The 72,089-nt window shown below is 33.2% G+C and overlaps 3 protein-coding genes across 3 annotated transcripts; 2 read left to right on the plus strand and 1 right to left on the minus strand.

The window, feature by feature from the left end:
* Positions 1–562: 562 nt before the first annotated feature.
* LOC123666016 (calcium and integrin-binding family member 3) lies at positions 563–12,127 on the plus strand. The gene is made up of 5 exons (XM_045600240.1): positions 563–692; positions 2,754–2,788; positions 7,980–8,097; positions 8,289–8,416; positions 11,653–12,127. Exons 1-5 carry the CDS (start codon positions 642–644, stop codon positions 11,888–11,890), a joined length of 570 nt encoding a protein of 189 aa, XP_045456196.1. The 5' UTR covers positions 563–641; the 3' UTR covers positions 11,891–12,127.
* Positions 12,128–15,404: 3,277 nt separating this feature from the next.
* On the plus strand, positions 15,405–16,765 carry LOC123666185 (ubiquitin-conjugating enzyme E2 N). Its single transcript, XM_045600409.1, has one exon. The coding sequence runs from the start codon at positions 15,615–15,617 to the stop codon at positions 16,068–16,070; it is 456 nt and encodes a 151-aa protein (XP_045456365.1). The 5' UTR covers positions 15,405–15,614; the 3' UTR covers positions 16,071–16,765.
* A 7,228-nt stretch (positions 16,766–23,993) lies between these two features.
* Positions 23,994–50,836, minus strand: LOC123670445. Its single transcript, XM_045603969.1, has 25 exons — positions 50,671–50,836; positions 49,299–49,424; positions 46,888–47,053; positions 46,251–46,491; positions 45,485–45,837; positions 44,521–44,685; positions 44,274–44,417; positions 42,363–42,552; positions 42,136–42,224; positions 41,922–42,018; positions 40,853–40,970; positions 39,339–39,403; positions 38,768–38,847; positions 36,093–36,148; positions 35,578–35,992; positions 34,317–34,470; positions 33,729–33,862; positions 31,396–31,581; positions 31,064–31,069; positions 30,508–30,762; positions 29,597–29,764; positions 28,789–28,942; positions 27,908–28,101; positions 26,743–26,883; positions 23,994–24,719 (listed from the first exon to the last, which is right to left on the minus strand). Exons 1-25 carry the CDS (start codon positions 50,787–50,789, stop codon positions 24,648–24,650), a joined length of 3,888 nt encoding a protein of 1,295 aa, XP_045459925.1. The 5' UTR covers positions 50,790–50,836; the 3' UTR covers positions 23,994–24,647.
* Between the last annotated feature and the right edge of the window lie 21,253 nt (positions 50,837–72,089).

The following is a 72,089-nucleotide window of genomic DNA, read 5'->3' on the forward strand; positions in this document are numbered from 1 at the left end:
GAAGTCAAAGAAAAATTACAATTTACAAGAGTTATTGGCTTGATTCTGAAGTAGAGTCTTCAGTTTCCTTAATGACAAAACTATAATTTGCGAAATTATTACCCGTTATATTATTCATTTTGAGTGCTTTTGTGAGATCGAGTTTCAGACGTACAAAGCTTATTTAACTGATTCCGATTAACTTTTAAACTAAGAATAATTACAGCTTCTTCTTCTTCTTCTTGACTAATTGTCACTTCTCTATGTACACTTTCACTACGCTGTGTCCTATATGCCTAAAGGTTGTCTGGAACAGATCGCTTTTCTAGTGATAAGACCGCCTTTGTACTATTTTGTAATATCTTATTGTGTTGATTGTTGTTGTGTACAATAAAAAGTATTATTATTATATTACATCTCCCAGATCAGTAACAATTAAAGAAAACAAAAGATATAGAGATAATAATTCAATAAACTACGTGATTTGTTAGAACTTTAAAAAATATTTTTAGTTTTAAGTCTGTTGTTTTCAATACTCTATGTCAAACACTCCCTAAACGGTCGTGCTAATAACGACAGTGTTTGGTCGACGAGGCAACAGGCTGGCTTTGGCCTATTTTTATTTAAATTAAAAAAAAACTTTTTATTTTTTTAAATTAACAATGGGAAACAAAGTTGTGACGTTTACGGAACAGCAATTGGAGGATTACCAGGTAAACATCGATAACAATGACTGTTTTTTTTTTTACTGAATTAAAAAAATATTGAAAATACGCAATAATATAGGAAAATACGCTATAATCTTAGTGATGTGCAATTCACCTCAATTTAAGTCTTATTTTTCATATCTCCATACTTATATAGTTGAATAGACAATACATAATCTAAACACGAATTGATATTTATTTATAGGACAGTGAAAACATAGTTTAGTAATAATAAAAGGAAGAACTGTGCAGCTGACGTTGTTTTCTGAATTTTGTTTTAGTTCGTAAGAAGAATAGATATTGTATGTGTGTGTTTATTGATTATTGTATGTTGTGTATGTGAAATATCTTGCTTGTTTATGAAGACCATTAAACATCGCGCTACGATCCAATAGCGGTAATCATAAAAGTCAAACAATTTTACAAACATCAAAACACACAAGTGTGCGTACAACTATTAACTTTCGCGTAAATGATAATTTAATAGTACGAAGTACTTAAATAAGTTGTTACGCTTTAGCCTTTAATATCCCACAGCTGGGCATAGGACTCTTTTCCTATGTAGGAGAAGGATCAGAGCTTAATCCATCACGCTGCTCCAATGCCGGTTGGCGGATATGTTGCCCAACATGAGTAACGATTGCTATCAGGTGTACATGATAACAACCGGGACCGACGGCTTAGCGTGCTCTCCGAAGCACGGTAGGGAGACCCACAAGGATTGCACAAACAGCCAGACCACGGCAAACATCTGTATGGCCAATACAAATGTTTGTCATTTGCGGGAATCGAACCACAAACCAGTGGTGTGACCGTTAAATAAGTTGTTAAGACACTCATATAAAGATTTACTATCCAAATTATAAAGACGAAAGCCTCGCCTATTTCTCTGTCGAAAAGCAATATTTACCTATTGATTTAGGTTTACAGTATTTACGCGCTCTATTTTTGTAGGTCAGCCTTCTTTAATTACATTAAGCTTACTGAAATATCTTTATAAGTATTTAGTAATATGCCTATGTAATTAAATTTTGTGTAATTATAAAGTATTTTGCATAGTATTACATCTGTATGGGTATTGTGTAATGCTTAAAGAAATATTCTATAAATTATAATATACTAACATTTAATTAATATGGACTTTCTAATCTCAGGTTCGACAATAAAGAATATTTATTAATATATCTTCCTTATTAATATTTCTTCTAATACTTATTCGTAATAGAAGAAATTGTGATCAACGGGATTCTTCGAATAAGCTAGCTTGCTTTGTTGTTGTTCCTAGTCCAAAGCGTTTAAATTTTAATATGTTTATTATGTACATTCTTTCAATAAATATTTCATAAAATGTGAATCTAAATTATTAGAAGGATGTCTTAAATAGTATGTCAAAACTAAAACTTTAATTTATGACTGACTGACTGACTGACTTTTTGTAGATACTCGTAACTTGGAAATTGCTTGTGTATTAACTTAATGCGTCTCGTTTTTGTTTATTAGGTATTATAATTTTTTTTATTCAAATCAAATCAGAGACCATTTTATTCAAATAGGCTTCAAAAGCACTTTCGAATCGTTATTTTACAAATTCATATTTTATAAAGATTATTATTTTTAAAAGTGAAGCTACCACCGATTCGGAATGTAGATTCTGCTGAGAAGAATCGGAAAGAAACTCCGCGTTTACTCTTTTGAAAATAATATAATTATATTTTTTTTTTCAAAATCTTTTATAATTTTTTGTCTAGTTCGGACTTAACATCCAAACTAAAAAATAAAAATTCAATAAGTAACTTATAATTATTTCTCCATTTAATCGTCTATCCACAACGGCAGGACCAACTTTAATTGATTTCTTAATTTCATTTATATTACAGATGAAATAGAAATATACTTTTAAGAAAATGAAACAAGAACTTATAAATTTAATTTCCCAAGAGTTGAGAAGAAATTGAGAGGAAATATGAAGTTTGTGTAAACAATAAAATAAAATATTAACAAACACTGACTGTTTATATAGTTCTTTAACACAAATGTAATAACAAATACACGTTTTGTTTCAAACAGGACTGTACTTTCTTCACAAGGAAGGAAATATTACGGTGAGGTTTAATTAATTAGAATATTTTTTTAAGTAAAACTTCTTTACGAACGCGTGACTTAGGAATTAAGCTGGTGAATGCTTGACGAGAACGTTGGGAAAAGTGTGATCGGGCGAGGTGAACGATTTAAACCTGAGTTACTACGGCCACAAAGTAGGCTCCTAACCACTAGACGATAACGTAGCTGATATCTTTACTTACCAAAATACACACTGCGTTCATTCTTAAATAAAATGATATTAAAATAAATTGTTAACAAACTTCCTAATTTATTGTTAAAATAAATTAAGCCTCCATTTGACTGCGACATATTATACTGGAGTACTTTCATCCTTTACTGCGTAACCTCTAGTGATATTGAAACTAGCGTTTACCTAAATATTTGCTTGCTTGCTCATTCATTTGTTTAAACTTGATTGAGGTAGGACACAGCAGAAATTATGTTGCTCAAAATTGCGGACCAACCAAATACCACCACTCACAAATATGTCTAGTTTTCCTGTGGTGAGTAAAGTTGTGATAGCTCCTAGGAATACTCGGGGTAGGGGCGACAACATGGTTGTGATATACCTGGTTACAGGCGTCCATAAACAACGGTAACTCCTAACTCCTACCTTCAGAAGGACTGTAGGCTTTTTTGTTCCCTACATTAGTGTCATAAAAAACTATGTATATAGCATACCTAATTGCATTAACGACATTAGTGTATGTATTTCATTTTAATCAAATAAATGGCGTGTTATAAAACCACAATTAGTCCTGCAATTGAATTCATAACGAAGTACTATTAAAAATAAATTAATATACCTACTATAATATAAACAAAACATAGGGAATGTCTAACCTGAACCCATCTCATTTTCAATTTTCACATTTAGATCTGCTTATAAGAATATCAAGATGCTATATTATATTGGAAGGAATGGCCAAAGAAAGTTCAGGTTTTTTTACTTTAGTTGTAAAATCATTTCATTTACAAAGAGTACGAATTCACGTTAAAGTTTTTACTGTCAAATTAAATTGAATCAAATAAAAAATTCTTTTAAACTGTCTGTAAATCTCCTAGAGCCTAATGTCTACTAGTTAACAAATATGAAGAAGTTTAGCTACGCTAGCTAACTACATCAGCAAGATTAAACAGTTATATGATATGTCTATTAAGGTTCCGAAATGCCAACGCTTACTGACACGTTTATTGAATGTGTTTACATAGACTTTAGATACGCTTAGTCATACACAACTTTGGAGAGCAAATGTTAAAGGGATCATTTAATATACGGTACGAAATTACTATCTAAGCTCAAATAAATAAATTCAATCGACTTCTAAACCGCCAACTAGAAAGACGACAGACAAATCAGTCATTTTGTATACGCTTGCTAGTTTTATCGCTACAATAAATGCTGTAATACCAGGATACCATCATATCAATTGAAAGCGCTGTTTAACTGAGATAGGGCACAGCAGGAATTTCCTGCTCAAAATATGGAGCAGCCCGACTGGGGTAGTACCTCGACCTTACAGAAGATCACAGCAAAATAATACTGTTTTCAAGCAGTATTGTGTTCCTGTTGGTGAGTAAGGTGGCCAGAGCTCCTGGGGGGATTGGGGATTGGGTCGGCAACGCGCTTGCGATGCTTCTGGTGTTGCAGGTGTCTATAAGCTACGGTAATCGCTTACCATCATGTGAGCCGTACGCTTGTTTGCCGACCTAGTGACATAAAAAAAAAACAGTCAGCTGTTAGTGTCGTTGACGGTCAGGGTCAGTTTTTTCACGCGATTTCACTCCCCATATTTTTCTCATACCAACTAATATCGTTTCTTAAGGGGTAAAACTCCAAAAAGATAACTTAAAAATCATGATTCAGTTAATATTCTAACTTAACGGTAACTTTAAAGTTCCTATTACTTTAAACTTATTGTTGAATGTAATAAAAACTTATTTGGCCTAAAAAAAACAAACATTTACATTATATTTTGTAGGTTGCCTACCTAACATTTTTTTTACTCTATTATTAATAGAACCAAGAAAAAAAGTGCGTGCTTGCAAAGTACACATTTCAGGGTGAAACTGCTTTGGCAAACTAATTTGTAAGTCTCGTTTATATTTATACAAATATAAAGCTTTAGATTTCCGTTCCAGCGCCATCCACTACTGAACATAGGTCTCCACAAGTTCGCGCCAAAAATAGCGTTAACTCATGTGTGTTGCCCATTATAAAAAAAGGTTATCTCTCATCATTAACAGTTAAAAATAAATTCAATCCCTATCCGTTTATTCTTCGAAATATTACGACACCACTTCTTAAATTACTAAGAACCCTTACTAAATTTGAATTGTCAATAGCCAGTTGACATTTCTAAGTACTACAGCATAGTAAACTAATTTGACGTAAACACGTACACGTGAGGGCTTTAATACTGAATGGAGGACATAATGCGAGAAAACACGCTATTCTACCCTCCATCGAATTATCGACAAAACATTCGCGCGAATATAGTCTTTAAAATTAAGCCGCAAAAATAGTAAAATCGAACAAACCGCAATAACGTCGAAGAAGTCGTCTAAAATTTCATAGCAATTTAACCTTTATTTCTTTGATAATAGAAGGTATAATAGTATTTGTTGGGTACAGCGGTCGAAGTCGTACGTTTCTAAGTTTTACGACACGCTAACAGTTACGATACACGTGAAGTTTCACACAAAAATCGGATTAAGGATAAACAGTGAAGATTATGATGTCATTCTTGGATGTTTTCTTTTCAAAAGATTATCGAGGAAACCTCATTCTATATAAATTAAATTGAAGCGGGTTTTGTGTTCCCAGTTTCATGGCGTGGTAAAGGTGGAAGAGATAATTTGGTTTCTGTTTGCTTGGATTAACTTTCTGATCCTTTATTTGAAAAGATTTAAAAAAAAAGCTAAATCGAGCGTAATAAACACAACAACACACGAAACGAAATTTATAAATATTTATTGCTCCTCTTTTTCATGCTATCTTGCCTATCCTATGGACAGATAACTGATACCGTGTGTGTATGTTTAACATATAAACAAATTAAGCATTCGCTCGCTTCACTTCAGCCTGTAATATCCCACTGCTGGGTATAGGTTTCTTTCCCCATGCAGGAAAAGGATCAGAACACCATGCTATAATGCGGATTGGCGGATACCTACCACTACCCTATCCTACCCTACTACGAGTAACAATCGCTATAAGGTGTATATGATAACAACCGGGATCGACGGCTTAACGTGCTCTCCGAGGCACTGTGGGGAGACCCACAAGGACTGCACAGACACCTAGACCACAGCAAACATCTGTATGGCCAATACAAATATTTGCCATGTGCGGGGATCGAACCCGCAACTGCCAGCGCAACAGCCACATGTCACAGCCATGCGTCGTATGTATGAATATTATATTTTTGGTAGTCAAATAAAATTGTATCAGATTAGAATATAATAATTTTTATTTTTTTCCGAGTAAAGTATTAATATCAAAAGTAAGTAAAATATAATTAGATATTTTGACGAATATACAACCTCTTTCCTGAAGAAAGTTTTCCAATAAAGCGAATCTTTTAGCAAAAAGGAATCTCGATGCTAGTAATGTTCTGGTAGCTATTCGTAAGGAGTAATATAATATATATTGTTTTCATATTAGTTACAATAACGCACATTAGTTATTGACGTCATAAAACATGAACCAATACGAAGGAATTTATTGGTTGTCTTCTGCTTTATGGCTGTATCGACGGCTTCCGTGAAAATTAATTTCTGTAAGCGGTTTAATTATAACTATAAGGCAAAAGGTACCAAACAAAATTACTAAGAGTTTGGCGTATTCGTGTATAAGGGAGTTCAAATATAACGACCGAGAAAAATATATGAGATAACAAAATTTAAAAGTTTGTCACTTTCTTCATATTCCTTTAGACCAATGCCTTCTATTATCAAAGGTATTTTTGTGACAATTACAAAAAAAATATAAACAAAAGCCATTATTATGTATAATGCATAAAAAGAATATTTCAATAAAGTTACTCAAAATTTTTTTTATTCAATGATATTCAAATGTATCTAACTTCTTCCAATTTTGTCTTCATTTTTATGTTTTCTTTAATGGAAGTAAAGCTTCTTTACGTATGCTTGACTAGGGGAATACGCTGGTGAATGCATGACGAGAGCGTTACGAAAAGTGTGTTCGGATGAGGTGAACGGAAGTTGAGAGGGAGATGTAAGTTAGTGAAGATAGAAAGTGAGAGTTGCGTTTCGTAAGTTTCAAGCACACTCGTTTTACATACTACTCGTTCTTCATATGTGTTTGAAATTATGAGTTTGATAATAAAGTTTGGTATAATATGAAATCAAATCGTCGAGGCAATCTATCAAAGAGCTTTATATATATACGACACTCCAAAATGTTCGTTGTATTTAAATTCGACATTGTTAGTAATTCAATACGCTCAATTAACTCTTTACCATAGTTTAAAGTTAATTTATCTGAGGATAGTGTGGAAAGTTAAAATACAAACTCCACATAGAAACTGTACACTACTTTAAATTTACTAAGCGGTTTAAAGATTCGACTTCTAAAAGCGGTTATTTTGCAAAAGGATAGATAATTCTTATCCCTGTAGGGAAATTGTATGGATGTGGTAATAAAAGCACTAATTACAATAAACTTATTTGTCTGACGGTTTTACAATGAGCGGGAAGCAGAAAAAGGGATGATAGATAAAAAAGTAAGAGGAAAGACGATACATGTGCCACCTGTAGCAAAATGACGAAGTAAAAAGGTTGCGTTCTAATATAAAATAAAAGTTATGGAACTAAATCAGCATATTTCTTATGTAGAATAAGTAAATAATGATCTTATAAGTGTATTTTGATCTAATTAGAAGAATGTATTTTTATTTCTATTAGAAATACACTCTTGTACACGGCGAATTATTCATTGAAAAGTAAAATTTTCATCACCATCATCATCATTCCTTGAACCTATCCGCAGTCAACTGCTGGACATAGGCCTCCAGAAGTTCGTGCCAAAAATGTCGTGAACTCATGTGTTTTACCCATAGTCACCACGCTGCAGCAGATACGAATAATTTAATGCGGAATTATATCCCAATGAAATTCATAAATGATCTAAATATACTTATAAAAACCATATTTGTTCACCTGTAGAGTTTTCAAGAGATTCAGAGAAGTGAACCCGGACCTCGTGCCGAAGAGAATGACAGGAAACCAGGCACACACAATCGCAGTGCCAGTTGAAGAAATAGAAAAGTTACCTGAATTAAAGGTATACATAATGTTGTTAACTCCACAAAAAATAAAAAGCCGTTATTCTAGCTTGTCATAATGGAAGATTTTTAGTAAATCTAAATGCAAAACACACAGTTGGTTACCTCTACAAAATATTATATTCAGCGAAATCTTAGTTCATTTGTTTACAATTTGTCTCTATTAAAAAGCGAACATGATATTTTCCAGGAAAATCCTTTCAAAAGGCGGATCTGCCAGGTATTTTCTCACGACGGTTCCGGTAATCTTACCTTCGAAGACTTCTTAGACATGATGTCAGTATTCAGTGAGGCAGCTCCGAGGGACATTAAAGCTTGGTGTTGTATCCTTACATATACTCGATATGAAATGCTTCCCGCTTCGATATTATATGAGCTAAATTAACATTATATCTGTAAAAGTTTATATACATTGAGTACATTACCTAAGTTGATTTGCTTCATTGACTCTTTGATTTTATTTGAAGTCTAGACTCTTTTGACGTTCTATGTGTTTCATTTTATTCAAATTTATGTACTAAACCTTAAATGTGTTTGATTTATCATTTTATGATAGTTTAAGACCCGAACAAGACGTGATCTTTACCCATCTGCTTAATAGATAAAAATGAAATAATTATCTTCTTTAGTATGTTAAAGATAAATTGCGAATTTTAGTCCCTGTTTAGTGAAAGGGTTCACGATTATTTTTCTAATATACTAAAATAAATATAAAATGATTTTCATCCATTAAACAGATGAGTGAAGTTCGTTGACGCCTTGACATTATTAAAAATTTTAATATGATAGCTTTGAAACAACAAAAACTTACAATTATTTTGAAAAAATAACAAAATGGATTCTCAAATGTATTATCTCATTGACCAAAATATTAAATTGATTGAAATAGACATAAAATATTTCCTCTGACTCTTCTGTAAGGTCGGATTTCCAATAATTTCACCAAAAGCCATTATATTTATTTAGTGCTTACGTCTCAAAAGTGATTGAGTTAAGAACGGTATCAATTCAAAAAAATTGTCGGCCGAGTGAAGCAGAAACAGAAATCGTCATTAGTTAAATTTAAAATATATTTTGTAGATTCTGAAATTACCTACATTAAAATGCTAAAGTCAACTGGCACAGGTGAATATTGATATCATTTGCAAATCGAAAAACGCGTCACTTTAGCTAATAATTTTTAGGCATTGTCAATAATAAATTGTATAAATAGAAAACAACTCAAGAACCAAAAAATATATAAAAAAAGTGTGTGTGTCAGCTCCGACGCACGACTAGAGTTTACGCCTTCAGATCGACCGTCTAAATAGGCACAAAAAAGATTTACTAGTCTAAGAGAAAGATTAATACCATATCTAATGGTAAATAAATGAATCATATAACACCAGCCGATAGATAGCGTTGTAAGAAAATGTCTTAATGCCATCTATCGGAACCCAATACAATTCCGATAGATGGCGCACAAAAACGTAACTAGGTCCCCGACTAGAAAAAAGGTCAGGCTCAACCAGATCATGTATCTGGACCGGATCCGGATAGAATGAGGCATGCCAGATCCGTAAAGCTCTATCAGGACCTGGTCTGGTCCAGACAAGGATAGCCTGATGTAAAATATAATCAAGTATGGTAAGACATACTGGATCTGGACTCGGTCCGGTCCAGATAAGGACAGCCTGATGTAAAATATAATCAAGTATGGTAAGGCATACTGGATCAGGACCCGGTCCGGTCCAGATCAGGATAGCCTGATGTAAAATAAAATCAAGTATGGTAAGTCATACTGGATCAGGACCCGGTCCGGTCCAGATCAGGATAGCCTGAAAGAAATTACGCGAACTGAGCTTGAATTGCACTATTAATTTAAGCGCACATAGTATATATGCAGTTATCAGGACAGTCTAGCAGGGAGTCCATTTCTACACAGTGGAGCAGTCGTAAGGAATAGGAAATAGTTAATTAGTAATTAATTATTAGAAGTTAATAAATACAATTTAATTAAATAATTTAATTTAAAAAAAATATAAAAATAAATATAAATAATTAATATTTAAAGTAAAAACATAAATAAATAATACATTGGAAAAAATAAACGGAAATAAATATCATAATAATTATTTTAAGTAACATATTTATAATATCAATTCGCTTTTTTTTGTCAAACAATTTTTTCAAGAATATGCATTCGTGCTTTTTAAAAGGACCGGACCGAGCCGGCTGATCAGGATGAGATGAGATTTCCTGATCTGGACCCGATCAGGAAATCTCATCTCATCCTGATCAGGTCTAGACAAATCATCTGCGTTACATGCCTTATCTAGTCCTGATCAGGCATGCCTGGTCCGGTCTTTCTAAGGAAAACGAAAAAAATTCTACTCGGGTCATTCGTTCAGTGGATTTGACTCCTTATATTTTTTTTCATACCTTATATGAAAATCGATTCTTAAAAGTAAACTCCAATAATCTCCAAAAAGTAACAATATCCGTTATATTATTATGATCGTATATGTCTAAAAGCAAATGTAGATTTTCCATTATTTTGAAAATATTCATTCACATTCATTCAGTAATTTTGGTGTGAAGCGCGGCTAAGACAAATAAACAATAATGAATCATACTATTTAGCCATCTGAAGCTTCTTGAACTCTTCAATTTATTGTGATCATATAAACATTTCTCGAATCAAATAGTACCTCAAAATTCATTTATTGTTCAGCTAAATGTCATAGCGTAGTGTTAGGCTAATACCACGTAATTGATGAGGTTGCTTGGCATGTACCAAAAAAAAAACTGTTATTAGAACTTTAAGTCGAATAAACTTTCATTTTTAAAAATTTTGTAGAGAGTAATAGCTTTTTAATAGTCGTCGGTACTCTTCTATAAATATGACAATATACCTAAATCTTCATTCCAATCTTATCAGTAGTGTCAGCCGGTCGGCCACTAACAATACGGACCCTTGATACCATTGAATCCCGATATCTTGAACGTGATAACGTCTGTTCCATTGAGATTTATTTTCACTATTATTCACTTCTTAACTTTGAAGTTGAAGTCGGAATCAATCGTCTTTATTTTGTTTAATTAACTTACGGTAATTAGACAATCTTAAATTACTATCTATATATAGGTACCTACTCAAACAATTTGATTGAGTCTCATACCTAATTTAGTTAAATAGATTAGCAAAAAAAAAAAAATAGTGAAAGAACTAATTATTATAAGAGATAACTCAAAAAGTACTTGTCAGATGTCGATCAAATTTTAATGGGATCACATAACAAGTACCGAGTTTCTATTAGGTCATCAAAATCGTACTTCCAGTAATAAGTTATGAGGTATAAAACAACGTAGGTCAAAGAGTAGCAAATACATATATATCTACTAAAATATATATCATTTTATTCTTTTATATCAAGTACAAAGTTTTGTTGAAAATAACATAAAGCGGTCTAGATAATTAGTGATTCTGCAAGGAATGTTTAATTATCACAAACATGATTGAGTAGTATAATTAATGCAAATACAATTAATGCAATTAGTTATTCAATTTACAGGTACGCATTTCGCATATATGATTTGGATGACGACATGTTCATCGGTCGGGAGGACCTTTTAGAGGCAACGAGACTCCTCACTAAGGGGGAGTTACACCCTCAAGAGCGTGACGAAATTGTCGCAAGCGTTTTAGATGAGGCTGACGTGGATGGGGATGGAAGACTATCCTTTATGGATTTTGAACATGTAGTAGTTCGAGCACCGGATTTTTTATCTACATTTCATATAAGAGTGTAACCTTTTCTTATTGTTTTATAATTTAATTTTTTTTAATAGTATTATGGTATTAATAAGCTTACAGATTATAGAAATGGAAATAGAAGTATTAATCGCTGAGTGAATAAGTATTGAATTATTTGAAGCGTGATAATATTTTAAGGCTTTTATTTACTAACTATTAGCAATTGTTATGTTAAAATTTATTCTTTAATAATTGGATGGACTATATTTTCATTAAAACACTATTAATAAGAATTGTGATTCTTTTTTACCTTTTTAAAAAAATAGGTCTTGTATGTATAACTTTTACAAAACTCGCATTCACGCTTTCAGCCTGTAACATCCCGCTGCTGGACGTAGGCCTCTTTTTCCGTGTAGGAGAAGGAATGGAGCTTAATCCACAACGCTGCTCCACTGCGGATCGGTAGATATGTTTCCTATTATGAGTAACGATCATTATCAGGTATTTATAATAACAACCGGGACCGACGGCTTAACGTGCTCTACGAGTCACGATGGGGATACCCACAAGGACAGACATCCAAACCGAAAAGAAATATTTGTATAAATATAAATATCCATCTCGAGCGAGAATCAAATCTGCCAACAGTCGGGGTTTTAGGCGACTACTCGCACCGCTACACCAGAGCGATTGTTACATTACGTGTACCTACGGTATAACTTATTCAACTAGCTTACATAATTTATCATAACTGATACGTTTATTTAAACAGTGTTATCCCGAAATGTATTCCATTAGGGAAATTGCTTTACTTCGTATTACCTTGTTTTTATATATGTAGTATAGTTTAAAAAGCATAAAAAGTAGGTAAAAGATTTATCTAAATCATAATAATATTGAGTTCCATTAAGTTTAATATGAGAATAGTCAAAAGGATATGAACAGAGAATATACTTAATTATAATAATAGGGATAAAACCAGGATTTAAAAGAAGCCGAAAATCCAAGCGAAATGAAATCGTAGGAGACTAGAGGTCTATTTTCTAATGGTACTAGATCACAAAGGATAAATATTTGATTTCTTGTTTGTAACAGATATTATATTCTTTATTGCACTTAAAAAAAGAAACAAGTAAAAATTATATTTACAAAGAAAGTTGGCAAGGGCGAACTTATGTTATCGCGGGACACAGAAGTACAAGAGTAATTAATAAAAATTAATCTAAATCTATAATATATATAGGATAGTTAAACTTAAAACCTGATGGACCTATTACTTCTCACCGATTGACAAAAGCTATAATTATGTTTACTGGAGAAAAGAGGACAGACAAAAATAATATGCCACGAGGGTGAAACCACAGGTGTTACTTACAAATCGATACTTGAATAAAGTTTGATCAAACGTTTCAGCCACCTATTGTCTACTCGTGCTTAATTCATGATAAATTTATACCATTTTATTACATTTGTGGCATTACGACATACGTCTGGGTATAGCGAACGAAACTTCTTAATTCTTATGAATAATTTTCTCGAATAGTAAAACGAATTGAACTTTTAACAAAATTTCATTTGAAAAATTAAAAAGTTTAGCTATTTCAACTCTTTTTACCACTTTATCGATGTTGAACCAATGAATAATAAGTTTGTTTTTATTGTCGCATTTGTATTTTGCTAGTAACTTATCCGACTGTAAATTCGTATAAATATTTTCCTTGGTGCTCTGTTTTTTGTAGTATATACAGTACATCTTAAAACAGCGTCTAAGTTATTGATGAAAATATTGTCAAAATCAGTTGCTTGAGATCCGTCTTATAATTATCCTGATTTATAAATATAAATATATATTCAAAATTCACATTACGCCAACAGTCAGACAAATGTCGTTATAGTCGTACATTAAGCCTCAAGATTTAAAAAGTGAGTTTTGTTTCCAAGTCACTTTTTAATTAAAACCTATATCATTCGTTCGGTTCTAGAAATGTGATCAACCGTTCGGTCACTGTGATGCCACAGACAAACAAAAACAGTTCTCAGAATGTACCTGTTAAAATTATAACTAATTCATATTTGAATTCATACAAAAATCACATTAGGTATATCTATCGTCCATGGGTGGGGTAAGGTGGAGCATTTGCCCAACCCTAACTCGAAGCTAATAATTGATATTATAGATTTTAATAAGAAAATTTTAGGTAGACTTAGCCAAACCCTCCTCAAGCTATAATTGTAGTAGTGTAAAAAAATAATAATTTTCTCATACTTATCGAGTTTCACATATTTTTCTTTATGCCCAACCTTTATAAAATTCTGGGTACGCCCCTGCTATTGCTTATCTTAGATAGTAAAATGACTTCTCATTAATATTAAAATGGCTTCCTCCTAGACGTCCATCTTTTTAAAGGAAAATATAAAGTCACATTACATATACATCATTTCATTTCCATGTCCGTATAAAGAAATAAAATTTCTTGAACAAATTGACGTCTCGTTGACATCGCGATTAATCTCATTATCTTTTTTATTACGTCTAACAGTTGGAGATGGTCGAGACATTTTCAAGAGGATAAATTCTTTGAAACTTTTTAAAATGTATTGATTTAACATACAAATGCGCCAACTACAATACGTCTTCGGTGGAACAAAGCCAGCCCTACAGTCACCAACCCAGCGTGGTGACTATGGTGACCATTTTTGGCGCGAACTTGTGGAGGCCTATATCCAGCAGTAGACTGCGATAGACTGAAGTGTTGTTGTAATACGCCAAAACCTTATAAAAATTGTGATTATTCATTACTATTATTATTATATAATTTTAGATAATGCATTAAGCATAGTAAGTTATTAATATACCAATCATTATCAAGTTTTAATCTTTATTTATCAACGGTATTTTATTCAAGTTGCAAAATAGTTCGCTGAATCCTTTAAGAGTAACTGCCATAGAAATCGAAACCGCCGCTCACAATAGAGGCAATCAGGAAACGATTCCGTTGACGTCAAACGACCAGTGATAGAATAAATCCTTTGCCATTCTATTTTAAGCCCCAGAAATCGTTACATTTAAGCAAGACTTTTTTTGATTCATTTAATCAATATATCAAAATACATTTTTTTGAAACAAATTCCATAATTAATGTTCCACTAAAAACAAGTTGTTCTAGTATGCTTGAAAAGCGTTTTAGGATCGTAGTTTTATTTATTTCATAACTGATTTATTTTAATTTTTAAAACAATTACTAATTCTGAACAAAAAAACTGGCATAAGAGTTAAAGTTTAAAAAAGATTTGTAATAGCAAGTTGGCTATGCGATACACCTGCCATCTAGTGTGCAATAGCCAAACTATTGAGGGGAAAAAGAACACGAATTAATTAGTACTCTCTTTATGAATGTTGGTAACTGTTTTACTCATAAATCCATACAATAAATCGTAAAAGACGACAGAGTTTAAGTCTATTTTATTTATTTTGTAACATGTCTTGTTAAATAGCTCTCAAAATGAACGCATTTTTCTCTTACTGCACGTTTTCTCTATGGCTATTAAAATTCTAATTTGTCTATGTAACATAAAAAAAATTGAAGTTGGTACTTTACATCGCTTTTGTAGTTGCGTTTTCAGCATTATCATGGCAAATATGCTGTTATAATTCATAAGTCTAAAGTACGTGCCTCAAATTGTGTTAAACACGTGCAGTGCTAAGACAATTTGATATTTTAAACAGTTATATGATTACCTGCTTTTATTTGACAAATTGCGCTAGACCGCATAAATAAAATGGCAGCCCTACCACGTAGAATAATCAAAGAGACACAGCGATTGATGCAAGAGCCTGTGCCGGGTATCAGCGCGGTGCCTAGCGAAAATAATGCGCGTTATTTTCATGTAATTGTCACCGGCCCGGAAGACTCGCCGTTCGAAGGAGGTCTATTCAAATTAGAACTATTCCTTCCAGAGGACTATCCTATGTCAGCGCCTAAGGTTAGGTTTATTACAAAAATTTACCATCCGAATATAGATCGGCTTGGTCGTATATGCTTGGACATTCTGAAAGATAAATGGAGCCCAGCCCTGCAGATTCGTACGGTTCTACTCTCGATTCAAGCGTTACTATCGGCTCCTAACCCTGACGACCCGCTAGCAAACGATGTGGCCGAGCTTTGGAAAGTGAACGAAAGCGAAGCTATTCGAAACGCAAAGGAGTGGACCAGGAGGTACGCTATGGACAACTGAGCGTCCGCAGTCGCACCCAGTGCCTCCCCTACGCGCTACACGAAGTGGACGAAATTAACATATATATCATGATTTTAAGAGTGCAAGTTATGTTTTACAACCTAGATCGAGTAACTTGTGAAGAGACAATTGTGGATAAATTTTTATTAACGGCAGAGGCCGGCCCTGCGGCGCCAGAGCCGTGGTCTCCCTGCTCCGGTCAACCTCTTGCATTTCCTCATAGCCTCGCCCTTCATTGTCTCAGTGTAGTCCGAAACACCCACAGATTGTTTACCTTATCACTTGTAGCTTCGTTATGATATTAGGTATGCATATTTTTTTACTATAATTATAATAGCTAAATGATGAATTTCCTAAGACCTTAATAATGTATATATTTCATAGTTGATCAAATTTGGTTAATTTTATACAAAGGATAGTGTTTTGTCACAAAGTTCAATGCCTTTGTAAATCTTATCAGCGTACGTTCAAGACTATGCAATGTAGTATCAGTTTTTGATCTCTATGGATACTGTTTTTTTATCATAGAATGTGGAAGTTTATTAATTTATTTTCCAGTGAATATCTTCTGAAAATGGTTTAAAATGAATCTTAAGTACTATTTACTTGTATAAAAGGTTATCAATAAATTGTATTTATGTAAATTTAATTTGGCTTTGTGAGCAACTTGAAAATACATAATAAACAAATGCTAATCTTTATTTCATTTACAATAGCTACCCCTGTAGTTCATAACGGCTTTATAGTGCAAATGTAGATAATACTTATTTTATTATAATTCAAAGCTAACTTTATTATTAATTATTACTGTAACATTATTATAACTTTCTAATAGGAGAGATAGACATAACCTTAAAACAATGAAAACTACATAAAAAGCCTTGAAATGTAATTTGCACTTTTATACATATTTACAGTTGCGGTGCATCTGGTTAATTTAATAAATGTGGTACAAGGGAATTACATAAAGCAGGTTCAGACATATATTGGCTTCATTGTGCGCAACCGCTTTTAATCTTTACGTACTGATGTTAAATGGAAAGATACATTTTATATTTACAACAACTTTTTGCTAAAATTCTCTCTACATATTTGAGTCATACAAAAAGTATTTGTTACAAGCTGCCTGGATAGACTTCGTTCTGTCAAAAGTTAATAGTAAAAATTACTTTTTTTTAATTTTTACTTTTAGTCTTAAAACCTTCCATGGGCCTTAAGAAACATACTCGTGGAGCCATTCTCGAGTTATGCGCTTACCAACATTCATTTTTATACATATATATTTTGTTAGATATACAGAGACTAAATTGTAAAAATAGAGGACAGGACAGAGAGAGACATGACTTCATAATGATTTTAGATTGTTTTATTGACATTAATGCTATTCTGCTAAAATGTCAGATTAATGCCTTTTATGTATTAACTAATATATTTCACTTAATTGAATACAAATGCTAAATAAATTTGTTATAATTAAAATTTTATTAATTTTGATAAATACTGTGATTGCAGTCATGTTTAATTAATTAAAAGATACAATTTAGACATTTTTTTATATAAAATTAATTTAATTTTTTGATTCAGTGAACTGGTCCCATACGGTAAAATTAAAATAAACATCCAATCCTAAACTTTTTTATTATTTTAAAATAATTGTATTTACAAATAGTATTTTATAATAATTAAATATTTACATATTGTGTAATACTTGTAACCAAATTAAAAATTTCAAGTATGATGAAAATTTCCTTGTTTACTTTGATACCAAAAATGTTAATATTCCTATTTAATTTTTTTTATCAATTAAATTTATTATTTAATTAGCTTTTTGAAATACATGAGAAAGACTGATAATGTTTAAGAGAAAGTCATAGATAATAAGCGATTAGCGAGTAGAATATGAAAATTGTCAGAAACGATATAAAGACCAATGATAATAAATAAATAAATATTTACACAATACACACACAGTCGTCTGTTCTTAAAGTAAGCAACTTAATGCTTGTGTTATAGGTAACAGCCGACTGGTATATTGCTACATTTTTTTTTTGCGATAAACATACTTATAAATAATACATATATAAATAAATATTTATATTACACCCAGACTCGGGGTGGGAATCGAACCCACAACCCTCAGAGCAGAAAGCAGGGTCACTACAAACTGCGCCAACGGGCTAGTCAAATGATCTTTCTAACTTTAATATAACAATTTAATAATAGAATTAACACAGTATAACAGATTTAATTTAATAAATATGTCTTAATAATCCTTTTAACTTTTTGAAAAACAACTAATCAAAATGGGAATTGAATCGCATTTTCTAACTTAAATCTTTACTTGTCAAACAAAAGAAAAATACCACTAAATTTGGTGTTACCAAGTCTTTAAAGCCTAAATACCATATTATGAATATTATTGCGAAATGAATGGCTACTATGTATATATATCTAATTAGCTACTGATAACATAGATTGTAGTCATTGATACAGTGTGATCATAATTTAGTTAACTTATCAGCCTACTGACCTCTGATGCAATCATCTGACATAACAGTAAATGAGTGTCTTATTGCCTTTCCTATCGTAGTATAAAGTAGCTGACCCGAATCTTGAGAACTGACAAAAATCTCGCATTTTTTATTCAATAACAACCTACAATGTATTAGATAAGTAAAAACAAATCCGCTACAATAATCGTTTTCTATCGTTCCCGAGTTTTAATTGTATGGGTCATCCATAAATAAATCACACGTTATACGTATTATTGGGGGTCGATGAAATGTTACAAGGGCTGGGGAGGGGTCCAAAATTTTGTTACATCGCATTTCGTAATATAATAAATCTAATTGAAAGAAATAAAACATGGTATTTCAAGTACGAAAATTTAGGGTGAACTTTACTAAACTTTAGGTTAGGTTTTGGTAAACTTTAGGGTGTCGTTTATTTGTGACGGTGTGCGCGCGCATCGTAACAATTTTTTCTCATCATTTTTTCCTAAAGCGCCAAAAGACATATAACTAAAAAATAAATTTTGTTTTTTTTTTATTGTCGAATTGACAATTAATTAAAATAGAAATAAAAATAATGCCGAAACTGATGTGCAAAATTGCAAAATATGAGCGTCACACTAGGTCGTGTCTCACAAATGTAACCATCTGTGACAAGGACGGGGAGGGGTCAAAAAATCATAACGTTTGTGTGACAATACATTAAGTTCATATATGAATAGCACCTTAGCAACACATTTACGGAACCATTTTTATTTAGGTATATAGGCTATCAAAGTATTGTTAGACCATTGGATCTGATCCTTATAAGGCGGTTAAACTGAAACAGGGCCAAAGTAGCAGTGCTCAGTTCAAGGAGAACGCGAATAGATAAATCGTACGACACGTAAGTTGAATTAAGAATTTATTTTATACGTTCAATATTTCACATAATTATCTTATTAATAATGTTATTATAGCTATCTGTATTATGTCAATATCAAACGTATTCCCCATTCTTTATTGATATTTTTTACGTTGGAAAATATGGAATTTCTTAATGTTCTCTTAAATAAAACTGATAGTCCAAGATCCTAAGCCCCCAGAACTGACTTAATTTCTGATGGACAAAATGTACAATAGACCACTATATTAGTGTATACAGCGAACGTATAGGTACATACCCGCTAGCTTAAACTGACGGCCAATTCTCAGACATAGCTGCTAAAGTGAGAATAGTATTATCCTTGAAAAATATTTTAGTAATTCTTTTTTACGAGTCAAATAATACTTTTATAATGACAGGTATTAAATTTAATGAACCTATTTAAACTTAATATAAGTTTGAAAGTGTTGCAGATAATTATGTTTGCACGCAAACAAAAAAAAACGACTTCGTTTATATCGACAATTATGACGCAGGTAGACAAAAAAATTGTCGAGTAAAATACGCATTATAAGAAAAAAAAAAATAATAATTGACAAATCTCAATTAAATTTCAATGGGGCTACTTGACAAGCATCACCTATCGATTAAAAAAAAAAATCTTCAAAACCGGTACACCCAGTAAAAATTTGAGGCAACACCAAAAATATAGTCGATTTGAGAACCTTCTTCTTTCTTTGAAGTGGATTAAAACAACAATACATTAGAAAAAATAATAATTAGTTGAACCTACTAATGAAAACAAACTGTTACTCTTCAAAATCATCGTAATGTGAAGCGATCATAGGAAATGAAAAACATTTTTTTTTATTTGACACATTTCTAGAACCCGCTGCATGTGTACAATAACAGATTATATACTGATTACTGAATTTGTACTACAGATTGAGCAGTATACGCATAATAATAAATGTTCTTATAAGACAGTTCTTTTATAATCAATTATGTATGACGCAACTTTAAGCCAAATTCCCCTCTCTGTAGACATTACGTGTGCCTTATTTACTAGTCTTTATTTGTAAAAGTATTATATATACGGCCTCTAAGCTATTCTTTATGATAACTGCGCTAACATTTGTAACTTTTCAAATACCATTACTTTTTAATTTTTGATCTTTGTTATTGCTATCTAATACTGATTTGAATAAAAATAATGTAATCCTGAGTCGGCGGTCTGGAAACTCCTACTATAAACTCAAACACCAAGACGGCATCAAACACTTTTATGACTTTTTATACCATTAGGTCGACAAACAAGCGTACAACTCACCTCACGGTAAGCGATTACAATAGCTTATGGACGCCTAAAATGCCAGAAGCATCGCAAGTGGGTTGCCGACCCCTACCGCCAATCTCCCCAAAAGCTCTGGTTACCTTACTCACCATAGGACCACAACACTGCTAGTATTATTTAGCTGAGATCGTCTGCAAAATCGAGGTACTTCCCCAATCGGGATGCTTTAGATTTTGAGCTGGATATATCCTACTATACCCTACCTCAGTAAAGACTTACAAATATTTATCATGTTCGACGATCGAACGTGCGACCATTAGCGCAGTAACCTGTGCTGCGACCACTGCGCCAAGCCCTTCATCAAACCAAATTTTACTTATCATAAAATAAAAGGAGGTTTTACTTAATAACTTTTTCATAATTATATAACTTTATCGCTTTCTACAGCCTATACGCGTTATGATAATATTCACCGCTGTCGATTACCCTAGCCACGCCCCTTGACCAATTGAATAAATTAGAATGATATGTTCGAATTCACTAGTTGAAGTAAACCATTGGGATAGGCGTTCTAATTTACTACGATCTCATTTTTCAAGAGGCGTCGCTAAGTGTCAGCGATGAGTCACTATTTTCTTATCCAAGTAGGCTATAAACAACTTCATAATGCATCTGAAAATTAAATTGAGACTGTTATCTTAACCACACCGATCAATCTTCTTGGTGTATTCTCCACTCTACATTACATTGGCGGAATCAACCCTGCTCCACTGACACACGCTTCACGCTTCAGCTTGTAATATCTTACTGCTGGGCATAGGCCTAATTCCCCATGTACAAAAAGGATCAGAGCTTATCCACCACGCTGCTCCAATGCGGGTTGGCGGATATATTCTACTAGGAGTAACGATCGCTATCAGGTGTGTATGGCAACAACCGGAACCGACGGATTAATTTGCTCTACGAGAACGGTGGGAGGCATAGAAGTAGCGAGCTTACCTCGCGCCCGGGGCACAATACCTTTTTAGTCCCCCCCCCCTCCCCCTCATTCGAAAACCATATAATATGTCCAGCAATTTTTTGTTTTGTGGACTATTTGGCGCCCCTGTGTAAGTAGCGCCCGGGGTATGATCCCCCCTTGCCCTCTCCTCGCTACGCCACTGCCACAAAGACTGCACTAACACCAAACACCCCGACCACGGCAAACATGTGTACATATGTGTATGCACAATACAAATCTTTGTCATGTGCGGGGATCGAACCGCCAGCGCAACAGCCATAAACCAGTGCTGTGACCGTTGCGCCAACGAGTCGTCACTGACACAAGTGAAACCATTAAAGAAAAATTGGCAGTTATAGAGACTGCCGATAGAAGACAAAACTTAGAACTTTTAGTATTAAAATTTGAAATTTCATGATTTACAATTAAACAATTCAAATAATGATCAAACGAAAACACAATTTCAACAATGCACAGTATGTACACATTGAACTTTTCACTAAAACCATTCAATTTCAGTTATAAGATAGATATACACAGCACTAATGTTGCACAATTCTTCAAGTCCATAGCTACAGATATACCGCTATAAGCATGTCGGCGACGCGAACTCACAAGATTTCACCCATCCAAAAAGCGTCTAACGCACACAGCACATGGGCCAGTCATGACCAGTCAGTGATGCGAACCAATAATATTTTCCCCTACCAAAAAGTGCTCAACGCGGCTACAGAAGTTTTAACTTCAATCAATCAAATAATATTAAGATACAAATTTAAAATTCTGTAAAAAAAAAAACTTAGAAATAAAACAAATATATAAATTTGTTCAGTTTATTCTTAACTTTAATGCAGACTAGAATAATACTCTTAGAAATGAGAACAACAATAGTTATTTCACATGTTATAGTGTACCTACAATATATCAGCTTTCACAATAAAACGCTATTTATTATTATCTGTGTTGTATGTAAATAAATCTTATTCACAACGGCTAGCAATATAAAATTACATATCAGATGGTACTATCTATATCTTTTTTAATTTAAAATCATAAATTGTGTTAAAGGGCATGGATCAGTGACTATTTCCTGATTTTTTATTTTTATTTTTTCTAAATGAAAATAATAACAATTAATATCGATGGGATCTTGTGAAATGATAAAATAGACACTGATCCTAATAGCAACACAGGACAGAAGGGATACGTTGAGTCGAGTACAATATAGAAAGAATTACATACCTACAATGATAATTATTCAAAAGCATCAAACTTTGGGACATGATATATAGAAGCGGAATAAATTTAGGAATACTAAATGGTGTCTTATATATAGGTTGTCAAAATACCGATTTTTTTTTTTATACATAAATAAAACTCGCCCTCAGAGCGCTAAGCTTAGCTAAGACCAGGACATACATAGATTACATAGTTACGCTATAGCCACACTATAAAATTTACAAAATATGACATATCTTTTGAAACGCTACACGAAATAATGCTTTATATATCCACTAATCAATTCATTTATTTATCAATGATCACATCGAGATTCAACTCGACCGAGACACGATCGTCTCGGGTATTCAAGATACTTGCATGCATGCTATCTGATATATAGATCAAGACTTCTCAGTCACACTATTCAGCTATACATTTTTTTTCAACTTATGTTTCATAAAGAAAATACACATTCATGATAAAACTATACAAATACAAAAAAATACTAATTACAATAATAAAAAATAATAATGTTTAATTATTAAAAAACAAAGTATTAAAAAGTGGAATGATTTAAAAAAATTGTAATTACAAAAAAATATATTATTAAAATGGCAACGTCAACTAAAAACTAGAAATATGACAAGAAAGACACTTATTGTCTATGGCAGAAAGGCAATGGCTAGTGCATTTTGTAGACATTTCATCGCAACAATTCATAATAGAAATATTTTATATGACGATAATTTTAACTTATTTTAATAATATTTAAGCAGATATGAGCCATTTTGATTCTCAATATAATGTATACAATTAAAAAATTTTGACTGGAATAACTATGTATACAGTATACACAATGTGATAATAACTTTTACCAGAAATTTTGCACATCAGTCAGTTAAATTAAAAAGTCAGTTAAACATTATAAATGTTGAAGTAAAGAACATATCTTTTACTTGATATGAATAAATTTGAGTATTAAAAATTAACAATTTGATATTATTTCCAGACTTCTTACAATGTTATAAAACCTTTTTTTTATATTTTAAAATTTCTAATCGTTTTATGTTAAGCGAGTGCAAAATTTCCGTCACTAGATACAGTAACTTAGAACTATCTTACTTAGCCACTTAAGTTTTAAGCATTTTGAAACTTGGACATCACATAATCTTTTTTTTTTTTTGAGTATTATTTCGATAGCTAAGCTAAAACCCTTTCGAGGACATCTACGAATTTCATGACATAATTCATTCGGGAAGTTAATATATATTTTTTTTAATTATCTGTAACTTTTTCACAGTTAAAATATAGCGATTTTTTAATCAGTTCAATGGAATTCGTAGAATATTCGCGACTAGATTTTATATAAGATGTTTATCCAAATGCAATTATCAGGGCAGTTACACACGATATGTATTAATTAAGCTACATTTTATTCAAAATATATTATTATTTTTTATACTTATTTGAGTGTTACAAGCATTTATTGAGATTATTACTTTTAAAACAACGACTATATTATGATCAAACTTGGTACAGATAATATTTAAGTCTTATCCAGTTTTTGGTCATATATACTTGTTTTAGGCTAAATTATGAGTAATTTACGTTTACACGGTGTTATGTATAGACATATGCGTGTAAGAGCCCTGTTGAGCGTTAAGCAGGCACTTGTGGCGCGTCGCGTTTAGATGAATACAGGATTCTCTTGTCCAGTCAACAGTCGGAACATTGAAGTCGGCATCGTTTTCATTAGAATCTGAAAAATATTTATTGTAAGTGGACCATTTTAATTTTTCAAACAAAATCAACGTAAATCTATAAGTCTGATTCCTAAATTTCCTATAAATACCCCAATAGGACCAACTAAAAGTAAAATGCGTATTTAAATTAAAGCCGACATTGGAAGAAGTCCATAAATCATACAATGTGTTAAAACTAAGGCGGGACATGATGAAATAGACAGAGATTACAAAGTTAACTCTTGAGGTCTCTCCCAATTATGAAGATGATATCAATCAATGGATACGAGTGCCTACCCATCATGTTGGAAAACTGCGTCGGTAAAACCTATCCCTAAAAAAGAATCAATTGTACAATTTAATGACCTACGGCCAAAATCCACATTACCGGTGTAATCATAAATACTATTATAAAAAAAGTTGTTCTTAACCAAGTACTGGCTTATGTAGAAATTAACTCCATAATACCAATATACCAGAAACAGATCTTAGACGTCACCGACAATATACCGGAAGCGTCCGATAGGAGTATGAGTAGTATTCTTAACTCAACTTGAAAGTTAGTAATGAAAAATGGTACATGGTAGTCCGTAAGTAAGGCTGTAAGTAAGAAAGTTAAAAAAAGTTGCAAGTAAAGAAATATTGTAAGATAACATTTCAGAAGATGGATCATATGCTTTAAACGAGACAATTTTCTAAATCTCGATCCAATATTTCGAACAAACGTTGCTTTTATAAATATATATAGGTAAGTATATGTAAATAAATTACATGCTTTGTTGTAATGTGAGAGTGCATCGCCAACACACATAAATGTATCGATAATATATAAGACTAGCTTCTGCGCGCGACTTCGTCCGCGTGGAACAGAGGCGCGCGCAATACTTGATCATTATTTTGCTGTGATGTTATTTTAAAACTGTGATATCTCCTAAGATACTCATTGAAATCGAATTATGTAAAAAGGCTATTTTGTTTTAAATTAAATACTTGTGATGAATAACGTATTTATTTAGATAAGGATTAATATCATGTTTATAAAAACATATTCGCAATTAATGAATTATTTTAGAACAAACTTGGTTAGTATAAAAAAAGGTTATAGTGAGCCAACCTTAAAAGATAGATATATGGTGTCGCGGACTTTTTTTAGAACTTTTAAAGAGAATCAATTCTATCATACATGATTTTTGCGAAACTTTAACTGAGCGCACGCAGCGGAAGCTCTCAAAAGGAAAAAAGAACCTCCGATTTTGAAACATTCTTCATTGGTGCTCCGCTCTTTTTGGCCTTAGCGTGATGATATATAATAGCCTATAACCTTCCTTGATAAATGGGCTATCTAACACAAAAAGAATTTTTCAAATCGGACCAGTAGTTTCTGAGATTAGCGCGTTCAAACAAACAAACAAACTCTTCAGCCTTATAATATTAGTATAGATAATAGAGGCTTTAAGTCAAAAATATTGTGGGTAAGTTAGTAAGTAAAAGTTGTGACTCGATCAGTAAATAAAGTTTTAAGATAGTAAAAAACGATGTAAGTCAATGATCGTCGGTCGACGATCTACGTAAGATTGATGGTGTAGGCGCTTGCGGAGAACCGGCACGTCTGGCGCGAACTTGGGGAGGCCTATGTCCAGCAGTGGACCGTGTAGTGTAGTGTGTCATCATCATCATCATCATCATTACAGCCTAGACAGTCCATTGCTGGACATAGGCCTCCACAAGTTTACGCCAAAAATAACGTGAACTCATGTGTTTTGCCCATAGTCACCACGCTGGACAGGCGGGTTGGTGACCGCAGTACTGGCTTTGTCGCACTGACGACGCTGCTGCCCCTCTTCGGCCTGTGTATTTCAAAGGCAGCAGTTGGCTGGTTATCCCGCCATCGGTCGGCTTTTTAGTCGCTCCTTAGTCGCCTTTTACGACACCCACGGGAAGAGAGGGGGTGGCCATATTCTTTAGTACCGTAGCCACACAGTACAGTGTAGTGTAGTGTGTAGTGTAAATAAGGGCGCAGACGAGCTAGTGGAGCCCTACCTCGCCGACGGAGGTGGCGAGCAGGTTGACGATGCGCTCGTGCGGCACGGCCACCACGCTCTGCGCGTTGATCTCGATGATGCGGTGGCCCACGCGCACGCCGCCGCGCTCCGCGATGCCGCCGCGCAGCAGGCTGCAGATCTGCGCGACCGCGTTACATCACCGTGTACTCTATCACACAACTGCACGGGCAGTTCATCAACCGGGGAGGGGTGGACTTATCCCTAGGTGAGATCTCTTCCAGTCAACCGGTGGTCATGAGAGAGAGTGTCATATAGCCGGGAAGACATTGGAAAAAATAACAGCGTGAATAAAAATAGTCAAGTAACTGTAATATATTACACACAAGTATAAATACATACATACATACATAGATACATGTATGAAAGCGTTACGAAAAGAGTCATTGGGCGAACGAAAGTTAAGAAGGAGGTAGATATAAATTCTATGGAGCTAAAGAAGTTTTACTTCAATCGTGGTTTAAAGCACACTTGTTTTAGTTTTTTTTTATACGATTAGGTCGGCAAACAAGCTTATGATCCGCCTGATGCTAACGGATACCGTATCTTTTTTTTTTTTTTTATATCACTAGGTCGGCAAACAAGCGTACCTGATGGTAAGCGATTACCGTAGCTTATAGACGCCTGCAACACCAGAAGCATCGCAAGCGCGTTGCCGACCCAATCCCCAATCCCCCCAGGAGCTCTGGTCACCTTACTCACCAACAGGAACACAATACTGCTTGAAAGCAGTATTCTTTTGCTGTGATCTTCTGTAAGGTCGAGGTACTACCCCGGTCGGGTTGCTGCAGATTTTGAGCAGGAAATTCCTACTGTGCCCTACCTCAGTTAATTCATGTATACGTGCAATATCCTGATATTGCAAGCGTGTAGCTGACACTACTCTCTCTCCCCACTCTCTCCACGAACTCTTCCTACCTTACTCACCACAGAAATTCAACAAACTTAAGAGCAGTGATATTTAGCCCAAATTTTGAGCAGAATATTTCCTGCTGTGCCATATCTCAATAAAATTAATGCAAATAAAAAAGAGGGTCTCTAAACTGTAAAAACTTGTCTGTTTTAGGTTTTAATATACTGTGTATACAATATGTATGAAACTGTGATCAAAATTACGCTGAAACATTTAAAGTAGAACAACTTACCACGCCATTCTGAACGCTGAAACCCAATTGGTACTTTGTATCCGGCCGTTTTATCTTGACCTCTACGACGGGCGCGCAAGGTACCACGGTCAGCTTCACCACTGTCTGGTTCTTCGAGTTCTTGATGTACGTCTGACAGGTCGATAGCGGTAGACCGACAAGGCTGACTCCATTGATTGCTATTATTTGGTCACCTAGAGATAATAATGACACATAATTTAGAATTTATACTTGAGGAATATTTATGCTAATATTGAAATGCAAACAACAGTTTATTTATCCTTGTACGACATTTTTTTAAGTTCTTATATACATTTGTTATTATTGTATGATGTACTTGAAGTATGGTGTATACTTTATGTTCTAAAAATAAATATATATATATAGTGTAATATTATAATAGCCTGAAAATATTTCAATGAATCAAAAAATTCAGTAATTCTAAATTAGTTTTTGTTGTTCTCAATGAGAGAAAAAAAAAAACTTATTATATATAACACAAGTATAACAACTCTGGTGTAGTGTTACGTGTAGTCGCCTAAAACACCAACGGATCGCGGGTTCGATTCCCGTTCAGGCTAGATACTTGTATTTGAACAAATATTTCTTTACGGTTTGGATATCAGTCCTTGTGGATTGTCTCCTCACCGTGCCTCGGAGAGCATTGTTAAGCCATCGGTTCCGGTTGTTATAAATACCTGATAGCGATCGTTACTCATAGTAGAGAACATATCCGCCAACCCGCAGTAGAGCAGCGTGGTAGATTAAGCTCCAATCCTTCTCCTAAATGGAGAAAGAGGCATATGCCCAGCAGTGGGATGTTAGAGGCTGAATGCGATTGCGCAATTAAACAATACATTTTAATACTAAATCAAACATACCAATATTAAGTTGCCCGCATCTCGCAGCCGCGCCCGCTGGCGCCAGGTTAGCGATCACCACAGTCGGTAGCATTGAACCCCACCCCGACTCCACCACCACCACTCCTAATATCTCACCTTTCGTCTTCGGTACCACCACTTCTTTCTGGAGTTCCTTTTATGAATAAAAGATAAGGTCCAATTTAAAAACGTTTTACTCGTAGTTATTTAGTATTATTGTAATCAACTTAATGTTTCCCGAAAACTATTTATTTTAACGAATCGAAAGATTTCAAGACAAAATATATCCTTAGGTTTAAAATTCTCGTGTCACAACTGTTACCCTACTGCTCCGAAACGGATTTACCGATTTTTATGAAATTTTGTGTGCATATCGGACAGGTCTGAGAATCGACCAACATCTATTTTACATACCCTTAAGTTATAAGGGGTTAATTAAGAGGGTTAATAACATAAATGGTAAAACAAGGTTTGCGGGATCAGCTAGTATTTATCTAGGAAGCATATGGCGTAGTATGTCGATAACAGTAGCAATTTTTTGGTATCCTGCAAATGTCCTAAATTCGACGGCCCAATTTTGTTTAAAAAAAACACATAATGTAATGTTATAGAACTTAACATTGGGACCAGATAAAGACACCAAATATTTTTAGAACACGATAACTTTTGACTTCAAACGACGTATTTTTATTTGTTGATAGCGTAAATGACTTAATAATGCTATTAAACAGTATAATTCAATGAAAACATATCATTCTACAGAAACATTGATTAGTAATCCCCGAAAAACCATAAAACAATCACGCACCTTTTTCGCAAACATCTGAAGTTCGTCGCCGAAAATTTCTTGACTGTTCAATACTTCTTGGTAGTCCATTTCTTTGACGAAACTGTGGTCTTCGATACCGTTTGCCTTGAGGAACTCCATGTACGCGACTTGGAACGCTTGCCCGATGGATTGGGCTATGAATTGAGCCTGTAACACATTCAAAAGTGTTATTAGGATGTTAAATATAAATGTTTTCAATTTTGATACTAATGTTTCATAAAAAGTGACAATAGATCATATGGATAATGAGCGCTCTAAACTTTTAATTAAAAAAAAAAAAACATCAAATTGTGTTTTTGAGTACCTACATAATCTCACAATTGATAACTATTTACTTTTTCTTGAAAAAAAAAGGTATCCTTGGTTACATTGGTGAAATGCGCTTCTTTGGCATAACTGTAAGCAATAAAACCCAAGAATTGAATTTAAAAAAGGTGTATATGATAGCAACCGAGACCAACAGCTTAACGTGGTCTCCGAGGCGCGGTAGGGAGACCCACAAGGACGGAAGTTGAAACCGGAAACAAATATACAAATAAAAATATCCATCCCGAGTGGGAATTGAACCCGTAAACCACCGGTGTTTAGGCACCTACACGGTGCACACACCACTACACCAGAGTGGTGGTCACAACTTAAAGCAATGCCTGAAGAGCATTTTTTCTGATGGCTGTGTGTGAACAGGGAAAAGATGCGCTAGTGTCATTATTGTCGCTGTTTTGATGTTTTTTATTTCTCCTGTCCGATAAGAGTTAAAACCAGGTTTCATCATGATGTTATCGACCATCGCCCTCACGCCATTGGTCTGTATTGTGACACAGCGTGGTTAGAACCCTACATTGTATCACAACTTAAAACCAAAGCAAATAATATAGGCAAATATTGCTCACCTCTTCACTTTCAAAAACATGACATATCATCTTCGGAGTACGGTTCAGTTTCGGTTGATCAGAGTCCGTCTCGTGCGGGACGAAACGACGCCTCGCCATCAAGACCACGAGATCACCAATATCCGCTATATATGATATAGTTCTCAACGCGTGGTCCATCATGATTTCCTTTAGTTCGGTATTGAGAACCATAATTTTTTCAGTCGAAATAAAGAGGTCCACTTCGGTGCTTGGTTGGTTTTCACCTTCCGGAGCCTGCAAACAAGTTTTTATTTATTTATTTATAGACACCTCCTGCAAAAAATCAGTAGCCAGACTAACTATGACGTATATATGACATATATATGACGTATGTCCAACATAGAAAAAGACGTAGGTCCAACATAGAAAAAGCGTATACAAAAACGTATGGTAAACGCACAATGATAGAAGCGAATTTTTCGGTTGCATTTTTTGGTAATATTTATTATTAATCTACAAAATCGTGTGATTCGAGATCGAGCGATTTAACTTTTGGATAATCAATGGAGATAATGAAAAGGGATATTGAACTTACCAGAGCCTAATACATTCCAATGAAAGCATGTGAAAACGGTACAAATTAATACATGTTAGGAATAACGTAGTACATGCACATTATAAGTAGGATACATGACATGCACACATATTATGTAAGTATTAGTTTTTGAGATAGCTAGTGTGATTTAATCATTTTAATAACCAATTTTTGTAAATTTGTAATTTAATAAATAAAAAAATCGTTTTACGTACGATTATATCCTCTGTGGTTTTTGATAATAACGGTAGTATTTTGATACAATTTAAATCGAAATTTTATTTAGTCTCTAAACACATAGTTATAGACAAGTAAGACACGTGTATCGCCACCTTAATCTTAGTGACGGCCTCTTCGACCATATTCTTTTTGGGCCTCTTCTTGCGTCGCCTCGAGTCCTCATCGACTTCGACGGAGCCGAGGAAGGACAGGCGGAACACGGCCGCGGGCGCCGCGTACACGCCCGAGTACGGGCCCTCGCAGCCCCACTGCGGGACAAACCGGCTAACCTCCTCTCGCTCTCACATACCGCTGCTCGTATGACGCTGTCTCGCTCGCACACGAAGTTCAAACTCGGTCATAATCGTTAACGATCGTGATATATCGTATAGAGACAGCGGCCGCGTCGTTTTGCTTGTTTTTTTTATGAATTTTCGAGTACTTTTGGAGTTTTACTTAGTCTTCGGCAGTTTTAGTTTAGTTTAAATTATGAAATTATTTTAAAAGTTTTTTGGTAATTTTCACGCGATGCAAAGGCGGCGTAAGCAAAAGCTTCTTCGTTTCATTAATATAGGCATTACAGAAGCTATATAAAGTCTTAACTAATCCAATTCGATATGAATTCGTGGAAAAATTTTGCAAAATGTATAGCGTATAGCGATTCAAAAAATCCAAACCATAACTCTTACGTTCAATAAATTCATCATAGCGTATAATCCCAAAACGCATCACAAGTAAGCCAATTCTTTCGATATCTGCGCAAAAGCAAGCAAAACAACTCGAATACACACAAATCGACAATGATATGTGAGAAGCGAGCGATCCGTTCGTCATTATGAAAGCGGACCTAACGGAGAAACAACCTTAGTATGATTATAATAAGGTTCTATGTGTGTTGTGCGAAAGCTACTCCGTCCGTGTCGGACACCTTGCCGGTGTGAATCGGGTATGTTTCATGCTCTCGTGCGTATGATATCGTGCGTGAACCGCGCGACTGTCGCGTGTCGCAAGCGAATCGCAGCGTGGACTCACCTTTATAATAACCATGCGAGGAAAAGATTAAAAAAAAAAAAAAAGTATCGCAAAAAATTGCAAAAAATTATCTATGTATGACACGTAATGATTTTCCTTAATATTAATGCGAAAGATTTTTTTTTGCGAATAAAATATTTTTTTTAATTAACATAAATGAAATGTCACGTGACAATGAACACGGTGGGTTTTAATAATAATGAAGGTTTACAAGTACAGGTATCAAAATAAAAGTAGAAAATATATTGTAATATTCCAACAATTTCCTACTTCCCACCTAGAAGGTTACAGGGATGCAAAAATACGTTCACCAAGCATAGCAAAGCACAAAGCCATAGATTAACAAACATGTCCAGAGGAGGCTAGCCGGCCATACGGGATCCGACAATCTTCTTGGGTCGGGTCGGGGTGAGGATATCACTGAAAAAAATACTCTACTGCCAAGTCAATAAGACCGTAAACAGTTTGGCAGAAACGCTTCGAGCATACATCACTATTACTAATTGTAAAAGGCATCGTTCCTAGTTCAAGGGCAAAGGACGGGATATCCCACTAGCATTCTCAAACACTATACCTAATGAGCATGAAATTACGTTACTTGAAATATTCTGTTGAGCCGTGCAAGTTTTTTTTTTTTATTGATTTCATATCGTGCACCACATGCTAAACTCGTTTTGTTTTAATACTGGTAAGAAGATAAAAATATAAACATATCAACAACGTAACAATAAAAAAAAATAGATATATTAATTCACCAAGGAAAGAGATTAGCAAATGTTGCAATCTGTTACGTCATACAGGTAAAGGATAGATAGACAGAGGCAAGTAGGATTACAGAGATAAGAAACATATGGAGATTCCCTCAGAACCAATCATAATAAAAAATATATTAAAAACAATATCTACAAAACAACCAAATAAACTTTATCTTTTATGTGAAATAATGTTGCCACTTGACAAATATAATCTAAAAAAAATATAATTTTTGATTCTGGCAAGAATCTAGGAAATTAATTTAAGGAAAAGGGAGTAATTTCATGCTCTTTAAACATCTACAGATATTCGTACTGTATGGTATGTAACCGATTCACACGGGCAAAGTATTGTCTATTAGTTTTATATGAGAATGCGATTAACTTCAAATATTATATGTATAAATGAGCATAAATAATGTGTGTTATATATTCAACTTTAAGTTTTAATAATATACTTATTTTGTATTAGTACTGTTAACAAAATTTTAGTAAAATTATTATTTCTATAAAGAATAATTAGCTTGAGATAGAATAAATATTGTATATTATATTTATAAAATATTACTTAAAGTTAGTATAGAGACTATAGGGTACTGAATACATAAAAAATATATGAAATATAATAGCAGTACGTTTGTATTTATGTAATAAAATCCTACCTTAATTCTTGAAACTGCCTCTTCGGCTTGCAGCATCCTAGTCGCCTTAGTTGGCTGGCCCTCGCAGGCGAGTTGCGTTGAGCCGAGGTACCGAGCCCGGAATAACACTCCTTCGATGAGAACTGAGGCCATGTCTGTAAAATTATTATAATTTTTTTTTAATAATCTATGTTTTTTAATTAAGTTTATTTGATGACTATTTAAGCTAGTAATAATGTAAAGTAGTATTAAAGAAAAAATTTATTATTAAAAGACAAAAGGAAGAAAATTAGAGTTTTTTTTAAAGTTAACTGAATCCAAATACTCAAAATTTGTAATAAGTTTTAAAACATAAATCGATAAGTAGACTTCGTAATATTATCATCATATTAATAAATCAGAGTAACTAAAAAATACTAAACAGGTACTTGAAATTTTATGATTAAAATGACCAAATCATATTACATTTAAACTATCAATAAAAAATTAAATTTATATAAAAAACTCACCATTAAAGTATCCGATAGAAGCGCAAAAATTATAATTCTCTATTAATCATTAAACAAATTTGGTATAAAACAAATATAGTATATATTTCCTTTTACTGACCTTCCTTATTCTTGCTTTTCTTTTTTCCGTCCTTATCCTTTCCATTGTGTAAGGCATCTTCATCCCTTAGATCCGGGTCGTGTGTATGGTCTCGGTTCGTTCCCGTCGAACCGCCAGATGGCATCACTGTTCGAGATTTTGGTTTGCGCCATCCCTGGTAACATTTTTTTTTAAAATTTTATACTATCTTGGCTGTATCGACTATCAGAAGTGCAGTTTGCGAATGCCCAATATTTGTAGGTAGTTAGGTAGGTAGGTAGGCATGATAACTTTTGTTTAATAATAAAATCAAATAATAAGTCATTTTTTAATGAAAAAAAAAAATGAATAGTTTTCTAGTTATGTACAATTTATACCTTTTTAATTTGTCATGTGCTTTAATACTATAATTATGTAAAACAGAACATATAACATATACCTATTGTGATACCTGTCGTCAATCAATCCGAGTTTTTGTACAAGCACGGTAAATTTTACGTCTTAGTTCTATTATGACCTACTTTTAAAGGAATATTGTTACTGAAAAAAAAATTGATATAATACATTTAAAAGGTTTTATTTACAATTTTATCTCATCAGAGACGACAATATAAGTTACATTTATTAGCCAACTTTTAATCTAAAAATAAAAATGTTTTCTTAATACTGAAAAAAATACAAAATTAAAGAAATTAAAAAAAAAAAAGAATTAAAATAATATAATTTTTAAATAGAATTATATACGTAACTATAAAGGCATATTTCCATACTTTGCGTTATAATACGTTCTGTAGGTACTTTGTATGATTAAAAATATCGTGTCATTGTGTGTAACAACAATGCAATATTCCCTAAGGAGACCTACTACCTAAATATAATTCATTTATAACCAAAAGGGTAAACTCTTTAATACATTAACTTTTGTAATTTGTTATACCTACTATAATCATTATTTAACTATTGGTTGCAACAGTATTTGAATAGTTATTTGTTATTTAATCAAACTAGAACTGAATGCTATTTGGCACATTGAGGACAATCTGAAATAGTACGAGGCTCCTTCCGGAAGATGGCACGATTACTATTCCATAGTGTAGCCTCTAGACCATCTAGACATTAAAAATTTTACACGAATAAGGTAAGTAACAGAGAGTATACTCACTAACTTCAAAAAATTTAATTTTTGCTTTATATGGTCATTCCCCTTGAAATAAAAATGCAGTAATGTTTATTTTTTTAGAAAAATATACTCTACAATAATATTATTAATAAACGAACCAACCTCTTTTCCAGTGTCATCACTATTTTCACATAGCCTTGTTTTACTCTCATCGCCTACGTTTGAATCACCGACATCATTCGAATCATTAATTTCACACGAATTACCTTCATTCACTATATCATTACTATTTTTAACATCACTATCAGTACACCCATTATTAATTTTATCATCAACACTTTCAGCATCACACGAATTTGGTATTAATTCATTTCGATCATTTTCAATGTCACTTTTTATATCTATTGTATTAACATTAGGTATTTCTTTATCACTATGTTTATCAATATCTATATTTAAATCACATTTATCACAGACACCGTCCACTAAATTATCGTTATCCGAAACATCTTTGGCATTTTGTTCAGCGTCTGCAACTAAACGCGTGTTCTCTTCTGACATTTTAATATTTAAAATACTAAAGATCCACGTATGTTAACGACATGTGAGTAAATATTTACGTGTAACATTTGTTTGTTACGTAGTGATAAGTTATCGTTGGATCGAGACACGCTAACGTTACCGTATGAGGATAGCGAATGTCCGACCACCGGTTAACACGGCGAGGCGGTGACTTAATGCGCGTATGGTCAAAGATAATAAAAAATATTTCATATACAGATGATTACTTTTTCAGATACTTTATATACTACATACAGCCTGTAATTACAGGTATAATTTTCTCAATTTAGAGTTATGTATTTAATTGCATCTTAGGTTTTGTTAAAACAAATAAAACCAAGTGAAATTTAATTCCACGATGAGACAATACGGAAAAAATGCTTATATAAAAATGTAAGATTTCATTACTTTTAGAAATAAATATATAAAATTAGATAATTAATATTGCTATTTAGTATATTTTTATATTATTTATTTTTCATATCTTATTATCATTTTCATGAATAAGTAGTTATTAATTTAAATACAGAATTAGACGTAAATAAAAAAAAAAAATACCAAGAGACAACCGACACGTAGGCATTAAACTAAGCACATATTTGAGGATCATCTTTGACCAAGTATAATAGGAGAGCAAGGTCGTGAGTTAGTCGTACCGAATGCTGTTTATTGCAGTACACAGTTGGCGGTTACTTCACGCCTGATTCATCACGTACTTTGATATGTACAAAAATTTACTGAGAAATTTTTAATAAAAACTAAATGAAATATCTAATTTCGATAATAGCTAATTACATTTTCTTTTATACAAACATGTGTTAACAATAATGAACACACAAAGTTATTATTAAAAAAAGAAGTATTAACAAAAGTTATTTAATTGTCGAATTTGGTGTAGTATTTCGTAAATTTCAGCTATTCAAATTTGTTTGTATAGATTTAAATTAGTTTAGCTCTTTAGTTTAGCTCTTAGCTTAATACATTCAATAATAAGGAAGAATGTGCAATTGTGCATAAACATTTATAGCTACTGTTCCGCTGACATAGCCACGAAAAAAGTATTATTTGATTTTTTTTCTATTTTTATTATTTATTATTAATTATTTTATTATACTTTATTAAACCTTCTTTTATGCAACATTCTATTTATATAAATAAAAATGAATGTTGCTAAGCGCATAACTCGAGAATGGCTCGACTAATTCGGCTAATTTATTTTTTGTATGTTCCTTAAGACCCCCGGAAGGTTTTAATACTAAAAATAAATAATATATATATATTTATTTATTAATGTATTTATTTACTATTAACTTTTGACAGAACGAAGTCTGTCGGGGCAGCTAGTTATAAAATAAAAAAAATTGTGAAATATAAAATGACAATATGACTCTACTTATTGTACGACAATGATGACATACTCGTGCGTTTTATTTTATTTTTTGAAGTCATTATATATATTTTTTATAAAATATAATATAGCATTAAATTTTTATAAAACATTTATATGTTTTTAACTATATGTTAAAAGATAACTAAGTTTAATGTAAACTTTGTCACCATTAACCTTATCTGTCGTCGTTAAAAACCCGTTTTCGGTAATGACATTGAAATATATGATTAATTTATTTAAAACGTATTCCACTCTACACAATTCTATTATATAAAATAATTTAACGTGGATGTACTATATTACACAAGTACCTAATCAGTACAGCAGGTAAAAATTAATTAAATTAGATTGAAGTGGTTTTTTTACTCATATTTTTTTTACAAGTAGGTCGACAAACAAGCGACTGTAGACGCCTACAACACCAGAAGCATCGCAAGCGCGTTGCCGACCCTATCCCAAATTTCGTGCTTCCCTTCACCACAGGAACACAACACTGCCAGAAAGTTTTTTTTTTTTTTCGAAATGACAGTTGCTGTTGGCCCTACTGGCCTTTACAGCGTCACCGGTGAGAGGGGCCGGGCACTTAGGCAAACCGGCCGCGAAGGAAGAGGTGGGCCCTTTTCGGCGGGCACGGGGGTGACGTTCGTTAAGGGTGTCTCCTAGCGAGATCGCACCTCGGCTTAAACGTCGTCGGGATGGAGGAGGTGCTATGCGGAGCGCTGCGGCGAGTTGTGGACGGTCGATGCGCCTAAGCGTATCCGAGCCGTCCTAACGCGGGTACTGCCAGAAAGATTATTAGCTCATACATATATGTATTAATATGGGGCATGTTAATAAGAGTTATTTTCGTCTTCATACGAAACCAAAATTTCATATCTCATAATTTCTCAATTTCTCATTGACGCTCCGCTACTATTGGTCGCTACGCATATATTAAGCATATCCCTAAAATATATATTCATCATTATTCAGCATTCAATCAAACTCTTAAGCTTTATTATAGTAATTGCACATAAACATTGCTGACGGAAATGTAGTTTACACCGGTTAATACTGAAATATACTTATTTGTAGTGATTTATGGTAAGTCGATAACGAATTACTCTTAATCAGTGTCCATATTATAGTGTAAATACCTAAACTATTTAAAAAAAAAGAGTGTGGTTTAGACCAAACGCCTGAAGTAAAACTTCTTTAGTTGTTCCTTATATCATCGTATATTAATACGAAATGTAACTCCCTCTCTTTCTATTGTCACTAATTTATATCTTCCTCTCAACTTCCGTTCACCTCGCCCAATCACACTTGTCGTAACACCCTCGCCACGCATTCACCAGCTTACTACCCAAGTCAAACGTGCGTTTTACTTTAATCAAAATGCTGCATTATTAATTTACTTACTTTATCGTCAAAGAATCCCTGATCGTCCGTCCTTTGCTGACCCAACAGCCTGTCTGTCTCTAAATCGGTGTCTGCTTCATCTGAAATATTTATTTATTAGTCGAAATCAACATATATTTATATATTTTTAATTTTCAACTAGTTTCGAACCAAGATTTTAAACTTCATGCTACCATTTTTTTTCGAATCCAATATGGATTGTTTATCTATTCAATGTTAAGGGGAATATATTATTTATTTTATTTTTACATTTGTATTTAGTGAAATACCATTTTATTTAAAATCGTGACAGTAAAGTTTTAACGCATTTTCTTAAATATTAAGCTGTTTTAGAATTTCATTCAAAATCGATGGTAGCTTCCCTTTAACCACAATTGATTCATTAAACAAATATTTACAGGATATTTATTTATTTATATTAATTTTTAAATCTTATTGCGTAAATTATTGTCATTATTTTAGTATATACTTACGTCAAAAAATTATATGATGTTTTGTACTCGTCTTTATCTTTAAATATAAAGTGTGTTGATAATGACAATTTTTTAAACTTTAAATTCTTATTAATTACCTTCATCTCCACTTGCAGGTTTTATTTCGACGGACTCCGTACTTTGAGCCGACGATGGCCTTTTTCTGGAATACAAGCAATTTAATTAATAAAATTTTAATAATAAAACTGAACATAATTCGAAAGACAAATTAACATTATTAATTAAGAGTACAGTGTATATCGAATACTTTATTAATAATTACAAGGTTTTATTATAATTATTAATGAAGTTAAATGAGTATTCGACGTTCGACTTTTGTTTACAATGAAATCAAAAGTACTGCATTTAATACATTCGTTAATTTCATTATAATAATTATATGAATATTGAAATTAATGTTAATGAAAACGAAAAGTATTCATGTTTTTTATTTATTTAATTACCCGATATTAATTGTAATGTACATATCCATTTATTGGAAATAATGAAAATTATATTCTTATTTTTTTTTATCCACTCTACATAACACAATATACCAATTCGGGTATTTTACTTTATAAAGCAAGTGTTGCCATAAAATAAATTAATCTGTAAGAAAGAAAAGTATGTTTAATATACATTTTTATTTTTTAATGTTTTATTTCAATTTTTTCAGTTTTATTCTGATTAATATTAAAAATATGATAAAACGCGTAGATTACGTCTTCGTTTTGTTCTATAGTTTTTACCAGAGTTGCCATGTTTAAAAGTTGGACTCCTAGACGAGACTAGCGGTAATGCAAGCATTTCCGAATACAGTGTCTCAATGAGTTTTCACTCGTCAGTTGTAATGCGAAGCATAGCTTAAAATGTAGTAATGTCTTTCCGGAATTTTTGTCCGGATTTTACGTCTCGTCCGGAACTTTCTGACAGGTTATCTCCTTTTTCTACTTAAGAGCTATGGTACTCAGTTAAAAAAGCGCATTTTACTTGCTCAAGAGTTTCGCGTATGGTTTAGTATATACAGCAAGAATGTTTTAAAAAATAGTTGTTAGTATACTTTTCACAGTACATACGTATCACGTACACAATTTGTTAATATTTTTTAACATGGTTTTTATGATAAGATTCAGTGGAATATTAAAATTATCTTCAATGTCAAGAATATATCTTATTATAATAGAATACGCGATAATGAATTGAACTATGGTTTCATTTTTTTAAAATCTAAAATGGCAATCTTAGTGGCAATTGTTTTTTAAATCTTAATGGCAACTATCATCCTCGTACTATCATTTTCTTTGAGAGACTACAAAGGTATTCTAACAGTTTCTCTTAAATACCATTATACGATAAACGGCATAATACGCAAAAACATCTTCTTACGAGCGTTTTTGTGTATTCCAAGGTCACTCATGCGTCCTCGTACTCATGATACAGTCATACGCCAGCTAATATCAAGTAGACTGTCCTAGAGAAATATAATTACGCAAGAAGGTTAATATACAAGGTAATTACCCCAAGGTAGAGCGCAGTAGTAAATATGATACAAGGTCGTTACCCTCGGTCACGTGGAGTCGACTGACCTGGGGTACACGTAGAGTCGACTGACCTGGGGTACACGTCGTCGTGGTGCGGCGCGTGGTGGAGGCGCGGCGAGTGCGCGCGCGCGGCGAGCGGCGCGGCGTCCGCGGGCCGGTGCGGCGCGGGCGCGGGCGGCGGGGGCGCGGCTGCGGGCGGCGGGGTAGTGTCAGTACAGTACGGGCGACCATCGCGACGGGCGACGGAGAAAAACCAGTACATTTTTGAAGTGAGACTTCTTTAGTAAGACTTCTTGCTTGATTTGTGGAAATGAGGTGGTGAATGCGCGACGAGAGCGTTACGAAGTCTGACCGGGCGAGGTGAACGGAAGTTGAGAGGGAGATATAAGTTAGATGGAGCTTAAGTAGTTTTACTTCAGTCTTGTAGCACACTCGTTTTTTTTTTTTTTTTTTTTGATAGGGATAGATATGTACATATTAATTGAGATAGAAATACAGCAAAAGACAGAAAATATTCTGCAAAGAATCTGGAGCAGCCCGACTGGGGAAATACCTCGATCTTAGGGAAGATCACATCTAAATAATACTGCTATCAAGCAGTGTTGTGTTCTGTGGTGAGTAAGGTGATCAGAGTTCGTTAAAGGATAGGGGCAGGGTCGGCAACGATGCGATTGAACGAACTTGCCATGCTTCTAGTTGTTGCAGGCAACTATAAACTACGGTAATCGCTTACCATTAAGTGAGCCATACGCTTGTTTGCCTTTGTTGAATATATAAATTTAACACAGCTTAAGGAGTTTTCACTTAAAAAATAAAAACTTTCATTTCGGTCCAATTGTTACAAAGTTAGAATTTGATAATGAGATCCCAGGGAAATTGAGATAAACCCTCAGATTTTAAGGAATCTTATGTACAGATATATAAAATTTCCTGTTAAATTTCTTCCATTTTATATATTTAGGACAAGTGATATAAACGAAGTCAAGTAAGATAAAGTCTGATTAGTTGACGCTTTTTACCGACAAATGCAGTCAACTAGGAAGATTTTCGGATAGGCTTCATTGATTATGGACAATTTGTCAATTTATTTTTAACGTTTATTTAGTAACTGGATCATGTATTAGTAAACAATTCCCTTACCTAATGGGTCTAATGAGTGAAGATCGGCGTCAGTTAACATAAGAGGATCCGTATTTGTTCCGCTATCTACAATTTCTTCTATTGTCACCGAGTGTGTCTAAAATTTAGAAAGAAGTTGTGAGCATTAGAAACTTTTTACATAACTACAAATATAAAAAAAAAAACATTCTAATTGCACATTTTTTAAATTTAATTTGAAATAAGTATAACTAACCTGTGTCAATGGATTATTATTGTCATTGTCAGACGCGTGTCCGGAGGAGAGGCCGTCCTCAACGATTGGCAAAGTTCGGCGATTTGGTTCTGTTAAAAATTCAGTACAAATATAAGAACTAATTAAAATATTATTAATTAAAACTAGAATTTACCGATTCTGTTAAATATAAAAAAAAAATGGATCGTAATTAAGTTCCTTTAAATTTAAAGAAGTTTGTTTTTTACCTTTCATATCAACTAATTCGTTCTCCATGATAGCCATCGATAGTTCGCTAGCGGTATCGCTGGCCGCTGACGATAAAGCGAGGGCCACATGTACGTCGACTTGTTGTGCGGGAGACACACACGCGCTGCCGTTGTCCCCCGCCTGTAGGGCCGCGACGTCTGGCGTCGGGTAGCGACCGCGATGTTTAGGCTGCAATATATTATAGAGGATTAGAGTAATTGTATCTAGTTTTATTGGTAATAAATGCTCTTTACTTTTAAATGGATTAGATAGTAAATGTTAGGTCGTTAACCTTTACTTTATTCATAGAAATATGTGCAGTTCAGATTTATATTTAACATTTAATGAATAAAGACTAACGCCCGGTTTCCGAAAGGCTGATCAACGCATAAATTAACAAATCATCTGTCAAATCTCTTGTTAAGCATTAAATGAGTTGCTAAAAGCATGATTAACTACTTAATTTAATCATACTGCCAGTTGACACAGCTGTCAAATTTGACTCAGGAATCGTATGTTAACCGCCATTTTGGGTTTCTGAAACGCGAATTAAGCTATAATCATTGATCAAACGTCTGTCAAATACTCGGTCAACTAATCGGTGTATATAGGCGAATTAACTTAAGGAAAACAATTATTTTCTACGTGAAACTACATTTTGGTTCTTTAAAGGTATGTAAAACATATTTATAACCAAGTGTTATAAATGTAATATATGTTTTATCTTATAATAGTCTACATTTGGTCTTGATAAACTAAAAATTTTTGTTCTTTGTTGTAGCTTACACAGATGTCTGTTATTATTACCAAGAAGATACTGGTCAAAGTTCAATAAATAAATGAAAACACTTCTGTGCGGTCATCTCTATTATTGACACATTTTAATTGTTAAGTTTTAAATTTGATTACTATCAATATATAAATAATAGGGAATTTAATAAAAAAAGGTCATAAAAATATATATCTAAATATACATTTGTAGAAACTATAAAAAAATACTTATAATTACTTAATAATTAAAATTTAAAACAAACTATTATAATTATAATTACTTTATCATATTTTCATACTACTATTTTCTACTTAATTAATGTTTTTTTTTAAATCAGTATTTTCTGATACTTTAATATTTTTTTCTAAAGATTTCCTCTTCGTCTTATTTTCATGATATTGTTTTTTTTTTTTAATAATAAATAATATTAAATAAATAAATAAATATCATATAACATACATTTTTTTATAAATATACATAGAAATAATAGATATATAAATACAAATATTACACCCAGACTCAGACGGGAATCGAACCCGCAACCCGCGGAACAAAAAGCAGGGCCACTACAAACTGCGCCAACGGGCTAGTTAATTATTGTTTTTAGGAACTATTTTCTTTTTTTGTATCTTCCTTAAATAAATGTTAATATGATGCTTTATTAGATGTATCAGTATTATCAGATGTATTAAATAGCATCACAACTAACAGTTTCTGTAGGTTTTGATACATCACAAATATATAAAATAATATTTAATTATGTTACATGACCACATGTTACAAACCGAATGTCAAATCAAACTAATCAAAGACTAGCTAATTTTGCTGTGAATAACTTTTCAGCAACTCAAATTCACTTGACAGCCGTTTTAAATCTAACAGCCGATTAGTATACCTATACTTTGACAAACGTTTCAGAAACCGGGCGTAAGTTTCGCACCAAATCCCAAATAAAAAAAATAAATAATAATAAGCGCAATAGTCACTTTTATCCACAAGCCTTAGTGCAAAGTTTTTTGACAATAAACATCTATAACAATATCTTTTTACATAAAAATTATAGTTTTGATATTTGATTCACGTTTGAACATTACTTACTACTTAGTATACTTACTATGCTATACAAAATAATAAATACCTGCAATCCTAGAAAATCGGTGTGATTATTAAGAGCATGAGGTGACTCAACTCCATCGTTCTGTGGCCAATCTGATTCACTTCCCTCGATGCCATTTTCAGAAGGACAATCTTGAGTTTGCCTTCGGAGTTCGTAATCCAATTCCTAACAAATTACAAAAATAATAAAATTTCATATGAAAACGCAGTTTATGGACAATATCTGTACGTAAGTTTGTCTAAAATCAAGCAAAGGATTTGGTGCAAACCTGAAAGTTAACAATTTCGTCGGTGCTGTTCTGCTGCTGACCAGATAACGTTGGACACCGGAAGAACTCTTCCAGAACTTTTCTAGTCTCCGAGAATTCGTATAAGTAGTCAAAGGCTGCCGAACTAGGCGGTGGCGTTTCGTCTCTACTCTCTGGGACTACCCTCTACAAGAAACCGTATAATTTGTAAGAAAACAAATGAATTTACTCTTTATTAAAAACAGAACTGTATAAACTGAAATTACCAATTTTGTAAAATTTACCAACTTTACTTTATATACGGTTGCAACAGTTTTAGTTCATAAAGTTTCATATTATGAATAACATATCAACTGATTATCAATGAAACACAAGAGCAGTGATACGAAGAGGTTATGACTATCCAGAACAGATTCGGGAAACTCCAGATACACGACAGTGTGCCTCATGCGGTAGTGGCAGTAACCAGGCACGCGAACGTCTGTGTCTACTACGCCCACAATGGTGAAGATACAAATAGCAGGTTCGTCGCCCGAGCGATAAATGCCATAGCGACAACCATTCTGACGCATTGTTTAAAGGTGTCTGTAAACAAATGCGCCACTACGGCGTAGCTCTAATGGCGTAGTTGTATATATGTATATGTAATTATAATGTAGTGCATGTAAATATAATATATATTTAAGATATGTACGTGTAAAAATACACACAAATACGTATTCTATTCATAATATAACATTTGAGATATGTACACAAACACGTATTCTATATATAATATATATTTATAACAGCAAAAAGCTGTCAGTGTCGGACTATCCTAGCGATTCTAGACAGTCTTAGAAATGCTGGTCTGAAGTAAAATTATTGTAAAAAAAAAAAGCACGCCGACTATAAAACAAATATTTTAAGTGGTACAAATCGCATGTACAACTAAGTGCCCGTGGATGTTGTGAAATATAATCCAAAAAATAATATATCAACTCACCTGAGGAAATCCAGGTCTCGGCGACCTAACTTGTGCCTTTTGAGTCCCAATACCGTATCTTCTAGGAGAGCCTTCGTATTCAGCGATAGGTAACTCCCCTATCACCCTCGTAACCCTGCTTTTATCCTCATCACCTGAAAGCCAAATGCCCGTCGGACTACCTTCACTAAGTCTCACGTCTTCCCTCGAACGAGTCGATTCACTTCCATCACAACTTAGTTCACTTTTATTGTTCAACATATCACTATCACCATTTTTCATATTGTCTAAAGTTCTTTTGACACTCAAATCGATTTCATCGTCACTAGCGTCTGGGTCCATCCTCAAACCTAGAGACACAGAATTCAATATCACTGAAAATAAAAGGAGAGAAAAAAATATTTGTGAATTTTTTGGTTAAAGGGAAAGGGTGATTCAAATTTAAATAAATAGGGTAGCAAATGAAGAAAACTTGAAAAAAAATATGAAAAATAATGCAACACAAGATAAAATAATGTAATACATGTACATGATTGATGATTTAATAAGCCTGTAAAGCGAAACACCTTAACACAAATAGCTAAACGAGATAATTAAAACTTCCAAAGGTTTTAAATATGATTTGGTTAAAAATGTCCATTACATTATCAAGCTTTAGCTTAAGCATATATCTATATGTATATATAATCATACTGATTAATACTGATATACATATATGTACACGTAGTATCTAAATTCAATATTCTTAAGACAAAAAGCGATCACTTTAGAGAACTCAAGAAACTACCTTTCCAAGCATCATTATCGTCGAAAACCATTACTTCGCCGTCCGCGACGACCGCGATAGGGCTACTTTTGGCGCTGACGTCATTAGTCTTATGTGGATCTAATATCGGTGAACTATTTTTGGGTATACCCATCGTGTTCGGTTCGATGGTGGGTTCACGGTCACCGTTCGTGTAGGTCACGGGCGACGTGTGACGTGATACCATCTTTTTTGGTTCATTATTTATTCTGTGTATGGATATCTGAAATAATACAATTGTTCATGAAGCGTTTATTTGTTATTACGATTAACTGAATTAATTTTATAATATTTAACAATTAGTTTTCTTTCATGTAAGTGTAATTTATCAATTATATAAGAATCAATTTGGTAGAAAATATTTTTCTAGAAGATTTTTTAATTACATTCATTTCTTTTGACGCAAATAAGCTTCTGCAATTAACAAAAAGTTTAGGCTAAACATTTTGCAACACAGATGCAAAATGGCTAATAAATTCTAATGGCTATAAATTCTCTCTACAACTGTAAGATCACATTAGGATTATATCATTCTTTATGATGTTTGAGATGTTCGTGTCTACATATGAATTATAGTATTATATTTTAGGATTACTTGCAACACAGACGCCATACTTACTTCGTTAGTAATGTTATTATCAGCCGCATAGTCTACGGTGTCTTTAGCTAGCGACCGTACTTTGTTTCTCAAGTTGTGCTTGTGTGTATTGCTGTGCCTCAACTTGCGCACCGCCTTCATGCGGCTCTGCGAGTACAACTCCCTACCTCCTGCTATTTCTATTATCCTGGTAGAAAATTTTAAACAAATCATTAATATTATTATAAAACATAAGGAATTATTTAGAACCAAAAATCGACAAAATTATTTATTGGTTGCTTAAAAGTTAATTTTTTTTTGTTTTGAATTTATATTTATTAAAAACTAATGATTGCAACTGATAATTGTGATGAATACAAACAAAAAAGTCGTTCGAATTAAGAAGTTCCTTTTTAAAGTATGTAAATTTTGTTAAGTGATTAAATTGATTTATTTACATCTTTTACTTTGTCTTTCAAATTGTCATGAACGTTATACGTGCACTAATTACAAAACTATTCTTTTGAGTTCGATGACCTTTTTATGTAAATTAAAGAAGTGATGGAGAAATCATATAGAAAAAGAATCGATAAAAAACTTCAACTCGAAGAAAATAGTATCAAACCTCGAAAAACGAATACAATACCTATAGCTTGAAAGAAAAAAAATAGTAAGAAAATATACCGTGTTTCAAGTTTAGTTCTATTTAAAGCTCGAAAAGTAGTAGAAAGTTCGTGTTTTAAATTAGCGGAACGCTATTTTGAGTCTGAAGATATTTCGTTTGCAACATCGCATGGGTAGTTGCACGACATTTAATGAAACTGCCATGATAACATATAGCTATACCGACCGACGTAGAATTTATTGCCCCGCTAGTCGACATTTGACCATACTAAAGTTACTGGAAAATTATGAAAACATCCTACCAATTACACTGATCGGCATCAAAATAAGAGCAAAAATGAGTATATGTGAACTCGATACATATGGGTACGGTAAATACAAATATGTATTCATAATTTATTATTACCTTATTAAATTAAAGTATACCATAAATTGATATTTTAAATTATATAAAAAACTAACTGACTCGGCAAACGTTGTCTTGCCGCTAAACGCTATTTAAAAATAGGGGTTAATCGTAGAGGGTTGAAATTTAGGGTTGTATGTATTTTTTAATGTTGTATCATAAAAAATAAAAAAGAAATAATTTATCTACGAATTAAAAAAATTAGGGGTGGACTACCCTTAACATTTAGGGGGATGAAAAATAGATGTTGTTCGATTCTCAGACCTACCCAATATGCACACAAAATTTTGTGAGAATCGGTCAAACCGTTTCGGAGGAGTTTAACTACAAACACCGAGACACGAGAATTTTATATAAAAAAATTAATATCAGTGAAGATTTGTTTCCTTACAAAATAAATACATATTTAGATAGATCAATTCCGGTATTTAATTTCAATGGAAGTATCTCGAAAACTAGACGTGATAACATACATCTGTAAACAGTAAAGCAAATAAGAATTATATAACAATCTTACTGTTACCGGATTTAATTTTATTTTTTTGCCAACCAGTGCTATTAAACTTAAGGATCAAACATTTTGAAAAACTTATATTTAAGTGTATAAAAATAAATACCGAAAAAAAAAAAAAAATATTTTCAAAATCGATTTACAATCTACGAAGACAAGACATACACATAAAGTTGAAAAACCGTTAAAAAATCGAACCACGTGATATAAAAAGTGTTGAAACGGGATAGCAGTAAACATCGTAAAACTTTCAATACAAAAAATATTTCAAAGGAAACGAAGGTGTACGCTGAACACTCTTCAAGTATCAACGTTGTACACTCAATAGTAGCCGTTTTTCAGTGTTGTCTGTGTAAACAGTAGCACCTGCGCAAATGTTTATATAGGAATCCGCGCCTACTCGCCGCACCGAGGCGGGCAGAGACTGGAGCGTCACGTACTACATGGGAAAATTGTGTATTCGTCTCAGACAATCTCTATTGTAAACACTTTAGTTGAAGCTATTACCGGGTGCGTGATTAGCTAAAGATTAAGGTAACTAGCTGACTCGGCAAGTAGTGAAGAGATAAGTAAAGTAGTGAAAAGAGCGTCTATGCACGGTCTGTATAATTATTATTATTACACATTATTATGAGAGCTCAATACCATTATCTACATAAATAAAAATGAATCAATTATGAATGGCGTACGCAATATCTACTCGAGAACGATAGGACCACCTAATTAGGCGGTTTTTTATTATTATTACTAATACTTTGTAGACGGTTCTTACGGAATGAAAAATTAGGAAAGTTATTGGAAAATTTTAGAAAACGTAGCGATTACTTAAAATTCACGTTTTTTACAATTCGCAAGACAGGAACTACATCTGTTGGATCAGCTTGTTAGTAATATTTGTAAAGATCAAGTTACCTAGAGTCTCTAAGCTTGTACGTTCCTCCCTTGGTGCTAAGGATGACCGGCTGGTCGTCCCTCTCATCGTCGGAGGACGCGTTGTTTACACTGATCATGTCTCGGCCCTCCAGCCCGGAGTTCAGTCTGGAAACATAAAAGAGACATATATTTAATATTACATATTATGAACGACGAATGAATAAAGAAATTAAGATCTACCTATAATAACGTAATTACTTTATTTTATGTATAGTAAACAATTAATTTCATTTGTAAAGGTTTCCCGTAAGTTTTTTTATTATTTTTATAACAAGGTCAGCAACAAGCATATGGCTCACCTGATGGTAAGCGATTACCGTAGCTTATAGACGTCTGCAACACTAGAAGCATGGCAAGTAGTAGTTTTATAAAAAAAAAAAAGAAAAAAAAATGCCACAATAGAAAATACTATTAAAAATTGTTTTGGAATATATTTGATATAAACTTTTAGTTTTAACTCTGTAATTTAATTTTATGTTATGATCTTTACTGTTCGCTGTTAAATTGGAAGGGAAGTATTTAGCGAAAACGTAATTATCATGCAGACGGGCACTATTAAGTAACTTTGAGCTGTAATAACAGCTGTTCTAAAATGTTTACGGTCTATTCGCAACTTTCGTTCGAACATTAAACTTTAATATTATGACGCAAGCTATATCTATTTAGAGGTACTAACAAACATTTTAACATGCAGAATTTTCTGGAAAAAATCTTAAAACTATTTTGTTCGTAACAATATTCAACAAGTGCTACATTACAAATAGTAAATACATTCCACTACCAAAACTTATATCCAGTTTCAGGAACACTTAAATGTTATTTTCATGTATCGCTTTATAAACGAAATGAAGAACAAATTTCATGCCAATCTAGTGAAGTGAGTATCATGGACTAACCATAGCATCAACCCTGATTAAAGGGTTTGCTTGCGGTCGGTTCGAAAATCAGAAAGTTCTAAGCAAGTAGGTCGTGCGCCGTTAGCCGTCGACACGCGAATAGGTGATTACGTCCATTTACAGCTACGCTCCGTTACTATCGTAATGGATCGATAAAATATAACGACAATTAGAATGTAATTTTTCTTTGCGGTGGTTTGTTTGTATTATAGCCAGAACAAATGGCTAAGTTTGTTTTAAGTACATATTTTAATTAGTTAGTTTTAGGCGAAGTTTCTTCTTTTAAATTATATCTTTTATTGGTATCAATGATTATTATTTAGTTTTCAAGAAAATCTTCTATGTTGGACTTAGGTTTCAATATCCTTACACCTTCTGTATCATTATTGAAACTTTTAATTCACGTTTCAGTCACATGATGTTATTAAGTAAATCACAATGATGGTCATCTTCACCTGTCGTGCTGGTGCTGCATCTTGGGGCGGCACTTGGGGAAGAGACGAGTGATGCGCTCGCCGACGTCTGAGCCGGGCGTGGAGTCGCCCGGGGCGTCCCGCAGAGCGCCCGCACTCATGTCGCCGGCGCCGCCGTCACGCCACCGCCGTCTCTACCGGCAATGCCACTCGTTTAGCCGTATTTGCCATATTATTTATAATACTCGCAATAATATACAAGTGATGATTATTATTTTTAGCTATATTAATTTGGAAAGTTTAACAATCGTGTTTGATCGTATTATGGAGTTGGTTTATGGGCATAAAATTATAACATTGTAAGAAACAAATTTCAACCATTAAGCATATGGCGGTAGCGATATAAAATAGAATCCAGGTACTTTGCACTGAATTTACATGTTAATTGTGAACACTTCAACGCAATTTAGTCTAAAACGAGAAAATATAAAATCATTGAAGTTTAACATTTTTTGAAAAACGTAAAATTAACTTCACATAAAAAGTACATCACACATCACATTTGTACTCCAATATTATAGTTATGATGATTATTTGTAAGTTAAAAACTCTAAATATAGAAAAGTTACATTATCCAAAAGTACCATAAACTTCGTAGCATCACGTAAAGAAAGTTAGACGAGGAGCAATGGCCATTATTGTCACAGCGATTGAAACAGCAAAAGATATAACAACCATTAATAATTTAATACATATAATATCCAGTACATTGGTTTAGTCAAAGGAAAACGCTACGTCACAAGAGTCCCGCAGGCCCGGCGACGCGTGCCGCATGGCACAGCTCTGCCAAACTATGCGATCAATAATACATTAGCATCGCAGCTATTCAACCAGCGCAAATATAACTTTTGGATAACGAAGAGCAATCTATAAAACAGATTCTTAGACGGTTAAATGGTTTTGATTTATCGAGGAGCAACAATATGACAATGTTTTAACTTAGTAACTACAACGAAAAAAGTGTGTGTGTGCTCCGACGCACGACTGGAGTTTACTCCTTCAGATCGACTGTCTAAATAGGCACAAAAAAGTCTTACTAGTCTAAGAAAATGCTTAATACCATATCAAATGGTAAATAAACGAATCAAATAACGCCGTCTATCGTTCGTATGGCGTATTCGAAAATGTCGTCGTCTATCGGAACTCTATTGAGTTCTAATAGATGGCGTTACGAGAATCGTAACGAGGTCATTCGTTCAGTAGATTTTACTCCTCATTTTTTTTATATCGGGGGCCTTGTATGAAAATCTATTTTTAAGGAGTGAAATCCAATAAAATATATGACGCAGCACTAATAGCGTCCGAATTTTTACACATCAAGGAATGAATATAACTGACTGAATTCGATGAAAACATGAAAAGATTCAATCATTTGCCAAAAATGATAATTTTCGTCACGTAAAGAACCTTTCAAAATAATCGATTATTGACTTGATTTCGCCAAATCAAGATGCAAATTTAACAAAGATTGTAATTTTATAAACTTATGTACGAGTAGTGACAGTATTAATCACCACTATTGTAAATATGAAAATTTAGATAAGTAAATATTTGTCACTTAATCAATCAGAACGACTAAATTAATTTAGTCAAAATTTAGCACAGAGATAAGTTTTTAATCTCGCAAAAATGGAGGATTACACCAAGTCGACCTTATTTTTATACTGTGGTAATTTAGGAATCAAAGAATAACATACGCTGTTTTTTATCCCAGAAAAACGCGGGATTCTAATAGAACAGCGTATTTTACAGAATCATTTATTTAAAACAAGTTTAGCATAGTTGCAAGAATAATTCTAGCACATACATACGTATGACAGTTTTCAGGAAGGCGAAATTGCACACAATAGTATATTTACACTGTTCTCTATCCCAATGGCCATACTCGTGGGTTGGCGGCGCGACGCCTCAGCCTGTTTCTGTTAGATTTATACAGAACGTTTTATTGCCGCCAACTAACCCGAGGTCTTTGTCGCCAATTTGTTCTGTTAAATACCCCTCGGCTATGTTCACTTTATTCGCCTTCATTTTCAACAACACATCTCACGGTATTACAATTTATGGTCCCATAAATTATGTTTTGGGATTTTTTGATTCTGAAAAAAATCCTATACCTACTTCGTAATTAATTAGTGCTGAAAATAATAGGAGACATTGGTCATTTCCCATGTTTGATCGTTGAATGAATTTAAATATAAAATAATAACGTTTATATGTTGATTTCTATCCGTCCGGAATTTCGTATAAATAGGTTGCCCCAAAGGTAAACACAAATTTAAAGTGAAATATGTAGACAAATGGGCAAGATAAAATTCAAGTCGTCTTTGAGCAATAAAATTTAATGGTTGACTGAACGTCATTTCGCTTTATAAATATTTCGACAAGCTAACGAAATTGAAACTTCAATTGAAAAGAATATGATCTAATTTCCTCTGATCCTCGCTAATTGGCGAGTGACCGAGACAGTCTTTCTAGTCTCACACTTCGCCAATTAGTGCGTCTCCGGTAGGTTCATAAGTTAAACTATGGACTTTAATGCGAGGCTACATCATTAATAGCTGACCCGCATTACACATTACAACATACGCAGACGTACATATACAAACTTAGTTATACTGTGTAGACGAGACGCTATAAATAGTGTAAGCGGAAGACGAGAATCCAGATTGAATGCAGAATCAATTACATAAAGTTATTAATTATCTCAGGTATGCATATGGTGGTATTACATTAGTATTTCGATGATATATGAAGTACTATAATTAAGATAAATAATATTTATAATATACTAGCTGACCCCACAAACGTTGTTTTGCCAAATATTTTATTAGCCTTCTCATTCTCCCCCCCCCCCCCCCCTATAACTTAGGGGAATGAAAAATTGATGTTGGCCGATTCTCAGACCTACCCGATAGGCACACAAAATTTCATGAGAATCGATCAAGCCGTTTCGGAGGAGTTTAACTACAAACACCGCGACAAGAGAATTTGATATATTAGATATGTTAGCAGCTAGTGTATTAGTAGAATACCTTAACAAGATAAACCGTTGTCTATGTTATTATATGAAACGTTCATTGCGGCACCATGAACTTGGAATTGCAAAGCGTAACAATTTTGTAGTCGTCACTTCTGTAACGTTAGTAATCTTATATAGATTACAACTATTAGAAATAGAAGGTAGTACTAACAAACAATATGTGGAAGTTTACTGTATTAGTAAAGAGCTTTTAGATTACTAATTTATATAAATAGAATTATAAATTTGTAGAGAAATTTATAAAAGTTTAGCTGACATAACATACTTTGTCTTGCTTTGCTAAAAAAAACTAATTTGAAAAAACAGTCACGTTATTTTTTTTTTAAATTTAAAATTTCTATAAGTTACATTATCATTTCCACTTCGTTAGAACTTTCTACATATTATTTTAAAACTTTAAAAAAACCTGTACGTACAAAATAGTACAGTATTTATCGAGTTTTCGCCATTAATTTCTATATATATTCTCGTAGACATTAACATTTAGCGTATACATCGTCGAATATGAAAACACTTTAGGTAGGCAAGCGTAAATAAATAATACAGGCTAAATAACAGTTTAGCTAAGTTAGTCTAAAGAGCCTTGAAACCTGAAACCGAATCGATCCAGATACGCTAGTACATGTTGATCGTTTATAATTCAAAGTACTCGTCAATCCAAGCTAATAATTTCTATTCCATGTACAAACGCTTACTCATTGTATGCTCGCCATCTTTTTTTATTTTTTTATATCACTAGTTCGGCAAACAAGCGTAAGGCTCACCTGATGGTAAGCGATTACCGTAGCTTATAGACGCCTGCAACACCAGAAGCATCGCAAGCGCGTTGCCGACCCAATCCCCAATCCCCCCAGGAGCTCTGGTCACCTTACTCACCAACAGGAACACAATACTGCTTGAAAGCAGTATTATTTAGCTGTGATCTTCTGTAAGGTCGAGGTACTACCCCAGTCGTGCTGCTCCATATTTTGAGCAAGAAATTCCTGCTGTGCCCTACCTCAGTTAATTCTCACTCATACCCGTTGCAAAACACAATATTCACATCCTACTGAGGGCCGTTAAGTATAGAACGTTTAAACTAAGAATTTTTCTTCCAAATTTAGCACTTCACTTTTTACTCTCGCAACACACTACTTATCTAATTACCTATAGACATTTAAACATACTCAAGTATGTAATCTTGTTTTTTAAGTATCCATACAGTTACTTACTACATTACATAGTTACTATCCACCGTTGAACAAAATGTTACCATCGCATACTTTTTAATTTTAAGAATTGTATTTTTGAGTAACGTTTATGCTATAAGCAAGAAATAACTTTTACGTTACAAAGGGTTAAAACCAGTAAAGAAAGAAGTATTTCTCGAGAAAATAGAACTTTGTCAAGATAGCGACACTATTAAGGGTACTAAAATTCAAGAACGGTATGAGTGATATTTTTGTTACTTTGAGTTCTACTTTATACCACTTACTGATCCAAGACTATTTTTAAGAAATAGCTATACATAGTTTAGGGGATTAATAAGTAATCGAAAGCGGTTAGTAAATTGTTTGATAGAACATTAATATAAATTTATATTATCTTTTATATTAAATTATTCATTTCGTCACGCAAATATCAGCAACAGAACATACATTAGAAGCATTTTCAGTTTATAATTGGGTTAAAGTATACAAAAAACGTTACAACGTACACGAAATAACATTATAAATATAAAGCAAAATTCTTTTATAATCTTATATATAAATTTCTCGTGTCACAATATTAGTTGCCATACTCTTGCGAAAAGGCTGGACCGATTTTTATGAATTTTTTTTGTGCATATCGGGTAGGTCTAAGCATCGGCCAATATCTATTTTTCATACCCTTTAGTTATATGGGGGGGATTAAGGGGTTTAATAACATATATGGCAAAACAAAGTTTGCGGGGTCAGCTTGAAATCGATATAATGTCACTGACGCACGACTATTACGTAAAACTCATTTGAACAGTAGACATACGAGTATATGACAAAAATATGAATAGGCACTTCTGTATTCTTCTGATATCAATCAAATAAATTGATAAAATACGTATATTTCATCCCGCAATGACTCAATTTGAATAAAATTCATACTTTTAATACACACCCACGCACTTTTCCATAAATAGGCAACTTAATGTTTGTACCTTATCAGGTAACATGCGGCTTACATACAATTTTTATTCTATTTTTTAAATAATAACATAATATAAATGTTACACCCAAACTAGGGCCCGAGTAGAAAGTTTTTCGTGTTCCTTAGAAGGACCGGACCGGGCATGCCTGATTTGGACCGGAAAAGGTCCTGATCCAGTATGCCTTATCATACTTGATATTTTACATCAGGCTATCCTGATCTGGACCGGACCGGGTCCTGATCCAGTATGCCTTACCACACTTGACTATATTTTACATCAGGCTATCCTTGTCTGGACCAGACCTGGTCCTGATAGAGCTTGCCGGATCTGGCATGCCTCATTCTATCCTGATCCGGCCCAGATACATGATCTGGTTGAGCCTGACCTTTTTTCTAGTCAGGGGGTGGATATAAAATCCACAAAAGCTAAAGCAACTCCGTCAAGTGGTCAGAAAATATTATTCTTTAATTCGGAATATCTAGTACTAGCGATCTCTGACCGTCCATATTTTTTTACATGATAAGTAATCACCAATATATCATATATAAAAACCTTCTCCGAAATACGCTGCATCTTATGGTATAAGGTATTATTCCGATCGGTTGAGTAGATTTCGTAGTATAACCGAACAAAAAAAAACGCCTCTCCATTTATTTGTATAGAAGATAGCATATAGATGGATATGAAAAAAACAAGCTTTCAATACAACGTGTAACTATATCAAGAAAAAATAAATTCACCATTACATAATGTTTGTATCAAGGATTTTGTTTTTTCCGGTAAAATGTTATAAATTACAAGAAACGTCAAGTTCGTTAATAACAAAAATACGAAATCCCAAATTGTTTTGAGCTCGAGCGTCTTACATTTACTTTCCCCTCAATAAACATTTGTTTTCCTCATCAAATATACATTAAATAGAAGAGTTGACACGTTTCCAGGAAACAAACAGGGTTTAAATTTGTTACTGAAAAAGTGTTAATTTATAATCCAAAGCTTACATTTAGGAAAACGAAAAAAAAAAACCTCCAGCAGTACTAAGCCCGCGACAACTTGCCTACAATTCCGGATGGATTAAGGTTTTTTTTTTTGCAGTAGTTTTAATGTTGTACTAAATTACTTTTTATTAATTTATATGGGAAACATACAATTTTATATTACATTATTATATTATGACTAATTACAATAACTGAAATCAGTAGTTTCCACTTAGCTAATACAACAACAGCACTACGACATATTGTTTGGAAAAAAAAATTAAACAGATCAAAATCGGAAAAAAATATGTTAAAAATAGTGTAAAAGAAAGGAAAAATCTCTTATGTAAAAGCAGGCATATAAATATAATATTTAAACATTTGCTTAACATCCCGCTTTTATCTTTATATAATGCAATTAAATATATCTGTTTCCTGTAAGTGCTTGTTATAGAAATTTGTGGAACGACATATAATATTGTTACTTAGTGTACTTTTTTATTGTAAAACGGGACGTGAAACAAATATCTATGACAAGAGTTCGTTCGGGGGCAACTCAGATTTACTTACACATACTACATACATAATTATTAAGAAGTTTGTACAAAAACATCTATCATATATACACATACTTCTGAATTGCTTGTTATTCTTTTACTATATTTCAAAACGGTTCAGTAGCGATGTACGCCGCGTTGTTGCAATGGTTACAGCCATGGATTGTATCCGTTGCGCTGGCGGTTGCGGGTTCGATCCCCGCACATGACAAACATTTGTATTGGCCATACAAGTGTTTGCCGTGGTCTGGGTGTTTGTGCAGTCCTTGTGGGTCTCCCCACCGTGCCTCGGAGAGCACGTTAAGCCGTCGGTCTCGGTTGTTATCATGTACACCTGATAGCGATCGTTACTCATAGTAGGGAATATATCCACCAACCCGCATTGGAGCAGCGTGGTGGATTAAGCTCTGATCCTTCTCCTACATGGAGAAAGAGGCCTATGCCCAGTAGTGGGGATATTACAGGCTAAAGCGTAGAGATGTAGGGTTTTATACGGATATATACGGATTACGGTTATATACGGGTAGGATGGTAAACAAGCGTACGGCCCACCATATGGCAAATAGTTACCGACGTCTGCAACACCTGAAGCATCGCGACACTACTTGGAAGCAGTATTACTTTGGCTGTGATCCTCTGTAAGGTTCCTGAACCTACTTTCCCAATCGGATTACTCCAGATTTCGAGGCGGATACTTCCTACTATACTCATTAAGTATTTTTAAAATATTTTTATAAATAGAATAAAAAAAAAGACATTTTTCTCAACTTTATAAATTCTAACATGACAGTTTACATTCAAAACCCACATCATGTTCATTCATTTATTTTCCAATAACTCATTTATAGACACATACGACATAAAACCAAGATACAAAAACACCATTAAGAAATTAAAATATTATAAATAATTAAATTTTATTACATTTCTCTATGTTTTTTGACGTAAGTTTTTCCCGTTTATTAATTCACGCAATCCATAGCAAGACTGGATAACATTGAAAAATTATTTCCCCGGAGACACTTCGGCGCTTTGGAGGAAAAGTCGAGGTAAATTTCCTTTAAATATGACGATGCTTTGCTTGGACGTTGAGTAACAAGTGAAACATATTTTTGGGCTAGTTATAAATTACCCTCTTTCTACAATTTGTAAGCGTATTAATTGACTTGAAGTTTAGTACGAGTCTATTTTACATAGCACTCGAATTTTGCAATTGTCTGTAAACGAAATTTTGTATACGTAAAAAAAATAGTTTTATTTATTTTACTTTTAGTGTCTTTAATAGGTTATTTTGTAAACTACTGTGGGACTGTTCTAGATTAAATCAATTATACTATAGTAGGTTTCGTTGTTTTCAGCTAAAAAAGCCGTACACTTATGTTCTCTCGGAATCTGAAAGTAATTACATAAAAAAATACACAACTACATTTTTATTAAGATGTAATTTTACTTTAAAATTGTAACTTTCAACTACAAAAAATTTTTTTTTTAAATAGCCTTCGTCATCTCAAGAGTTTAATTAGTCAAATAAATTCCAAGACTAAATTGCGTTACTATTGTGTCATATAATTTGACCATTGCAATGGAATTGATGTTATCTTGACAGATAATTAGTTTTATTTTTAAATAATCTTAAATAGTAAGCGTGTTCACTCCCGCTTTTAACCAGTTACGGCTAATTAATACAATTTTTCTTTGTAAATGGTATACCAACTTTCATAACTGAGGTAGTGTACCTACAGCAGGAAATTTCTTGTTCTAAATATGGAGCAGCCCGACTGGGCTAGTACCGCGACTTCACAGAAGATAATAGCTAATAATACTGTTTTCCAGCTGAGTTGTGTTCCTGTTGGTGAGTAAGGTATCCAGAGCTCCTGACGGTAATTGGGGATGGGGTCGGCTACACGCTTGCGATGCTTCTGGTGTTGCAGATGTCTATAAGCTACGGTAATCGCTTACCATCAGGTGATCCGTACGTTTTTTTGCCGACATAGTTATATATTTAAAAAAAACTAACTTCCTTTTGTAATAATTTATGCTCATAATCATCGTATCAAAAATATTATTATTTTTCGAAGTATTATTCAAATTCTATCTATAAAATAAAACACCAGCCTACGTCCTTCATTTATAAAGGTTATTGGTATGAAATTACGACCTTTTCGTTCTTTAATGTCGATCTTTATTGTTTGTGCCCTTTATTGTAATATATAATGAAATATAGATTATACCATAGGAATAACATTCTTAGCGATTGACTATTAAAATAGTTAATATATTATAGATAAAGAATTAAATACTCATTATTAAAAAATGCTAAACTAGTACAAAAATTTCTTTCAGCGTCGACGCAAAGCAGCTTAAATTTAGACATTTTCTTGCATTAGGCGTTCCAGGTCATAAAGGAGGCTCATTACTGGCACGTGGGGAGAGTTGGAGTACGGTAATATGCACGAAACACGGCCGAGGAGATTACTTTACGAGGCGGCCATATTGTGAAAGTTTGTGATGGTTAATTCCGGGTGGACGTTAAGCCACATGGTGCTCATTGATACGTAACATCCATGGTAATAAAATTGATTTATTTAATTTCTATAACGTTATTATAGTTTACTTTTAGTCTCACTGTGACAGACTTAAACTGTCTATCAATTTGCGACTTACATCATTGGTCTATATAAAACAAATTTGTACTTAAAAAGCTCATAAAGCTGTGTTTGCTCGCAAACGAAAAAAAAAACTGACTTCAATAACATCGACAAGTATTAGCTTTTGTTTTATAAAAGAAATATCAAAATCGGTGCATCAGTAAAAAGTTATGAGGTGAGGATACAAAAAACAGTCAAGTAAATACGCGTTATCAAAGATTACTCAAAAAGTAGTAGTCAAATCTCGATCAAGTTTAAATGAGACTACACGACAATCACTAGCTTTCGATTAAAGTAAGAATCATCAAAATTCACAGACAGCGGATAGCGACTTTTTTATACTATGTAGTGATTATTATGATGTATAACGGGAAATTTAACGTGCGCTTTGTAATTATTGGTTAGTAATAAGACCTTAATATCCGATTAACTTGGTCAGAGTCCTGTTTTACGTATTAATAATAGTAATTAAGTAATATCAAAGAGTACCCTTTACGTTTACATAAAATCAAAAAATTCATTCTACCCTCGTAACATTGGTACATGAGTACATAAAATGAGTACTTCATCGTTCACCAAAACCCTCTCATAATTGATTATTTATGTTCTATCTTTAACACTGAATACAATTTAATGCAGACAATTATTTTTTACGCAAACCAAAAAGATTTTAAAAAAACATAAAACACGAGAGTTTTGAAGACGAATCAGAGATTGTTTGAAACAAAGCTGCGAGTGTAGTCTTTCGGAACTTACTACAGCTTTTGTTTAATTTTTTGTTTAAAACTCTTTCTCCATTTTTAATGATAAAGTTTTAAGACAATGTTACTTGAATGAGAAAAACATGTTTACATTGTTGTTTTAACTATTCTAACGATGGTTTTTAAAAATGATTGTTGATTTTCTTTAGCAAGATCCCAATCACATTTTCTACCCATTTATTTTTATAAAGCAGTGTTTTTATATTGATATTCGATTTAGTAGGAGCAAATCTGAGAAAGGTAATAACCAACTCAAAGTCCAAACTCTAGACCACGACAGACATCTGTTTGACCTTTTATATATCCATTTGTTTTATCGTGTTATATTGTTATTACTGAAAACCTACCAAATATCTTAACTTCATCTATACGTACTTATTATAAAATAGTAAATTTAATTCCGTCCATTAAAATATTTATACTTTTCTACTAAATTATAATTAAACACTGAAACTTAAATGTTTTTTTTTTTTTTCATTTGGTCTTTTCGCTTAACAATATTTTGGCTGTGCATCACGCCAAAACTACTGAAGGAATTTAAATTAAACCGGCAATGTTTTGAGTTTTTAGTATGAACTAGAACACTGAAAACTTTTTAACCAATAATTCGCCTATATAGAGTTGCCTTGAGATAGGGGATGAAAGCCAATACGTATTATTAGCATACGCTAACGCTTAGCTGCAATTTCAATAAGTCCGAATTCCTACAGGCTTTTTTTTGTTACATAGTACCTTGTTGCCTGTCTAAAAATTTGTATCACGATACCCAATCTTTCAAAATTTAATCACATTATTTCTGTATTTAAAGATTCTGAAAATTTCAATTTAATTTGCACAAAAAATACACGTGACTTTTAGATATTGGTAAACCTCACCAAATATCACCAACGGGGAGGGGGGAGGTTTAGTGATTATTTAAAATTAGATATATATGTATATATAAAGCTAAATAGTGTCATGTGATTAATGGACTTTATCCTTTAAATATTGCAAGATATACCGTTTCTTAGTTCAGAAATTACATACATTAATTTTCTGTATTATGTCAAAAAAACTAGAAACTCAGAACGTGCACAAACAAATGAGCGTAGGTATACTTATTTTAAACAGGCATTAAAACTTTATCGTACAGGTTTAATGAAAGGAGTGGTAATAGTGAAGTCGTGGACAGAGCTAGTCTAAAATAACATTACTTAATTGTTTTTTTTTTTATATTACTTAAATTTAATCTTTATTATTTTTCAACCACCATTGAAAATTTAAAAAAAGTTAGGGTGAACATTTTATTTTTGATAATCAAAAGCGACAAACTATTCAAAAATAATAACCGCTAAACTAAAAAACCGTGTCACATGAAAAGTAGTAGAACTCAACGCGAGAACAACCGCGCGATATTTTCTATACGCAGCTCATTCTAAGCCTTGCAATTAACCTAACAAAATTTTTACAGCGTTTTTATTTAAAGCGAGAGAACTAAAACATTGTTCGTAATAAAAAAGTAGCCACTCATCACAGTCTTAAAAACGTAATTAAGAAATTTGCATATCTGCGACGTTAACAGCTTCCATGATTTAAAACGTACTTAATTTTTTTTAATTTTAAAACTTATTATTCTATTTTTGAATGAAATATTTTTATATCTTATTAACTTGCAGTTTGTATACTCTGTTTAATTAGTTCAATGACCTGTGCTTCTAGCATCGATTTTTGATGAAGATTACTTTAAAAAAAGTTTTTTATATTTTTAAGGAAATAGACTTTAACCCGTTATCTTCGTTCACGGTTACTAGTTCTGACATTAATTCTCCCTCACAAAAAATTACTCAAATTTTGGATCTTGGGATAAAAATTATTAAATATCCTAGTTCGTTTTAGAATTTAAATCATGTACATCAATCATCTAAGTATCAAAAAAAATTATTGAGAGGGTAGTATATTTAATTTATAGTCTAGGATCTAATGTAGTTTATAACAAGTACAGCTATAAGATAGTTGCGGACACTTCATGTCTTAACCATCAATAACGTAGGTGAGAGTAACGTAAGTTATTGGAAAAATATATAAAAATATATCATAGTACGAGTACAAACAATGAGGAAGTCAACTTAACTAACATTCATGCACCACTAATATTCCACAATTCACAAATGATCCATTGTGTAAAAAAAAATATATGTAATATATCACGTCATATATCACAGGCTTAAACTTCTTCATGCACTATACTTGTAATAAATACCATCGCATGCATTTAAATATGTACATACATTAATAATTACTTTTTTTGTTTACAAGTTGAAGATATTTTGACTATACAAACCTTTTTTCAGCATTTTATCCGCTTTATACCTGAAACAATTTAATATATTTATTTTGAATTCCTTCTAGGTGTTTGCTTTACATCAAAATTATTTTAAATAATAATTGTGTTTGCTCGCAAACGAAAAAAAACCGACTTCAATTACATCGAAGAGTAATACAACGTAGATCGACGAAAAAATAGTCAAGTAACTATGCGTTATCAAAGATTACTCAAAAAGCAGTTATCAGATCTCGATAAAATTTATATGTGACCACATGATAAACATCAGCTTTCGACTAAATTAAAAATTATCAAAATCGGTACACCCAGTAAAAAGTTATTACGGATTTTCGAGAGTTTCCCTCGATTTCTCTGGGATCCCATCATCAGATCCTGGTTTCCTTATCACGGTACTAAACTAGGGATATCCCCTTTCCAACAAAAAAAGAATTATCAAAATCGGTACATCCAGTAGAAAGTTATGCGGTATAATACAACGTAGGTCGACGAAAAAAGCGTCAAGTCATCATTACAGCCTATACAGTCCACTGTTGGACATAGGCCTCCACAAGTTTACGCCAAAAATAACGTGAACTCATGTGTTTTGCCCATAGTCACCACGCTGGGCAGGCGGGTTGGTGACCGCAGTACTGGCTTTGTCGCACCGAAGACGCTACTGCCCGTCTTCGGCCTGTGTATTATTAAAAGCGTCAAGTAAAAACGCATTATTAGATATAACTCGAAAAGTAGTTAATATGTACGATTTTATTTTTGTGTTACCCACACATTAGGAATTCTAAACATTATTGAATATCATATCAAAAATTGACCGCTCCAGCGGGATTCGAACCCGCGTCTCCGACTGACCGTGTCGGCGCTCTAGCCAATTAAGCTATGGAACGATGTACCCGCTAGAGCGAAGAGAGCTGGCTGGCTAGAGCGCCGACACGGTCAGTCGGAGACGCGGGTTCGAATCCCGCTGGAGCGGTCAATTTTTGATATGATATTCAATAATGTTTCGAAAAGTAGTTGTTAGATCTCAAATAAATTTAAATGGGACCAATTAGCACACACCACCTTTCGATTAAAACAAAATTCGTCGAAATCGGTCTACCCGGTCAAAAGTTCTGATGTAACATACATAAAAAAAAAATACAGTCGAATTGAGAACCTCCTCCTTTTTTGGAAATCGGTTAAAAATTAATATTAACACCATATCGCGATATATTATAATCGATTTGAAACAAATATCTATTGAAATTAATCAAGGAGTCAGTGTAACGTGGTTCTATTCGAACTTGTGTGTCTTACGAAGTCACTCCATTCCGACGCTAAATAGTCTCGAGGAGACAAAGACTTTTCATTTTGAAGCGTCCTATGCATAAAACAAAATTATGTACGTCTGACCTCATTTTCTAATGCAATCGTTTCCTGTAGCATAGACAGCGCTTGAAAATTGTCATGTAAATTAGTCGTCAAGTGTGCGTACGTTGAATACAAGTGTTGAATGAGAGTACAGCGCTTTATGCTTGAAGGCTGCACGAGAGCCTGAGCACTCTTTCCTAAACAGGGCTTCGGTTCTCGTAATGTAGGAGACGAGAAATAAGAAACTCATTTATTGGAGAAACGATAGCTAGCAATATTCATATTTATTATTTTAGTTTGAAAATTTTAGTTATTTTATTTGTATTATGACTTAATTCAACGAATTATTTGTAATGTATTTATATCAGTCTCATACTACCTGAAAAATAATTGCGGAACATTTTTAGCTTTTGTATAAGATTTTGACGAAACAGGTTAAATCAATTGTCACAGAAACCTGAATCTCTCGAACATCTGAATGATGAAACATGTTCGTGTTCATTAGTGTTGCCCAAATTCAGTCTTGGTCTTGCAGTCTTGGTCTTGTTCTTGCGTTTTTGCAAGACCAAGACCAAGAACAAGACCGCGTATTTTTAGCAAGACCAAGACCAAGACTGACCGTGCAAGACTTGAGCAAGAACAAGACATAGCCTGCAAGACTCTTGCGTCTTGCAGCTAGGACTTAGCGCTATTTCACTGAGTAGTTAGGTGTAACAGTTCGGTGTATAGGTAGGTACGCTTAGGAATTCTATGAGACGCAAAAAACTGTATCAAAGAATATGAAAAACTGGACCTATGCGCATTACGACTAATACCATAAACATAGCGAATAAAAAAATATCTATTAAAATCAAACTGAGTGCATGCATAGTTATGTTTTAACCATCGGCACTTTGATAATGCGGCATCAAAGGTTTTGTACTTACTTCTCAAAGAAATTTGCCGCTTTTCGGAAGTACATGGTTATGATACACGCGCCGGCGGCTTCTTTTGAAATCTAAAACAATCGTTGCCGCCACGCCGAAATCATAACATTTGACACTATTTGATTGCCGCCATAGGGCGTAGGTATACTCATGCAAAATAATTTCGAATTTTAAGAGTACCTACAGGTGTTCCAAAGAATAAATAAGTTTCAGAGTGCTTAGAATGAAAATGAATACATTATACTGATCACGCAAGTAGTATTATGATTAGGATAAAATGGTAAGGATAGGTAGTAGATGTCATATTAATTCATTCTAGTAAGTATATATTATAATATTGATTACTTATATGGTTTTAAACTAATTACTTAGGTACTATTATTGTACATTTAGTCATTATATTTCTTAAGTTTTTACAAGAAAAAATAGCAAAAAGTGTTCAAATATCACCCGTTTAATAAATATTGTAGCCACTTTTAAATATACTTGAAACGTGTAAAAAAATTCTACAAAACTAATAAAATAATATAAAAAGCGTAGGTACTTACCTACTAATAAAATAAAAAGCCTGCGATAAGAGTTTTGTATTACTTACCAGCCCGAATATCTCTGAAAGAGATGATGAGAGTAAGTATTTACTAGCTGTGCCCGCGACTTCGTCCACGAGGAATAGTAACTTTGGAGGTATAGTGACGTTCAGGACTTATTTATTTATTTTAAAACTTCTGTCATCAAACATACAAACGAACTCTTCAGCTTTATAATATTAGTATAGATGTACGCCAAAACATTCACTTATATGTAAAGAATAGTGATTGGCACTAATTCTTTACATATATTTTATTCACGCGTCGCGTCTGTACAAGTAGGTAATATTTAGTGTGTGTTTGTACGCCGCACGCGGCATTGTTTGATTTGCGGCGGCATCCTTTTCATAGAGCCGGCACGTGGCGAGGCGGCGCGGTAGAAAGCAAGGAAACGTACTATAAATAAAGGAATTATTTTAATTCCAGTCATTTCCAATTGAGCTGTGCTTCGAGCACTTGTACTTCTTTAATTTTAGACCCAAGGCATAAGGCTCAGACTTTTGACCTGACAATGTGGGGGAAGCAACTTAAAACAGAAAGTCTGCGCAAGTTCAATGAACTTTATGAAGAATATAAAAGTCTACACTCACTGAACAAATCTCTGGAATTACCAGAAAAAGAAAATAAAGTATGTGATGAAGATGAAGACGTAATAGACTTTGATAAACTCTATGAATGTCCCTCGACGTCATCTGGATCTTGTCTTCAAGGCTTAGTGATAGACGAGTTGGAGGAGTACCTGAGAAAACCAAGAACTGCCAGCTCAGAAGACATTTTAGATTGATGGAGGACGCATGAGACAGAGTATCCGATTTTATCGAAAATGGCCCGTGATTTTCTCTCAATACCTGCAACTTCAGTACCTGCTGAGAGGTTATTTTCTAAAGCATCATTAGTAATTAGAAAACATAGAAATAGGTTAAGTGATGAGTCAGCCAGATGGTTACTTTGTATTAATTCTTGGTCAAAAAAATTGATATAAAGTATCATAACCTAATGATAAAGCTGTTGATTTGTGTTGTATTTTATTTTTTATTCAAATAAATGATAAATCGTAAAACTCTTTTATTAAATTTCTTATAAGTTGAGGGTTCAATCTCTTTCTAGACAGATAAGTATTGTTCTTTAAAATACAGTCAAGTTATTGTAATTAATTTGTTTTTTTACATGTTTTAGCAAATGTAAGCTTATAAATCATAAATGTTTATTAAGAAACAGTTACTTCCATGGAAAACGACATATAGGTCAGTTGATTTTTCGAATTTCTTATCAAATCTTCAGTTATTTATTAATCTGCTTGATCTTTACTATGGCTATGTTAATTCAAGCTCACAATGTTCCAATTCTAATACGTTTTTCTAAGATTTAAAGTAAACTTTAATAAATAGTAATAGACTAATAGGTAATTGCAAGACTTGCAAGACTCTTGCTGCAAGACCAAGACCAAGACCAAGACTGGGAGCGCAAGACCAAGACCAAGACCAAGACCAGGTGTATTGGCGCAAGACCAAGACCAAGACTGGCTAAGTCTCGTCTTGTTCTTGCATTTGGGCAACAGTAGTGTTCATGTTCGTTGTGCTCTGGGCATGTGTTTATGTTGCGTATGTTTTTGGGTCCCTGGCACAGGATTCTCACCCATATGGGAGGTTGTTAAGTGTGACACATGTATTACCTATATTTATCCACTCTAAATATAATAAAAAAATACAAAATTTATTTATTTATTTATTTCACAGACACATCCTTGTTTACATATAATTAAGCGTGATTTATCTTCAATGGTGTATACAAAATTTGCTATAAAATAGTTAGTGCGCAAATTCTAATCTGTAAAATATATTGCACGAAACCGGCCATAATTTACATTATCACAAAAGGATGCCATAATTAAGTTTCTTTTTTAAATATCTTTCGAGTTTCCCCATCCGACGCGGGGGTTAGGGCGATGTTAATTTCATAACTTCATAACGCCAACGCGCTACTAAAATGTTTGCTGACAAACAAAATGATAATGGCCTGTGACTCACACGATTTGCATAAATATATAAAATTATAACTTTATTGACTAGTAGGTTGGCGCAGTTTGTAGTGCTTTCTGTTCCGCGAGTTGCGAGTTTGATTCCCGCCGGAGTCTGGGAGTAATATTTTTATTTTTATATTTATACATGTATTATTTCTTTGTATATTTATCTACTGCTATATATATATGCAGCCGACTGCTATATATATATATGCAGCCGACTGCTATATATATATATATATATATATATATATATATAGCAGTCGGCTGTTAGCTTTAACACAAGCATTAAGTTGCTTACTTTAGGAACAGACATGAGTTCCCGACATGACTCGGAAAGACCTACAACAAACATTACATACAAATCATATTGTTAGTGACACATAAATCACACTGTTTAAAAACTTATCCTTATACTTATCCTACTACAAATCAATAAAATTTGAGTGTCTCTTTGTAATATTAAAATAACCACTTTTTACTAAATTCATATGTATGTATACACAGTACATATACAAAAATAACATTTTTTTTTAAATTTTGTCTGTCTGTCTGTCTGTCTGTTTGTTCCGGCCAATCTCTGAAACGGCTGGACCGATTTTGACGGGACTTTGACTGGTAGATAGCTGATGTAAAAAGGAGTAACTTAGGCTACTTTTATTTTAGTTTTTTTTTTAATGTTATATTTAGCTCTGTGAACTGAACAAAAACTATTTTGTTAAATTCCACGCGGACGAAGTCGCGGGCATAGCTAGTAACATTTAAAACAATACTTTAAATATAGAACTTCATAAAATTTCCATCTTTTCCTTACAATTTCACACAAAATTAAAACGTCAAACATTTAAATTACCTATAGCAATTTCGAGGAAATTCTCGTTATATTATGAGCCCATAACGCTGATGCAGGTCGACTAAAATGTTTGCATGCAAACAACGTTCCATTGCGCCAGCACTTCATTTACATATGTAGATACATCATATCATATAAGTATATCACATCATATAAAGAAATGTTTTTTACATTTATACACCCAACGAAAAAGGTGAAGACTCGGAATGTATTGAAAAATTTAAAAATTGTCAATTACATTTTATCGATTAGATACATACTATACACAGATTATTTACATATAACTAATATAATATGAACAGAACCCTTCGAAAACTCTTATAAAACAGCGTATGACCTAAATTTGGGATTGTCAGTTTCATAGATTTTTACTATTATATTCCAAATATTTTATATAGAAACTTGTCCAGAGTTAATTTCCTATTTCACTTGTATTCTTACTCAATCTTCTTTTTAAAAACATAGACACAGGCACACACAAACATTAACGAAAATGATAAGACCTATTAGTTCACAGAAGTATAATTATGTACATTCATGTCATAGTGTAGGTACTTACAAAATAAAAAAAGCTGATTATGCAATTGTAAAACAGAGATCGTTTATGTACAGTGTTCGGAATTGTCCCCCGTTTATAGCTTCATTTGAAGGGTTTAAAAGCAGATAAATGCCGTTAGTGGGGCCTTATTAGCGCGTGTACATACGTGGGGGCCGTAACGGGCGCGTTCGTCCCTTTGTTTTGATACCATCGCCTCGCTTTGTGTCATTAACTTTTAATAAATCGAATGAGATTGCGAGCTTCGAGGTCAAAACGAGGGCTTTGAGCTTTTTTAACAATAATAATGTATTTTTTCTTTTTCATATATATCGTAGGACTTGTAAGTTATTCGTGATTTCTGCTGAAAAAGAATTTTAATGAGGATCCGTAAAAATATCTATTTCAGATATTAGTCCGTTGGGGCAGTTTAAAATGTCTCTTTCCACTGCAGGTTTCTGAATTTCCGCCTCGAGTGTGGGTGTAATGCTATATATGGATTATGTATTACTAAAACTATCTAAAACACAGCTATTAAGTTCCTTACCTCAGGAACAGGCGGCCCTTTACGTTTAACATATTTACTGTACTTATTAATAATTTTCATCGGTTTAAAATTGCGTAAGGTTGCCGGTGGTGGTTGAATGAGGATTGCGGGAAACTGGGATGTTTGGCGCAAACTTGGGGAGGTCTATGTCCAGCAGTTGACTGCGATAGGCTGAAGTGATCGATTTAAAAGGATAACTTTAACCAAATATGTTTAATTCATGTAAAGTTTTAATGAGTAAATTACTTTTTAATTTAAATCAATGAAAAATATTTGCTGTTTAACACCTAGAAAATTAATTATTAAACATTTTATAGCATGTTTTAATTCTTTGAAAGGTAACCAACTATCCAAATTATATCGAATGATTTAATATTTTTAATTATTAAATTGTTTCTCATTATAATATGTATTTGCATTCCCTATCAAAGGTGAGATCTGGTGACGTTTGGTGAGTCTGAGAGGCTCTGTAACCGTATGTATCATGTGTAAACCTCCATTTCTTGCAAATTTATTATAAACAAAAAAAAAACTAACCTAGCGGAACTTAATATTTCTAAAAGTTACTTTGTGCCCGGAATAGCTCTAGTTACAGACAGGAGTTGCTTGACCCGCCGACGCCAGCAGAAATTGATTATACATTAACCGTCTGAGCGCCGTCGGCACGTGGTGGACTGAATTCATACATAGCTTGTCATCGCCTCTAATCCGTACTATATACATACAATTAAATTAAAACAGATGTCTGCACATAAGTGGAGCTTAAACGAAAAAACGTATTATCCAGGTCTTTACGAGAGCAATAGAAGACAAAACTATTTTTGAAATTTTGATTCTCACTTTACTGACCAGTAAGCCAGTAGGTATTACTGGCCAGTAGTACTACCCAGTAGTACTGGTAAATTTGCGTAAGGTTTCCCAGGAACTCAAAAAAAAAAAAAAATTAAATCTAATAAAGCATTATGTTAGACTTAAATTTTCTATTAAAGTTACAAATGTATGATGTTGAACTTTCTCCTCTTCCATGTTTTCTTTACATGTTGAATTATAAAAAAGTACATTTTATTTTTAATTCCTTTGATATTTATAACTCGTTTTTTATAATATTACAAGGTCTGTTTTTAATATTGAAAGAATAACATGACTGGAGAGAGTTTAAAAAAGAAAAATCGAATAAATATGATAATACTTTTTAACATTTAATAAAATTCCACGAAAGGTTAAAGCGAAATTTTTATATTTACAATACTTTTAATAGCCATTTACTTTCTCAGTAAGCTTATATAGAACAGACTTTTATAAAATGAAATGTTGGACGAGTTTGAAAAATGATAATACGCGACTGTTAGATACGGATGCCCTTTACGATCAGGTAAGCCATACGCTTGTATGCATAAGTCGCGAGTGAATAGGTTACTTCTAGGTAAGCGTGCTCCATCTTAGACCGCATTTTCACTTATCATCGGGTGAAATAGCGGTCAAACACCAGCCTATCTATGTATAAAAAAAAAAAATGCCGACTTACTTGTATTAAAAAAAAGTGGCCAATGTCAACAAAAGTTTAAGCAATTTAAAGCCATACATGCACTTGCGTCAGTTAGGTGTAACAGTAGTCATCCCATAGCTAAGCGATAGCTTGTCCAAACCTATAGGAGAACGCGAAGTTATTTTTTTATTTATCTCTTGTTACGCCAACAGCGATTTGAAGACTTAACATTTCAAGTACTTCAAATGTATGTTTGTATACACATCATCATAATTTTTAGGGCTAATGTATTTTATTACAAAAAATAAAATAAAAACGTACATCTGACAGTTTCGTATTATAGTACAATAAAAAATAAATATACTTTAAGTATTTCAAAGCAATTTTCGCAATAATAGAATTAAGCAAATTTAATACAGAGTAAATGAAAAAGTAGCGACAACCCTGCGTCAACGAAGGCGCCATTTCGCAAGACATCAAAGGCGTTGGGACCCCTATATGTCTTATAGTGTAATTATGTGTGTTTGATCAACATCGTTAGATTCGCTAGATAACGCGTAGTCGAAAAGATTGAGAGAGCGACTATTACGCGAATAAAACTGATTGCGGTCGCGATAAGATATAAATAAATTC

This window comes from Melitaea cinxia, chromosome 1, assembly GCF_905220565.1.
Source record: "Melitaea cinxia chromosome 1, ilMelCinx1.1, whole genome shotgun sequence".
Classification (NCBI taxonomy): domain Eukaryota; kingdom Metazoa; phylum Arthropoda; class Insecta; order Lepidoptera; family Nymphalidae; genus Melitaea; species Melitaea cinxia.

What these genes read in the sequence shown, in the direction of transcription:
- LOC123666016 (XM_045600240.1), top strand. Translation starts at nt 642, where the DNA reads ATGGGAAACAAAGTTGTGACGTTTACGGAACAGCAATTGGAGGATTAC. An exon ending in AGCAATTGGAGGATTACCAG is followed by an intron (nt 693 to 2,753) that starts GTAAACATCGAT and finishes TGTTTCAAACAG; the next exon opens with GACTGTACTTTCTTCACAAG. An exon ending in ACAAGGAAGGAAATATTACG is followed by an intron (nt 2,789 to 7,979) that starts GTGAGGTTTAAT and finishes GTTCACCTGTAG; the next exon opens with AGTTTTCAAGAGATTCAGAG.
- LOC123666185 (XM_045600409.1), top strand. Translation starts at nt 15,615, where the DNA reads ATGGCAGCCCTACCACGTAGAATAATCAAAGAGACACAGCGATTGATG.
- LOC123670445 (XM_045603969.1), bottom strand. Translation starts at nt 50,789, where the DNA reads ATGAGTGCGGGCGCTCTGCGGGACGCCCCGGGCGACTCCACGCCCGGC. An exon ending in CGATAATGATGCTTGGAAAG is followed by an intron (nt 45,838 to 46,250) that starts GTAGTTTCTTGA and finishes TTTTATTTTCAG; the next exon opens with TGATATTGAATTCTGTGTCT. An exon ending in CGAGACCTGGATTTCCTCAG is followed by an intron (nt 44,686 to 45,484) that starts GTGAGTTGATAT and finishes GGTTTCTTGTAG; the next exon opens with AGGGTAGTCCCAGAGAGTAG.